General features: G+C 51.5%; 1 protein-coding gene across 1 annotated transcript; it reads left to right on the forward strand.

The window, feature by feature from the left end:
- Positions 1–4,888: 4,888 nt before the first annotated feature.
- Positions 4,889–60,468, forward strand: SRL (sarcalumenin). The gene is made up of 7 exons (XM_009195880.4): positions 4,889–5,186; positions 40,497–41,819; positions 45,699–45,800; positions 47,352–47,447; positions 52,685–52,801; positions 54,044–54,277; positions 56,868–60,468. The coding sequence occupies exons 1-7, from the start codon at positions 5,126–5,128 to the stop codon at positions 57,677–57,679; spliced, it is 2,745 nt and encodes a 914-aa protein (XP_009194144.1). The 5' UTR covers positions 4,889–5,125; the 3' UTR covers positions 57,680–60,468.
- Positions 60,469–60,948: the final 480 nt, after the last annotated feature.

Consider the following 60,948-nt stretch of genomic DNA (forward strand, 5'->3'; position numbering starts at 1 on the left):
TACAAAATGGATTCAGAGGCCTGAGTTGGCAGGTTCAGCCTGATTTTCCTAGCCCCTTGAGGAGCCGTTTGAGGTGTGGCATAATATAGCAAGTCGGCTGCCAAAGAGGGACTGAGCCACAGGAAGTGCGTGCCCAGAACGGTAAAGGGGCTGTGGCCTTTCCTATCACCTTAACTCCTCGTCCCCACCATCACCTGCGCTTCATGCTTTGTGATAATTCACTGAGCTCGTACTCGTGACCTGTGTCCTGCAGTATGTGGGTTACAATTCAATGAAACATTAAAATATCTACCCCTCTAGCATCTCCCATGTCCCTCACAGCAGTTCTGTGAGGCTGGCTGCCCTGTCTGACAACTGAGGCCCACGTCTTCCCCAGGATCACAGACGTGTGGCTCTGAGCCCTGCCCCGGGGGTTTTCTCCATCAGAGAAGAGGAGCACTTTGAGCTTTGAGAGGAGCAGCCCTCTGCGAGTGAAGTGGAAAAAAAGGAAGCAGGCGAGGAGGCCCATCCAGACCCTCCCCCAAGACCCTTGCTGAAACGGCTGGGATGCGGTGTGCAAAAGCCCTCCTTTCCTTCACAGCTCCTGGCTTTCCAAGAGTGCCTGCCCACGCAGAGGCCTGCTGGCAGATGCAGCCTCTTGTCAAGGACACTACTTGCGGGTAAATCCCTCACCACCCTAGAGACAGCCCACAGTCCTGAGACAAGGATGCGGGCCAGGCTCGATGCAGGTAAGCGCCTCCTGCAGAAACCAGTGAGGCCAGAGTTCCAGAGGAAATGATGTAGGGATGGAGGCGGAGGGCCTCCAGGAGGCACCAGCCCCAGAATCTTCCCTAGACTCAGATTTAAGCACAAGCAGGGAGGGAAAGCACTTGAGCAGTGCCCCTCTGTGCATAGCTGGCCTCTGCTGGAACTCAGGCAGGGGCAGGACACTCCTCTATCGGCAATCCTGTTCCTCTCCTGGGTAGCTTCAACCTGAACATCCTCCTTTACCTTGAGCTAAAATGGGTCTCCTGTCGCCCTTGCCCATCAAACCTGGCCTTCCCCTCAGGAACCACACAGGACAAGCCTAATACTTCCTTCTTGTGGCAACACTTTAGCAATCGAGACCTGGCTGTCAGGTCTTCCAGATAAACATTCGTGACTGTGACGTTGACTTGCCGCTTCTGGGGACCTCTTCTCATTTGATCAGAGAAAGTTTTTCAGGGTTAAACCTACTTCTTTCCACCCAGAAACTCTTCTTCTCGGCTTACGCCTATAATCCTGGCACTTTGGGAGGCCAAGGCAGGAGGATTGTTTGAGACCAGCCTGGGCAATATAGGTAGACTGTGTTGCTACAAAAAGAAAAAGAAAAAAATGACCAGGTGTAGTAGTCCCAGCTGCTTGGAGGCTGAGGTAGGAGGTTTGCTTGAGCCCAGGAGGTCGAGTCTGTGGTGAGCTATGATTGTGCCATTGCATTCTAGCCTGGGCGACAGAATGAGGCCCTGTCTCAAAAAAGAAAAAGAAAAAGAAAGAAAGAAAGAAAAAGGTTAAGAAACTCCTCACATATTTCTCCCTGGAACATATGCTCCCAGGCTCACATCCACAGCAGCCTCGTCACACACATTTCATCCCCTGGCCCCAAGATAGTGCACCACCTTCCCCTTTCTAGCTCTTAACCCCCACGTGAAGCAGCCAGATGTAGGAAAACCCAGATTGATAAAGTGCTGATATGGGTGATCCTTTACCAAACGATTTTCTGCTTTACAAAGTGATTCACCAAATAATTTCCCTCGAGTATGGGCAGAGATCTGCAAACTACAGCTTGGAGCCAGCCTGCTGCCTTTCTTTTATAATAAAGTTTTATCAGGATGCATCCACATCCATTCATCTCTGTGGTGCGAACTGCTCTAGCTACACACGCAGAGTGGAGGAGTTGCAGATGGCCAACAAAACCTCACCTGTTTACTGCCTGGCCCCTTACAGAAGCAGCTGGCCGACCCTGGCTCCAGGGCATCAGAAATGGGACCATTGGAATGGAGTAGCTGGGCTACATGGTTTTTCTCCTGCCCCACCTCTTGTTCTCAAACACACTTCCTCCCGAGTCATCTGAGGAATGTCAGTCTGAGACAGTCAGGAGCAGGTGTGCCTAGGGATGCATGGCTTCTGAAAATGGGGCTGGGGACTTTTAGGCTGAGGCCTCTCGCAGCTTCTGTCTGAAGGATGAGCTGAGCTGGGCTGGGCATGGTGGCTCACGCCTGTAGTCCCAGCTACTCAGGAGGCTGAGGTGGGAGAATCACTTGAGGTGGGAGGTTGAGAGGAGCCTGGGCAACAGAGTGAGACCTCATCTTTATTTTAAAACATTTTTAATTTTTATTTTATTTTTTATTTTTAGGAGCAGAGGGTTAATAGGAAAAAGAAAGAGAAAGAAAGAGAGAGCGGAAAGCAGCTGTCTCCAAAGAGAGAGAGGGGACTTCTGAAAGGAAAAGGCCGCCGGCAGCGGATGCACCGCATTTTATAGTCAGGCTTGAGGAGGTGGTGTTTGATTTACACAGGGCTCCCAGATTGGTTCAGTCAGGTATGATGTTTACATATCGTGGGGGTGGCGGGGTGGAGGGAAGGCTGACCTCTCCACTCTAATCTTATTATGCAAATGAACTTTCCCCTTGGCCAGGCCATCTTGTCTGCTCCTTACTGTGCATGTGGCTGGCAGAGAAGGGAAGATGGAGCCGCCATTTTGAACATGATTGGCACAACTGCTTGCATTTGTGTCTGCAGCTCGATTTTTACAGACTGCTCTTTGTTAGAAAGGAAAATGATTTGGGGCTGCTTTTCAGTAAAAGGAAAACCTTACTGAGGACTTCTGTACCCTCACTATCTAAGTAATTTCTTCTTAACTCCTGTATCATTCCCCACTCTGGAGTGGTAACCCTAACTGCTCTTAGGGGTTGTTTGACAATGACTCTTTCTGGCTACTTCATGCTTAAAAGGGGCGTTGTGTGGGGAACAGAAGCTAGGGCTCCTCCTGGGGTCGAACTAAGGGTCCTCGGAAAAAAGGCATGTCCGTGGGTGGTTCTGTCTGTGGCACCGTTTAGAGTTTGATTACTGTCAGCCATTCTGATGGGCTGTAACACTGGTTTGCCTCCACCAGATGTTGAGATAGTTTCCACATTTCAGAGAAACCAGGCAGAGAGAAACAAACATGCTCCAAATTTTCTTCACAGGAATATACTTTATTCAATTATTAAAGGCCGTAAATAGTTCACAGTAAGTTTTCTTGACTTGTTTTAATGAGTGTTGTACCTTGGGATCCCAGATGAGGTCCCTGACATGAAGCAGCTACATTGTTTGGGGTAAATACCTGGGATTCATTGTCTCACACCAAGAAAATTTAGGACACAGGCACACATGAGTAGTTTAGGAGCAGAGGTTTAATAGGCAAAAGAAAGAGAAAGGAAAACAGCTCCTTCCTTAGTGAGAGAGAGGGGACTTCTGAGAGGAAAAGGCCCAAGACCTCGTCTTTGAAAAAGCAGTAGCTCATGCCTGTAATCCTAGTGCTTTGGGAGGTCGAGACAGGAACATCGCTTGAGCCCAGGAGTTGGAGACCAGCCTGGGTGACATAGGAAGACCCCATTTCTACAAAACAAAAAAATTAGCCAGATGTGGTACACACCTGTATTCCCAGCCACTCGGAGGCTGAGATGAGAGGGTGGCTGGAGCCCAGGAGTTCAAGGCTGCAGTGAGCTATGATTGTGTCACTGTACTCCAGCTGGGGTAACAGAGACCCTGTCTCTTAAAAAAGATTTAAAAAAAAAAAAAAGTCAAGCACCTACCAGATGCCTAATTCTTTTTTTTTTTTTGAGACCGAATCTCGCTCTGTTGCCCAGGCTAGAGTCAGTGGTACAATCTTGGCTCATGGCAACCTTCGCCTCCTGGGATCAAGTGATTCTTCTGCCTCAGCCTCCTGAGCAGCTGGGAGTACAGGCGCCCGCCACCACACCCAGTAATTTTTGTATTTTTAGTAGAGATGGGGTTTCACCATGTTGGCCAGACTGGTCTTGATCTCCTGACCTCAGGTGATCCACCTGCCTCGGCCTCCCAAAGTGCTGGGATTACAGGTATGAGCCAGTGTGCCCGGCCCTGATTTAGTTCCTTTCCTCCAAAGCTGGCTTCTACCTCTTCCCCACACAGTGACACCATTCCCCCGACCAGACGAGCAAGTGCCTGCTTTCGCTTGGCTTCTTACAACTGGCTCTCTGGGCCATCTACCAAAAATTGTAACAGATTAGTAGAGCCTGGTGGCACTATTGTCCTAGCTACTTGGGGGACTGAGTTGGGAGGATTGATTGAGCCTGGGAGGTCGAGTGCAGTGAGCGATGACTGTGCCACTGCACTCCAGCCTGGGTGACGGAGTGAGATCCTCTGTCAAACAGACAAACAAACAGACAGACAAAAAAGCACTTTGCAGAGGTGACTGAATGTTCTGGAACCCCTGGGCCATTGGAAGTGGATATCTATTGCTCCATCCTCCAATTTACACTGCAGCCTCAGCTTGTGTCTCAGCGTGTCCCTCTCCCTCTGGTCTGTGCTCTCTCTCTTCCAGAGGCTGGGAAGGTTGTTCCAGGGCTGCAGCCTGGACCTCAGAGGTCACATGTTGCAGGTTTGCCGTAGCTGACTACTCTCTAGCATGTGGGTCAGTGGCTGTCAAATAGGATTTCTTTTGCGTTGCCCTACAACTTCCTCCTTCCAGTGCAGGCGTGTCAAGGTCCTTAACCTGCCCCGACTTCAGGTCAAGTTATTGCAGGTTCTGGGAAGACTCAGATTCCCAGCTCCATGGCCTGAGCCCAAGGGATGCTCCATTTTATGCCTGTCATCCATGCCCTGTGGCCTATATCATGTGATCCCAGGGCTGCAGGGGTTTGGGGGAAGAGAATCCAGCCGTGGCCCTGCCTTCTGCGACCCGGCAGCTGGGACAGCAGTGGTGTAGCCTCAGCCTCCGCACAGCCTTCCGGGGTCTGGGCTTCTTCCCTATCACGCCCTCCTAGTTGCCCTAGTGACTGTGTGACCCCTCTCCCCCCTCCACCGCCTGCTGCCACGGCCGGCCGTATAAATAGAGGCGAGGAGCAGCTGGGCTCTCTTGGCAGTCACCATGAGGGCGCTGGTCCTGCTCGGCTGCCTCCTGGCCTCGCTTCTGCTCTCAGGACAAGCAGGTAGGGCCCCTCCCAGCATGACCCAGCCCAGACTGCGCCCCCACACTTCCTCCAAGGTTTTCTGTCTACCATGGGTGGGGTACGGGGTCGGGGCTGATGGCAAACCCTGGCTGTTGGCTGGTGTCTTCTTACCCTTCCCTTTTCCCCAGGCCTGGGGCCTTGGAGAAAGAGCTGGGTGCTGGAGAGAAGGAGCGCAGTTGCAGGGCTCTCAGGGAGGCCAGAGGAAGTGGGAACAGCAAACAGAACTGAGCTGTGAACCGGGTCAGAGAGGAGTCTGGCCAGTAGATGTGGGAAAGAGGGCCCTCAAAGGCAAGACGGGGGAGCCTCTGAGATGGACGAAATAGCACAGTCTGGGAGCTGGAGGTCGTTGAGGTGACCCTCCCACCTGGTGGGTGATAAGGCGGAGGCCCCACTCCAGCAAGAGACCTGGGTTTGTGTGATTGAGGACAGAGGGGGATACACTGGGCAAAGGTGGGGACCGTGTTGGGAGCAGTGAGATAGAATTGGAGTTGGTTTGGGATAAGATCGGAAATAGAGCTGGCGGTTGGGCTGGAAACAGAATTGGATGCAATTCAGAAGAGGAACAGGGCCGTTCTGGAGTAGAGCCTCTGCTCAGGGTGGGGGCTTCCATCAGAAAAGGGGCTTGCCTGTGCAGGCTGAGGCTTCCCTTTGACATGTCAGCACTTCGGGTAGCAGAGGTGGCTTGGGTTGCGGCATGGGGGTTATCTATAGGCTGTGGAGGAGATGCCACATTGTTTTGCCACCTCTCTTGTTCCTAAGGTTCCTGAGGCCAGGTTCCCCTGGGGAATGCTCTTAGGGAGGTGCTCTGGGGATCCCCCTAGGATCCAGACTTCCCACCATGTCTTTTCATGACTCGGCAGTCTTCCCCCACCGGGGCTCTGAGCCTAGGTTCGTACCTGGGACTGGAGAGGCCCAGGGTCCAGCCTTTCAGGTCTTTGAGGTTGAAAAGGTGGTTGCAGGGGCACAGTCCCAGCAAAGAGAGCAGGCAGTAAGTGGGAACAAAAGCTGTGTCTTGGGGATTCAAGATGTAAGGTGGGGGGCTCTGGCCGCTGCAAGTGCTGCTGGGCCCTGCCCTTGTCTGTCCTTGAGTTAATTTGGGCTTTGCAGGGCTGCAGCGGCTGAGTGCTGAGTATTCCAGGCGGCTGTCAGGCGGCTAAGTATGGAAACAGCCGCGTAATTGGATCCGGAGCCCCAAGCCGCTGCCACCCTCTCCCTTCACGGCCCCTCCTCTGCTGCAGCCCAGCCCCAGCTGCTGGGCTTCTACACACTGGGCCCCAGGAATTTTTGGCCTTTTAGGGACATCCTTTATCTTTCCTCCCACCGAGGGAACTGGCCATCTGGAATGTTCTGCAGACCTTGCTGGGGGGTCTTGGGGTGGGGAAAGGAGGCAGGCAGGTGCTTGTGCAAAGGTCTCTTCTCTCTGCTGTCTCTCCTTCCTGGGTCCCACAGCGTGCGTCTGCCCCGCCCCAACCTCCTTCGTAAAGCTTCCCTTTGTCCCTGCTCCTGCTCAGCGCTTGGGCTGTGGGTTTCATCCCCCGTGGTGGATGTTATCAGGACTCTGCCACTCTGTGGACTCTATACCCCAGAAGAGGTTTCCTCCTGTATCTACCCGCAGGTTCTAACCCACAAGGTGGCTTTCTCACACCCCCATCATGACAGTCTTTCCTAGTGCGCAACTCCCCCTCTAGAATCGGGCCACCCTGGTAAATACCACTTCACCCCAAGGTCACTTGGCTCCTGACCTCTTTCCGTCATCTCTCTGCTGTGTGCTAACTTCCCTCCCTATTTTGCTTGCTCCTCGGCTGGGTGGCGGCAGATATTCTCGCTTGCCACTTCCACCTGCTTCTTAGGCCAGGGACCCCGCAGAGCTTCTCCTCCGGCTTTTCCCCCTTGTTGTTCCTGTGCTGCTCTGGACTGGGGTGGTGGGTTCTGCAGCCCTCCTTCTCGCCTCCCTGTGAGGAGACAAGCGCCCCTCCGTCACCGACCAGCCATCGCCCATGCCCATGCCAGGACGGGGAAGGAGCAGCCAGGTGGGGCATTCCTGGTCTCCACCTCCTGATGTGCTGCACTCAGGCCCTTGTACCCACTGGGCCCTCCTCTTTGGGAGTCCTGGTTTGGGGCTATTCCTCCCTAAAGCAGTGGGAAAGGCCCCTAGCAATGATTTGATCAGTCTCCCCACCGTCCAGGGAAGGGAAGGAAACCCAGAGAAACAGGAAGACTTTTCCGAGGTCAGACAGCGAGTCATTGACGGGCACACCTGGTCCAGGGTCCTCTCCTTTCCTTAGCCTGTCTCTGTGGCAGACCCGGCCTGCACCCCCAAGCCCTTTTCTCCCTGTAGGGTGAGTGTGAAAGGAGGAGAAAGGGTGCAGTGGATAAGACCATCCTGGGGGAGCTTCGCTAGTTTGCAGGGTGAAGAGCTATGCTTTTGGTTTCCCTGGAGAGTGGGGTCTGCCGAGAAAGCATTTCTTTGGGTTTAAGCCATTGGTGTTTATTGCTAAAGGCAGAATTTGGGACTTCTTTGCTTCCTGTTGTCCTTCCTGTTGCTTGATAGGGAGATTGGGGATCTGGGGATTCCTGTCCATCCCTCATCCTTCCTCCATCTCTAGCCATAGTTTCAGACTTGCCCATCTGTCCTGGCCCCACTCAGCCACCCGAGAGGCGAAGGGCTGGTGCATGCTGGGGCTGCCCCCCTGTGAGTGTCCATGGCTCAGCGCCCGCCATGTGAGACAAGGGTGCAGAGTGATGGTCAGGAAGCCCTTTTCCCGCCCCTTTCTCTCCCAGCCCTCGCTGGTTATTTCTGGAAAGAGGCCAGCACTCCAGTTTCCTCAACAGGGCAGCCCGGATGCTAGGATCCGCCGTGGGAGGGCTGCTGAGAAAATGCAGCAAGCTCAGGGGTCTTGGGGAGAGAACAGACCCCAGAAGCCTTTTCCCCACAGCTGGTTCCCTGACTCCTCATTTGATGCTGCTGAGCAAGCCTGTAGGGGACATCTGGTCCCACAGTGAGCCTGGAATGTACTAGACTGGGCCGTGGTAATGAACACATCCCTCAAAAAAGTGACACCTTGGTCGGACACAGTGGCTAACACCTGTAATTCCAGCGCTTTGGGAAGCCAAGGTGGGAGCATCACTTGAAGCTAAGAATTTGAGACCAGTCTAGACAACATAGTGACACCCTGTCTCTAAAATAAAACACAAAAAATTGGCTGAGTGTAGGGGTGCATGCCTGTAGTCCCAGCTACGAGAGAGGCTGAGATGGGAGGATCACATGAACCCAGGAGGTCAAGGCTACAGTGAGTTGTGATTGCTCCACTGTACTCAAGCCTGGGTGACAGAGCGAGACCTTATCTCAAGAAGAAAAAAAAAAAAAAAAAAAGTGGCACCTGGCATGGTGGCCTGTGGAACTGCTGTTTAGGAACTGCTGGTTTTGTCCCACATCTGGGTATTACAGTGAAGGTCAAACAGTGAATTCATGGCAGGCCAGAGCTGGAATTCAGTCCTTTCCACTCCTTGGCCTGTGCTTTTACCCACTTATCCCCCAGAGGGAGGTCCAGATGAGGCCGGTAGCATCCAGCTGGCTGTTTGGTGCCTGCTTGGGTATGGTGGGTTGGGTAGAGTCAGCCTATGGACACAGGAGGAGGACAGCTGCTTCCATTCTCTGACCTGGCCTGCAGGGCTGAGGACAGGGCTAGGCCCTGTACATCCTGGCTGGAATGAGGCGGCTGGCGGAGTGGGGAGCCGGGAGGGCCATGGCTGTGGGATGGAGCGCCTGGGCTTAGCTCTGTCTCCTGGGCACATGCCCTGCTCCAAACCCAAATCCAGGCCTCATCGCAGCACAACCCCTTCCCTGTAAACATCGCTCGTGTGTGCAACCCTCTCATTCAAACACTTCACCAGGCTTCGTCATTCGTGAGCCCATCCCGTGTTTACTGCGTCCCTCTTGTCTTTAAGGTATGGTGCTAGGGGAATTGAGACAGGCATTTTGTCCTCAATGCTTATAGTCCAGTAGGGGAGAGGAGGTGTCTTGCGCCTTGCACGTAGCTGAATCTGGTCAAACAGGACACACATCAGTGTCCTTGGGGAGGCATGGGGAAAGCAAGGTGGGTTGAAGGCAGGGAGGAGACCATCTTGAGCTGAGTGGATCAGATCAGAAAAGGTTTTATGGATGAGGGAATATTTGAGCTGGGCCTTGAGGAAAGCAGGAGTCAGAACAGAAAGATGGCAGGAAGGGAATTCTGAGATGAGGGAACAAGAGGAGCAAACTCAGGCGGCAAAGCAACTGGGCTCTGGTAAGACCCAGGAAAGGGGAACGTTGTTCTGTCTTGCAGGAAGGTGGGCAGATGGAAGTGGGGTGGTGGGACGTGTTTGGAAGGCAAGGTTGGGGCTGACGTGTGAAGGGCCTTGTTAGGCCAAGCAGGGCTTTGCTCAGTGGGCGGTGGGTCACCACCAAGGGCTCCGGGAAGATGTATCTGGCAGTTGTTTGTAGGAAGAGTAGGGCGAGGGGAGACTGATTAGTCAGCCACACCAGAGAGGTAGGTGAGGGAGTGTGGACCCGGGCGAGGGGTTGGGAGTGGAGAGAAGGGGTGGACCCAGTTGACAGCTGGTGTACAATTCCTGGCCTTCCCAGTTTGGGAGCCAGGCCCAGGGAGGGGCCCTTACAGGTTCTGTCGAGGTCGCTGGGAGAATGATCTTGCCAGAAAAATAGACTGGGAACATGAGAGAGAGGAATAGATTTTAAGAGTTCAGTTTGGGCCTGGGTGAAGTGGCTCACACCTGTAATCCCAGAACTTTGGGAGGCAGAGGCGGGAGGATGGCCTGAGCCCAGGGGTTTTAGACCAGCTTGGACACCATAGAAAATTAAAGAAAACAAAAAAATAGAAAAAATGAACTGGGCATGGTGGCAAGTGCCTGTAGTCCCAGCTACTTGGGAGGTTGAGGCAGGAGGATCGCTTGAGCTCGGTAGGCTGAGACTGCAGTGAGCTGTGATTGCACCATTGTACTCCAACCTGGGCAACAGAGTGAGACCCTCCCTCAAAAAAAAAAAAATAGTTCAGGGCTGGATGCAGTGGCTTATACCTGTAATCCCAGCACTTTGGGAGGCGGAGGAGGGCAGACCACGAGGTCAGGAGTTGGAGACCAGCCTGACTAATAGGATGAAACCCCATCTCTACTAAAAATACAAAAAAATTAGCCAGGCATAGTGGCATGAGCCTGTAATCCCAGCTACTCGGGAGGCTGAGGCAGGAGAATCGCTTGAACCCGGGAGGCAGAGGTTGCAGCGAACCGAGATCATGCCACTGCACTCCAGTCTGGGTGACAGAGCAAGACTCTGTCTCAAAAAAAAAAAAAGCACAGTTTGGGTCATTATGAAGATTGGCTACTCGTGGGGCATCTGGATGGAGGTGACAGGGGCTAGAAAGGCAGGACTGCAGCTCAGGAGGGATGTCAGGTCAGGGCATTTAGGAGTGAGATTCATTTACATAAAGATGAGAGGGAGGCTCTGAGGTCACCCAGGGAGCTGTACCAGGGAGAGGCAAAGATTCAAGGACCAATCCTTGATGAACACTGAGTTTGAGGAGTAGGAAGAGAAAGACGATAAATGAATTTATCAGAAAGATGGGTAGATAGGAAGGGACCCAAGAAGAGACAGTGACCTGCAAGCCCAGGTCTTCTAGAAGAAGGCGAGTGGCCAGCAGGATTAAATATCACAGAGATGCTGAGGGAGAGGAGCTGTCGCTTCTGACAACCAGCAGGTCACTGGCCAATGAGGAGGGTTTGAGGGTATTTAGTGAGGATGAGGAGGCAACATCTTTAGACATAGAAACTTTTAAAAATTAAGTTTGGGAGAAATAAAGACCAGCAACAGTAACTTAAAAGCAGATGGGTTTACAGAGGAAGAGAACATTTTTTTCTTTCCTTTTTCTTTTTATTTATTTTTTTGAGACAGGGACTGACTCTGTTGCACAGGCTGGAGTGCAGTGGTTGATCAAGGCTCACTGCAGTCTCCACCTCCTGGGCTCAAGCAATCCTCCCACCTCAGCCTCCCGAGTAGCTAGGACTACCCTATGTCCGACTAATTTTGTTTTTTATGGGAGAGGCAGGACTCACTATGTTGCTCAGGATGGTCTCAAATCCCTGGGCTTAAGTGATCCACCTGCCTTGGTTTCCCATGGGCGTGAACCAGTGCACCTGGCTGAGAAAAGTTTTTTCTTTTTTTTAACTTTTATTTATTTTTTTTGAGATGGAGTTTTGCTCTTGTTGCCCAGGCTGGAGTGCAGTGGCATGATTTTGGCTCACCGCAACCTCTGCCTCCCGGGTTCAGGTGATTCTCCAGCCTCAGCCTCCTGAGTAGCTGGGATTACAGGCATGTGCCACCAAGCCCAGCTAATTTTGTATTTTTAGTAGAGACGGAGTTTCTCCTTGTTGGTCAGGCTGGTCTCGATCTCCTGACCTCGTGATCCGCTCACCTCGGCCTCCCAAGCGCTGGGATTACAGGTGTGAGCCACTTCACCCGGCCTGTTTAGCTTTTTTTTTTTTTTTTTTTTTGAGAAGGAGTCTCGCTCTGTCACCAAGGCTGGAGTGCAGTGGTGCGATCTTGGCTCACTGCAAGCTCCGCCTCCTGGGTTCACGCGATTCTCCTGCCTCAGCCTCCCAAGTAGCTGGTACTACAGGCGCCTGCCACGACGCCCGGCTAATTTTTTGTTTTGTATTTTTAGTAGAGACGGAGTTTCACCGTATCAGCCAGGATGGTCTTGATCTCCTGACCTCATGATCTGCCCATCTCGACCTCCCAAAGTGCTGAGATTACAGGCGTGAGCCACCGTGCCTGGCCGGGTTAGCTTTTTAAAGTGGAAATTGATGCAGTGGACACGTGGCCTGAGTTACCCAGATGATGACTATAGTCCTCTCTCTCTTTTTTATTTTTATAAGTGAGATAAGGTCTCACTTAGTCTCCCAGGCTGGAGTGCAGTAGTGCAATCATAGCTCACTGCAGCCTCAACTTCCTGGGTTCAAGTGATCTTCCCATTTCAGCCTTCAGAGTAGCTGGGACTACAGGGACATGTCACCACGCCCAGCTAATTTTGCTTTTTGTAGATACATGGTCTCACTATGTCACTATGTTGCTCAGACTGGTCTCAAACTCCTGGGCTCAAGTGATTGTCCTGCCTTGGCCTCCCAAAGTGCTGGGGCTACAGGTGTGAGCCACTGCACGCAGCTGACTTTGGTTTTCATTCTTCCTTGTGGACTGGGGATGGGAGTCCAGCCTCAGGTCCCCTTCATGATGTATTCCTGGCCGTGAGGCCTGTGCCTTCTCGTGGTGCATTGGTGGGACTCAATTTGGCTCAAGGTGGTGGGCTGGCTTCTGTTCTCCCCTGAGTTTGCCCCGAGGCTCCTCAGGGACCTCACCCCTGACCTCACCTGTCTTCTTAGAGCTAAAAGTTGATCTTCAGACTCTGCCTTCACCCTATTTGGCTTCTTCATTCCCTCCTGGGTCTCCCTTCCCTACCCACACTGGGCCCCTGCTCCAACCCCTGTCCCTGCTACCAAGACCCTGGTCAGGGGAGGAGCTGCAGCTCATTGCAATGGAGACCAGTGACTCGCAGCACAGACGGGCACTTTGCTCAAGTCTGTCTGTGTTTCAGAGCATTCAGAAGATTTTAGCTCAAGGAAGATGTCTCTAAGATGGAATTTCCCATTTGGCAGGCAAGGTCTTACCCAAAGTTCCTAAATCTCAACACAGGGGTGGTAAATAGTTCACCGGTTCTGAGTGCAGAGGGACTGAGCTACATAGCAGGCATTTCTCTTCCAGGTCCTGAATGGGTGAAATAATGAATGAATGAAGTGGAGTCCTGATGAGCACGGCTGCTAAGTAGGATCTGCCCAGTGCTCGAGAGGTCCCAGTCCCCTGTGCTCATCCCCAGCTGGGTATCCTCAGCAGGACGTGGCCGGGGTGGGTGCAGTTTAGCAAATGGGATGGATTTAACGGAATTTCTGGAGACTGATCCATTTCCTGGATGGTGGCAGCCTGTGCTATCATCCTTCTCTAAGATCAGAGAAGTCCTGTTCCATCTGGTTTCAGCTTCCCTGATCCCTCTGCAACCCTGAAGGTGGTTTTACTTGGGGTCAAGGTCCCAGCTGCCCCCCTACTTTGGGGACATGCCTGTTGCCTGTCACTTCCTCATTGTCCCTCACAGAGGGACTCCCAGAGCAGCCATCGCTGAGCCACCCCATCTCAGGGAGGGTGGAAGAATCAGAATGAAAGCACCAAATTACATCAGAATTAAAGCAGTAATTTATTACATTTAATTAATAGGCTAGGCACAGTGGCTCACACCTGTAATCCTGGCACTTTGGGAGGCTAAGGCAGCAGGATTGCTTGAGCCCAGAAGTTCCAGACCAGCTTGGGCAACACAGTGAGATCTTGTCTCTACAAAAAATTTTTAAAATAACTGGATGTACTGGGTACACCTGTGGTCTCAGCTACTCGGGAGGCTGAGGTGGAAGGATGGCTTGAGCCTGGGAGGTTGAGGTTGCAGTGAGCCAAGATTGTACCACTGTACTCTAGCCTGGGCAACAGAGCAAGACCCCGTATTTTAAAAAAAGAAAAAGAGAGAGCAAAGAATGAGTGCAGGCTGTGGCCAGCTCCAGCAGGAGAGGAGAGATTGGGTGCCAAGTCCTGAAGAAGTGAGAGATGCTTCCTAAAGGGAGTCCCCTTTTAGGTTAGAAAAGCAGGATGGACTCGGGTTAAGGATGAGGGCACAAAAGGATCAAATAGAAGCATGAGGGTATGGCACGATCTCAGACTCAGATGCCTCAGGGACTGCAGGGAGCAGAGAGTGGGGCATTTGATGAGAGCAGGGAGAGGTGGAAGGCAGCTGTGGGTCCCTCCCTGCGAGGCCCAGCTCTCAGCCCCCTGTCAGCCCTGTGAGGTCCTGGCCAGCTGCACTGTGCAGGCGGGAACGAGTTGTGTCTCTGCCCTCAGGAGCTGACCTTCTATTTGGGGAGATGACACACACTGAAAAAAAAATGTAACTAACACCCCCAGCCGGCAGCCTCCGCTCACTCTGGTTGAAGTTCAGAAGATGGTTGGGAAGGTTGGCTGTGCAGAGAGAGGGACAGGGTTTCAGCCCAACTTCCAGGGAGGGGACGATCGCTGGACGGTTAGCTTGGGGAGGGTGGAAGCTGTGCATTTGTTTAATGTGCCCGTGTTTCATCACTAACAGTGTAGCACGACGCTTGGCTCATTCAAGGCAGTCAACAATGTCTAATGAATGATAGATGATTTGCGCAGGCAGAGACATCTGAAGATGGTGACAAAAGCCAGGAGGTGAGGAAGCTCAGAGCACCGCACTGTCAGGACAGGATGACACTAACTCTGGCTAGAATGTGGGGCTTATGTTCAGGGGAGATTAGGCCACCCTGATGAGTTGGGGCCAGTTGGGAAGAGCCTTGAATGCTAAGCCAAGTGGTTCTTTCTCTCAGCCCTCTGAAGACTCTAGCCTGTTTTCTTCTAGATAGCCCCTCCCTGTTCCCCTCTCTCTCGGATATTTTTGGATGCCTCTAGAGCAGGGACTGTACTCTGAGCTCAAACAGGTGCAGGCAAAGTCTGGCCTGGAGTTCTGGGCTTGTAGGAAGTGGCTTGTGCTAGGAGCTCAGGGGAGAGTCCCTGGGTTTGGGAGCCCCCGCCTCCCCCCACCACTGGATTGCTGCCAAAACTGCAGCCCCTGGTCCTCCTTCAGGTAGTCATTTGGCTAGGACCTAGGCCAGCTCAGTTTTCTGCCATAGAATTTCCTCTAGGCTGGGCATGGTGGCTCTTGCCTGCAATTGCAGCACTTTGGGAGGTTGAAGCAGGTAGATCACTTGACCCCAGGAGTTCGAGAGTAGCTTGGGCAACATGGAGAAACCCCATATCTACAAAAAATACAACAATTAGCCAGGCGTAATGGCATATGCATGTGGTCCCAGCTACTTGGGAGGCTGGAGCAGGTGGATCTCTTGCGCCCAGGAGGTCATGACTGCGGTAAACTGTGATTGTACCACCGCACTCCAGTCTGGGTGTCAGAGCAAGACTCTGTTGCAAAAAAAAAAAAAAAAAAAATCCCCTAGATGACAATAGGTAAAGGCTTGGCCAAGCCATTCCTTTGGAAGCCATGCCACTGATGGACATCCAGTTTACACAGCATTTAGGGCCTGATGTGACCGCCTGTGCCCGTGTCCACCAGAGAGGCCTCTAGCCGATTTGTTGGTTACTTAGTGTCAAGTAGTAGATGATTACTTGTTTTTCTTGACGTTACCCAAGGAGATCAAGAGATCAGGAGTGCTCTCCAGGACTTGGGAAGAATCTGGAAAAGAACTGGAGAAGTGTCAAGTACTCGCCCTGTCCTGGGGAGACCATCCTGGCCTCGGACTCCGAAGACACCAGCCCACCTCCTTTCCTGCCTTTATTTCCTTTCTGAATTGGTAGTTAAGCCGGTGGGTACCCCACCAAGTCCCTCCTTACCTGGGGCTGCCCACACAGAGGCAGAGCAGCTGGCCTGGGGTGGGGCGCAGTGGGAGCACCGGAACCTGGGGGCAGAGCAAATGCTGGTTTTGTCACAACTCGGCTGCCAAGTCCCTGACTATCTCTGCATCTGTTTCTTCACCCATAAATTGGGGATAATGATCCTTGCCCTATTTCCAGCATGGGGCTGTTTCGTGACTATAATAAGAAAACGGTTATCGGATGCTTAAAATATTTTTTGATACTGGATACTTTTTGAGGTTAAAAGGACTATGACAAGAATGGCAGGTTATCACTCTTGTGAGTGTGCGGCAACTTGACATTTGCCTCCAGTTTCCTGAAATATCATGAAACTTGACCAACCAGGGGAATCCATCAACACGCCGCCCCTGCTCAGGACTGTTAATATCCTTGGGATTCTCTGTCCTCAAAGAGCTTACAGACTAGGAGGGGAGACAGCCCCTGCTCATGACATGAATAGAGAACCATATAAGGTAGACGTAATCCGCAGCTAAAAATAAGCAGCCTGAGGGTGCAGAGAAAGGGGGAGCGGTTGTCGGGGAATGCTTCCTGGAATGGGGGCTCGAGCTGGGTTTCAGAGCATGTGGGCCCCAGGATGGTGACGGCAGGGTCTAGGGCCATGGGGGGCTCGAGCTGGGTTTCAGAGCATGTGGGCCCCAGGATGGTGACAACAGGGTCTGGGGCCATGGGAATGGTGAAAACGATTGGCTCAGTGTTAAATGGTGTTGGGAAGATTTCACAGCACCAGGCTTAGGTGTTGGTTCCTATGTGATCTTCCTGGGACTGCGGTAACAAATTGCCACAAACTCACTGGCTTAAAACCACAGCAATTTTTTTTTTTTTTTTTTTGAGGCAGGGTCTCAGTCTGTTGCCCAGCCTGGAGTGCAGTGGTGCAATCTCTGCTCACTGCAATCTCTGCCTCCCGGGCTCAAGTGATCCTCCCACCTCAGCCTCCCAAGTAGCTGAGACTATAGGCATGCACCACGACGCTCAGCTAATTTTTGTATTTTTTATAGAGACAGGGCTCTCGCCATGTTGCCTGGACTGGTCTTGAACTTCTGGGCTCAAGTGATCCTACTTCGGCCTCTCAAAGTGCTGGGATTACAGGTGTGAGCCACTGTGCCTGGCCAAAACCACAGAAATTTATTCTCTCACAATTCTGGAGTCCAAATGTCTGAAATCAAGGTGTTGGCAGGGCCACATTCCCTTTGAAAGGTCTGAGGGGGATCCTTCCTTGCCTCTTGCAGCATCCAGTGGTGGCCAGCAATTCCTGGCATTCTTTGAGTGGCAGCTTCATCACTGCACTCTCTGCCTCTGTCATCATGTGGCCTTCTCCCCTGTCTGTGTGTCCCTGTGTCCTCTCCTCATCACCTAAGGACATTGCAGACGTTGGGTTTAGGGCCCACCTAATCCAGTATGATCTCATCTTAACCAATTACATTCGAAAGACCCTATTTCCATAGGAGGTCACATGGTCACATTCTTCCTGGGTGTGATAGCTCATACCTGTAATCCCAGCACTTTGGGAGGCCAAGGGGGGGACGGATCACGAGGTCAGGAGTTCAAGACCAGCCTGACCAACATGGTGAAATCCTGTCTCTACTAAAGATACAAAAAATAAATAAATAAATAACCAGGCATGGTGGTGCCCGCCTGTAATCCCATCCACTTGGGGGGCTGAGGCAGGAGAATTGCTTGAAACCGGGAGGTGGAGGTTGCAGTGAGCCGAGATTGCACCACCACACTCCAGCCTGGGCGACAGAGTGAGACTCTGTCTCAAAAAGAAAAAAGAAAAAAATCACATTCTGAGATTCTAGGTGGATATGAATTTTAGGGAGACGCTAATTTGGGGGAGCTTTCTCCTAGGGGACAGTCTTCCACTGGGTAGAGGGAGTACCTGTTTCCTTGGTCCTCTTTGTTCCACAGCCCATGTGTTGCCCCCCTGGCTGATCTGGAGCTCTGCAGACACATCTGGACAAGTGTGTTGAATGAACGGATGGACAGCTGGCTCAGGCAGAGATTCTCAGGAGGCAGCCCAGCCTAGCAGTGGTGCTAGGTAGGAGGGTGGCTGCCCAGGTGGGGAGAATTGACCAGAATTGCCCAGCTCCTAGGGGGTGTGCCTCTGACGCAGGATGAGGTAGATAGGGGAAAGGGATGGAGGTCTGGGTTCTGGCTGCCTGTGTGATGAAAAGAGTAAGGGACCAAGAAGCCGGAAGCCCAGGACCAGCTTGCTCTGTGACCTGAGGCCCAGCTCTTCTGCACGAGGCCCCAGCACGCAGTCCCCTCAAAGTCTTGGCCCTGGGTACAGCAGCCAAGCAGGAGATGGTGCAGGATGCGAAAGCACTTACTCATCTGCAGAAGCTCCTCAGAGGAAGAACTTGTGAGTGAACTTTATTTTAGATTCAGGGGGTACATGGGCAGGTTTTTTACATGGATGTAGTGCGTGATGCTGAGGTTTGGGCTTTTGTTGATCTTATCAGCCAAATAGTGAACATAGTACCCAATAGGTAGTTTGTCAACCCTTGTCCTCTTTCTCACTCTCCCGTCTAGTAGTCCCCAGTATCTGTTGCACCCCTCTTTGTGTCCATGTGTCCAATGCTTAGCTCCCACTTATAAATGAGAATATACAGTCTTTGGTTTTTTGTTTCTGCCTTAATTCGCTTGAGATAATGGCCTCCAGCTGCATCCATGTTTCTGCAAACAACATGATTTTTTTTTTTTTTTTTTTTTTGAGACAGAGTCTTGCTCTGTCGCCCAGGCTGGAGTGCAGTGGTGCCATCTTAGCTCACTGCAAGCTCCACCTCCTGGGTTCACGCCATTCTCCTGCCTCAGCCTCCCTAGTAGCTGGATCTATAGGTACCCGCCACCATGCCCTTCTAATTTTTTTGTATTTTTAGTAGAGTCGGGGTTTCACCATGTTAGCCAGGATGGTCTCGATCTCCTGACCTCGTGATCCACTGACCTCAGCCTCTGAAAGTCCTGGAATTACAGTTGTGAGCCATCGCGCCTGGCCATGATTACTTTTTTAATGGCTGTGTGGTATTCCATGGTGTAGATGTACCACATCTTCTTGATTCAGTCCACCGTTGATGGGCACCTGGGTTGATTCTGTGTCTTTAGTGTTGTGAGTAATGCTGCAGTGAACACGTGACCGTGTGTGTGGAACCTTCTTGAGTGTTGCTGAGAAGTTCACTTTCTTATGACCTCTCCCTCTCTAGAAGGAGGGGTCCCCCATTAGAAGGCTGTGTCTTCTCGTGGGTGGCAGGGGTCCCAAACCCAGAGGCTGGGGTGTTTGAGCAGCCATTGAAGCTGGTGGCTGTGGCTCGGTCCGGTTCTGGAGGGGAATAGGAGTGAGGAGACTGGTTCCCACCTCCACCCAGCCCCAGGGTCTTCAGCCTTTCTTTTTTTTCTTTTTCTTTCTTTCTTTCTTTTTTTTGAGACGGAGTCTCGCTCTGTCACCCACGCTGGAGTGCAGTGGTATGATCTCGGCTCACTGCAAGCTCCACCTCCCGGGTTCACGCCATTCTCCTGCCTCAGCCTCCCGAATAGCTAGGATTACAGGTGGCCGCCACCACACCCGGCTAATTTTTTGTATTTTTAGTGGAGATGGGGTTTCACTGTGTTAGCCAGGATGATCTTGATCTCCTTACCTCGTGATCCGCCCGCCTCGGCCTCCCAAAGTGCTGGGATTATAAGCGTGAGCCACTACGCCCAGCCTTTTTTTTGTTTTTTATTTTTTTTTATTTTTTATTTTTTTATTTTTTATTTTATTTTATTTTATTTTTGAGACAGAGTCTCGCTCTGTCGCCCAGCCCGGAGTGCAATGGCCGGATCTCAGCTCACTGCAAGCTCCACCTCCCAGGTTTACGCCATTCTCCTGCCTCAGCCTCCCGAGTAGCTGGGACTATAGGCGCCCGCCACCTCGCCCGGCTAGTTTTTTGTATTTTTTTTTTTTTAGTAGAGACGGGGTTTCACCGTGTTAGCCGGGATGGTCTTGATCTCCTGACCTCGTGATCCGCCCATCTCGGCCTCCCAAAGTGCTGGGATTACAGGCTTGAGCCACCGCGCCTGGCCTGTTTTTTGTTTTTTTTAAACAGAGTCTCACTCTGTTGCCCAGGCTGGAGTACAGTGGTGTGATCTCGGCTCACTGCAACCTCCACCTCCTGGGATCGAGCAGTTCTCTGCCTCAGCCTCCCGGGTAGCTGGGATTATAGGTGCATGCCACCATATCCAGCTAATTTTTGTGTATTTTTAGTAGAGATGGGGTTTCACCATCTTGGCCAGGCTGGTCTTGAACTCCTGACCTTGTGATCCACCTGCCTCAGCCTTCCAAGGTGCTGGGATTACAAGTGTGAGCCACCATTCCCGGCCTTCAGGCCTTTTCAGAAGTGGCCACCAATGATCAGGAGGCCTGGTCCAGGAAGCCCACGCTGCCCTAGTTAGACCAGTATCCCAGGCCCTCCTTAGACCAGCATCCCAGGCCCTCCTTAGACCAGCATCCCGGGCTCTCCTTAGACCAGCATCCCAGGTTCTCCTTAGACTGTGTCCCACTGTCCTAACCACAGCTACTGTCCCCACACACCTGGCTGGGCTTCTGCAGTGTCCCACCCCAAATGACTTCACTTCCTCGTGGGCTCCTCCACTAAGCCCTTTGGGTTCACATTCCTGCTCAGGAGCTGCCCTGAAGTTAGTTCCATCTTTCTGCCTGCTTACCTTTCCCTCCAATAAGATCTAAAGGTCTTTAAGAGGAGGCCCTGCAACTCAGCAGTTCAGTTCGTGTTGCTGTCACGTGTTGAAGGGTGTGGAAAGCAGCTCCTCTGGTGCCTTTTAATAATGAGAAGCAGGCCTGGAGAGGTTAGGTGACATGGCCTGAGGACACAGCCTACTCCTAGGCAAGCACTTCTCTGGTTCTGAATCTGGGTCCTCTCCTGTCTCTTGGAACCCAAGTGGGGTTGAGGGAAGGTCTTCCATTTTGCCACCACCACCATCAATACATCCGTTCATCCATCCTTCCACCCACCCGTCTGTCCACCAATCCATCCATCCACCCATCCATCATCTACCCATCATCCATCTACTCATCTACTCACCCATTCATCCCATCCACTCATCTATCCATTCATCCACCCATCATCCATTTACTCATCCACCCACCCACACATCCATCCTTCCATCCATCAGTCTACCCATCCATCCATCTCTCCATTCATCTATCCATCCACCCATTCTTCTTTCCACCCATCTGTCCATCCATCCATCTACCTATCCATCCATCCATCCATCCATCCATCCATCCACCCACCTATCCATCCATCCATCCATCCATCCATCCATTCATCCACCCACCCTTCCATCCATCCACCCATGTATCCATGCATCCACCCATCCATCCATCATCCATCCACCTACCCATTCATCCACCCATCCATTCATGCATCCATCAACCCACCCACCCATCCACCATCGGGTGAAACCCCACCCTGATATTCAATGTGGGTTCTTTTCTATTTCCCTAAGCGTCAGCTGGTCTGAGAAATAAAGGGAAAGAGTACAAAAGAGAGAAATTTTAAAGCTGGGTGTCTGGGGGAGACATCACATGTCGGCAGTTTCCGTGATGCTCCCTGAGCTGTAAAACCAGCAAGTTTTTATTAGCGATTTTCAAAAGGGGAGGAGTGTACGAATAGGGTGTGGGTCACAGAGATCACATGCTTCACAAGGTAATAAAATATCACAAAGCAAATGGAGGCAGGGCGAGATCACAGGACCACAGGATGGGGTGAAATTAAAATTACTAATGAAGTTTTAGGCACACTTTGTCATTGATGACATCAGGAGACAGGGTTTGAGAGCAGACAACCTGTCTGATCAAAATTTATTAGGCAGGAATTTCCTTGTCCTAATAAGCCTGGGAGCGCTACAGGAGACCAAGGCTTATTTAATCCCTTTGCTTTCAACCATGAAAGACAGCCGCCCCCAAAGGGGCCATTTCAGGGGCCTAACCTCAGGGGCCATTCTCTTTCTCAGGGATGTTCCATGCTGAGAAAAAGAATTCAGCGATATTTCTCCTATTTGCTTTTGAAAGAAGAGAAATATGGCTCTGTTCCACCCGGCTCACTGGCAGTCAGAGTTTAAGGTTATCTCCCTTGTTCCCTGAACATTGCTGTTATCCTGTTCTTTTTTCAAGGTGCCCAGATTTCATATGGTTCAAACGCACATGCTCTACAAACAATTTATGCAGTTAACGCAATCATCACAGGGTCCTGAGGCGACATACATCCTCCTCAGCTTATGAAGATGATGGGATTAAGAGATTAAAGTAAAGACAGGCATAGGAATCACAAGGGTATTTGTGTCCATGTCCATCTTTATTCCATTTTCTTCCTTCATGTGTTCATCTTCTTTATATTCCTTCCGCCCGTCCCATTCCCACCACCCCATCCTGTCTATTCCATCCATTCATCCATCCACTCTTCCATTCATTCCATCCATCCTTCCTTTTATCCATCCTTCCATTCCTCAATCCACCCATTTATCTATCCATCCATTTGTCCATTCATCCATCCATCCATCCATCCATCAGTCCATTCTTCCATCTATTCATCCATCCATCCATCCACCCACTCATCCACCCACACACCTATTCATCCACCCATCCATCCATCTACTCATCCATCCACCCATCCATTCATCCTTCCATCCATTCATCCATTCATCCATCCTTCCATTCATCTTTCCATCCATCCTTCCATTCCACCCATCCATCCATCCATTCTTCCATCCATCCATTCACCCATCCATCCACCATCCATTTTATCTATTATCCATCCATCCACCATCCATCCTTCCATTCATCTGTTCATCCATATTTCCTTTCATTCATCCTTCGATTCCTTCATCCACGTGTTAACCCATCCATCATCCTTCCATTCACCCTTCCTTCCATCCATCCACCCATTTATTCATCCATTCATGTATTTATCCATCCATCTGTCCATTCACCCATTCATCTGCCCATCCATCCATCCTTCCATATATCTGTCCATCCATCCATCCACCCACTCATCCACCCACACACCTATTCATCCACCCATCCATCATCCTTCCATTCACCCTTCCTTCCATCCATCCACCCATTTATTCATCCATTCATGTATTTATCCATCCATCCTTCCATTCATCCATCCACCCATCCATCCACCCATCCATTTATCTATTATGCATCCATCCACCCACTCATCCATCCTTCCATTCATCTGTTCATCCATATTTCCTTTCATTCATCCTTCGATTCCTTCATCCATTAACCCATCCATCCATCCTTCCATTCCCTTCCTTCCATCCATCCACCTTCATCCATTCCTTTATCCATCCATCCAGCTGTCCATTCACCCATTCATCTGCCCATCCATCCATCCATCCATATATCTGTCCATCCATCTATCCCTCCATTCATCCATCCATCCATCCACCCATCCATCCATCCATCCATCCATCCACTCCATTCCATCCATCCATCCACCACCCCATCCATCCATCCATCCATCCATCCATCCATCCTTCCACCACCACCATTCATCCATCTATCTATCCTTCCATCCATCCTTCCATCCATCCACCATCCATCCACCCATCCATCCATTCATCTGTTTATCCATCCATCCTTCCATTCATCCACCCATCCATCCATTCATCTGTTCATCCATCCATCCTTCCATTCATTCATCCATCCAGCTGTCCATTCATCCATTCATCCATCCATCCAATGGCTGCCCTAGGTGCTGGGGCTACAAAATCCCTGACAGACAGGAAACTGAGTAAGTTATGTAGATTATTAGAAGGTGGTAGATGCAATGGAGAAAAATCAGGGATGGAAGATGGGGAAGACCGACTAGGAGACAATATTCAATAATTCAGTAGGTGGCCAGGGAAGGCCTTATGGAGCTGGTGACATAGGAGCAGACTTAGAAGAGGAAGGAGTGAGTCAGACGGTTGTCTGGGAAGCATGAACAGTCTCAGCAGAAAGCAAAGCAAGCACAGGGGGCAGGAGGGGCCCTGAAGAGCAAATCTAGGGTGGTTGGACACAGTGGATGATGGGGAACATGGGACAGATGGGGTCACAGGCGAAGCAGGGCTAGAGGGCACGGGCCTCCGAGTCACCATAGGATGTTGGCCTCTTCTTTGCGTGAAGTGGGAGCCATTGGAGGGAGTGTGTGAAGTTGGGGTCTCCTGCTGCTCTGCTGCTGTGTGGGAAACACACAGAGGATGAGGGACAGAAGCAGGCAGCTCGGGAAGGGGTGACGTCAACAATCCATCTGGGAGATGACAGTGGCTGGGCCAGAGAGCCAGCGGGGGCAGGGTGTTAAGAAATGGTTGGATTGAGGGTATGTATTGAAGGTAAATGACAGGTTTAATTAAGGTTTTGGAGAAAGAAAAGAATCAGACACATTATTATTATTATTGTTGTTGTTGTTGTTGTTGTTGTTGTTGTTATTATTACTTTGAGACAGGGTCTCACTTTGCACCCAGGCTGGAGTGCAGTGGTACAATCAGGGCTCACTGAAACCTCAACCTTCCAGGCTCAGGCGATCCTCCCACCTCAGCCTCCTGAGTAGCTGGCACTACGGGTGCACACTACCACACCCAGTTCATTTTTTGTATTTTTGGTAGAGATGAGGTCTCCCTGTGTTGCCCAGGCTGATCTTGAACTCCTGGCCTCAAGAGATCCTCTCACCTCAGCCTCACCGAGTGCTGGGATTACAGGGTGAGCCACCACACCCGGCTCTTTATTATTTTTGAAAACAGGTTTACTGAGATATAATTCATACGTCATGTAATTTTCTCATTTGAAGCGTACAATTCAGTCATTTTTAATATATTCACAGATACATGCAGGCATCAACACAGTCAATTTTAGAACATTTTTTATCACCTCGAAAAGAAACTCTGGGCCCTTTAGCACTCGCTCCCCAGTTCTCCTCCACCATCCATTCCTCCCTGCTCCCCCAGCAACCACCAGTCTGCTTTCTGTCTCTATGGATTTGCCTATTCTGGACTTTCATATAAATGGAATCACACAGTATGTGGTCTTTTGTGTCCAACTTCTTTCACTTACCACCATGTCTTCCAGGTTCAGCCATGTTGTAGCAGGTGGCAGGCTCCACTCCTTTCCATGGCTGGGAAATATTCCATTGTGTGGATAGACCACGTTCTGTTTATCCATTGATCTACTGATGGATAGTTGGGCTGTTTCCACTTTTCAGCTGTTGTGAATCACACTGCTCATAAACATCAGTGTACAGGTTTTTGTGTGGATATACATTTTGGGGACACTTTATTTATTTATTTATTTTTTTGAGACAGAATCTTGCTCTGTTGCCCAGGCGAGAGTGCAGTGAGTGCAGTGGCGCAATCTTGGCTCACTACAACTTCCGTCTCGTGGGCTCAAGCCATCCTCCCACCTCAGCCTCCTGAATAGCTGGGACCACAAGTGTGAGCCATTACACTAATTTTTTTTTTTTTTTTTTTTTTTTTGAGAGGGAGTCTCGCTCTGTCGCCCAGGCTGGAGCGCAGTGGCTGGATCTCAGCTCACTGCAAGCTCCGCCTCCCAGGTTTACGCCATTCTCCTGCCTCAGCCTCCCGAGTAGCTGGGACTACAGGCGCCCGCCATCTTGCCCGGCTAGTTTTTTTTTTTGTATTTTTTAGTAGAGATGGGGTTTCACCGGGTTAGCCAGGATGGTCTCGATCTCCTGACCTCGTGATCCACCCATCTCGGCCTCCCAAAGTGCTGGGATTACAGGCTTGAGCCACCGCGCCCGGCCCACTAATTTTTTTTAATTTAAAAAATTTTTTATAGAGATGAGGTTTCACCCTGTTGCCCAGGTTGGTCTCGAACTCCTGAGCTCAAGCAATCCTCCTGTCTCAGCCTCCCAAAGTCCTGGGATTATAGGCATGAACCACCATGCCCGGCCTCACTTTATCTTAATATTAGAAATATCTTGTACATTCTAGTACTCTCCAGCTTTCAGAATTCCTCCCACTGTGTGACAGTACATAGGCAGTCCATCAATAGTAGTGGAATGAAGGCCCTGCAAGCCTGAGGGGTGGCAGGGTGGGTGTTTTTCTCTTCTGTTTTATTACTAATGAAACATGCCCAGAAATGTTTCAATACTTGCTTGAGGTCCCACTGCTGATTAGGGGAGAACACTTGGGCTCCTAATGCTGATTTTCCACTCCTCTCTCTCTCCCTCCTCCTCTCTTCTCCCTCCTCCAAGGCCTGGGGTCCAGGGCTGTTCCATCGCTGTGCTCCTTGGGCAGCTCTGCCCGGCCACCAGAGTTCCAACCATGGTAGTTGCTGTGAGGGCCCCCGACCACCAGCTAATCCTCTCTCTGCATTCTCCTCCCAGGAATATCATCTGGCCGGGAGCAGGGCCGGCTATGCCCCCACCCATGATGGGCCTGGGGCTGATGGGCATCAGCATTTGTTGGCCACCTGTGGCCGTGGAAATGGATCATAGCTAGGAAGGGGTTCCCAGGGGCAGGACTGGTGCAGCCTCATACAGGCAGTTTCCTCCACCCTTTGTAACCTGTAGGTCTCTGACTAGATGGGCTTAGATTGTCTCCCATAATCAAGGTCCAAGGATGGTGGTTCTCTCTTGTGTGTAAGAATCTTCTAGGAACTTATTTAAAAGGCAGATTCCTTGCTGGATATGGTGGCTCATCTTTCTATAATCTCAGCCCTATGGGAGGCCCAGGTGGGAGGATGACTTGAGCCCAGCCTGGATAACAGAGTAAGATCCTGTCTTTACAAAAAACATTTTAAAACATAGCCAGATATGATGGCATGCACCTGTAGTTCCACTACTCAGGAGGTTGAGGTGGGAGAATCATTTGAGCCTTGGAATTTGAGGCTGCAGTGAGCCATGATTGCCACCACTGCACTCCAGCTTGAGTGACAAAGCAAGATTCTGTCTCTTAAAGAAAAAAAAGGTGGATTCCTGAGGCCCCCTACCCACTCTGAGTTTGTTGCAGAGGCCTGAGAATAGGCCCCTTTTTTTTTTTTTTGAGACAGAGTCTTGCTCTGTCACCCAGGCTGGAGTGCAGTGGCACAATCTCAGCTCACTGCAAGCTCCGCCTCCTGGATTCACGCCATTCTCCTGCCTCAGCCTCCCAAGTAGCTGGGATTACAGGTGTGCAGCACCATGCCTGGCTAGTTTTTTTTGTATTTTTAGTAGAGATGGGGTTTTACCATGTTGGCCAGGCTGGTCTTGAACTCCTGACCTCAAGTGATCTGCCCGCCTCAGCCTCCCAAAGTGCTGAGATTACAGGCAGGAGCCACCGCACTCAGCCTAATTTTTTTTTTTTTTTTTTTGAGACGGAGTCTTGCTCTGTTGCCCAGGCTGGAGTGCAGTGGCGCGATCTCGGCTCACTGCAAGCTCCGCCTCCCGGGTTCACGCCATTCTCCCGCCTCAGCCTCACGAGTAGCTGGGACTACAGGCGCCCGCCACCTCGCCCGGCTAATTTCTTTTTGTATTTTTAGTAGAGATGGGGTTTCACCGTGTTAGCCAGGATGGTCTCGATCTCCTGACCTCGTGATCTGCCCGTCTCGGCCTCCCAAAGTGCTGGGATTACAGGCTTGAGCCACCGCGCCCGGCCTAATTTTTGTATTTTAAGTAGAGACGGGGTTTCATCATGTTGGCCAGGCTGGTCTCAAACTCCAGACCTCAGGTGATCCATCTGCCTCAGCTTCCCAAAGTGCTGGGATTACAGGCGTGAGCCACTGCCCAGGATTGTACTTTTAACCAAGAACCCATAGAACAAATCCAGCAGGGATTGTACTTTTAACCAAGCTCCTCTGTGGTCCTTTTGCAAACAGCCCCCAAGCCATACCTTGAGAAGTGCTGGCCAGGAGCAAGGCTCATTACTGTCAGGTGCTCTCAGTGCAGCCAGCAGGTACTTATGGTAGGGGGATATCTGCCAGGCCCCAGCTGGACACCTGCAACCATCCTGGGGACAAGCCACAGGCACCAGCCTCCAGAAGCTGCTCATCTATGGAGGGACACAGGTTAAAAGAAAAAAAAAAAAAAAAAGGGCCGGGTACAGTGTCTCACGCCTATAATCTCAGCACTTTGGGAGGCCGAGGTGGGTGGATCACCTGAGGTCAGGAGTCCAATACCAGCCTGGGCAACATGGCAAAACCCCATCTCTACCAAAAATACAAATATTAGCTGAGCATGGTGGTGCACACCTGTAGTCCCAGCTACTCAGGAGGCTGAGACAGGAGAATCACTTGAACCCAGGAGGTGGAGGTTGCAGTGAGCTGAGATCGTGCCACTGCACTCTATCCTGGGTTACAAGAGTGAGACCCTGTTTTTTAAAAAAAGCCGTCACATAGGGTGATGTCACATAGGTGACAGGTGCTGCAGGGACACAGAGCAGAGGAGGGGTCGGGAAGGCCTCCCAAGGGATAGGCGTCAAAGCTGAGATCTGAAATGTGAGCCGGGATTAGTGAGGGGCCAGGCCAGGGGAAGGGGGTGGCAGCGGGTTAGGCAGGTGGTGGTGTGGGCTATTGGGAGACCTGTTATGGGTTGGAATGCATCCCCCAGAAGGATGTGTTGAAGTCCTAACCCCAGAACCTCAGAGTGTGACCTTATTTGGAAGTAGAGTGGTTGCAGATGTAGTTAGTTAAGATGAGGTCATGCTGGAGTGGGGCTGGCGGTAAATCCAATATGCAGGTGTCCTTATGGGAAGAGAAAAGACACAGACACACAGAGAAGGCCTTCTGTCGATGGAGGCAGAGACTGGAGTGACGCAGCCACAAGCCAAGAGTTGCTGGCAAACACCAGAAGCTAGAGAGGCAACGAAGGAGTCTCTCCTGTGGGTTTCAGAGGAGGTGGCCCTCTTGGCACCTTGATTTGAGACTTCTGGCCTTCAGGACTGTGAGTGAACACATTTCCATTGTTTTACGACACTGAGTTTGTAGTGCTTTGTCACAGCAGCCCCGTAGAACAAATACAAAACCACATTCAGGCGTCAGTACAGGGATCTTGGCCTTTTTTGGCTAGGGCTGAGCAGGACCCTTTGGGCAGGGCGGCCCACTGAGCTCCTCAGACATGGGCTGGAGGTGGCTGCGTGTGGCTGTCAGTGTTGACCAGGGAGGGTCAGCCCGGGGACAGCGAGTGTGGAATGTACACTTGCTCTAGCCCTGCCATGGCTTCAACCTTCCTGTCTTCAGGGGAGTCCCGTGGGAACTAGGGAGTAGGCAGCCAGGCCTGCTGTGTGGCCATGAGGCTGCTGAGGGAAAAGAAAAGAATGGAATAGGCCAGGCACTGTGGCTGTAATTCCAGCATTTTGGGAGGCTGAGGCAGGCCGATCATGAGGTCAGGAGATCGAGACCACCCTGGCTAACGTGGTGAAACCTGTCTCTACTAAAAGTACAAAAAATTAGCTGGGCATGGTGGCACGCACCTGTAGTCCCAGCTACTCAGGAGGCTGAGGCAGGAGAATCGCTTAAACCCAGGAGGTGGACGTTGCAGTGAGCCGAGATCACACCATTGCACTCCAGCCTGGGTGACAGAGTGAGAGTCTGTCTCAAAAAAAAAAAAAAAAAAAAGCTCTGCTCTGGGCACCAGCCTGACACTACTGTGGCCTCCCCGACACGGCCCTCAGAGACTCCCCAAGGGGCTGTCCTTTGTAGGAACAATAGGGGGACAGATGAGCAAGCCAGGGGCCCCAGCTCCCAGGGGCAGGGCAGGATGTGGGCATGCAAAGCTTAGAAACGTCAGGGAGAAGGGCAGATTGTATTTGTCTGGGCCCCCCATGAGAAGACTGCGGCTGCAGGGTCAGGAGACCTTGTCTTTAGTCCTAGCGTGGTCCCAGCGCACTTGGTGACTTCTGCAAGCTCCTTTTTCCTCTCTGGGCATTGGTTTCCTCATCTGTGAAAAGAAAGAGTTGGGGGCCGGGCGCAGTGGCTCAAGCCTGTAATCCCAGCACTTTGGGAGGCCGAGACGGGCAGATCACGAGGTCAGGAAATCGAGACCATCCTGGCTAACCCGGTGAAACCCCGTCTCTACTAAAAAATACAAAAAAAAAAAATAGCCGGGCGAGGTGGCGGGCGCCTGTAGTCCCAGCTACTCGGGAGGCTGAGGCAGGAGAATGGCGTGAACCCGGGAGGCGGAGCTTGTAGTGAGCAGAGATCGCGCCACTGCACTCCAGCCTGGGCGACAGAGTGAGACTCCCTCTCAAAAAAAAAAAAAAAAAAAAAAGAAAGAGTTGGGTTAAAGAGTTGGACTAGTTACTTTCTAAGTTTCTTTCTAGTTCTAGAGCCTTGAATGCAAAAATAACCATAAGGATAAATAAGATGAGACCTGGGGCCGTGAATGCCAGGACCCAGCGGTGGGGCCCATCTGTCATGGATTCGGTGACACCCTCTGGGAAAGAAAGTGGAAAAATCTGGCCTTTTGATGTCTAGGCAGCAGTTTTTCCAAAAGGGTCTATGAGCCGGGGAACACGGGGCAGGACATTTGTGTATTCTTGCTGCCCCAGCTCTGCCGGAGGCCTGGCCTTCCTCCTCAATCAATTCTGTGTAGACTTGGGAACCTCTGGCTTCTCTGGTCTCCCTGGCAGTTGTAGGAGAGACGGCTGAGGACACCTCCCCGGGTGAGCAGGTCGGGGGCTGTGTGCCCCATTGTCTGGCACTCTGGGTGTGGCATTTCCTCTTACCTGCTGTGCTAATGGGGACAGAGCTGCTGGTGACAGAGGAGCAGGGCCCCGTGTGGTCCAGCGGGCCGGTGTGCGAGGCTCTTGAAAGCCATGGAGACATCAGCTGTGATTTCACTTGTGCGGGAGGAGCAAAGCGCCGCTGTACTGGAGGCCAGAACTGCTCCTGCCCCGTCTCTGCAGCTCAGCCCTGGCTGCGTTCTCCCGGCCCGAGTGGTTTCTGAAGGGCTGATTGTCTCACTCCCAGTGCTCCCTTACCATGAGGATGAGGAGGCCACACAGCACTGCTAATGACCTCCCTCCGACTGTGTTGCCGTCTCAGAGAGCTTTGAAGGGCCCTTACCAGCCCTCTGCCTTCAGAAAGGGCCTCCCTCCCATTCTCAGAAAGACGTGGCCCTTAGAATGGCTGTTTAAACTTCCTGAGTGCGCATTTGCGTTGGGGGTGAAGTGCGGGGTCACCTCACTTCAGTGACTGGACAGAAGAGATGGGACGTGGTGGGGAGAGGGGAGGCCACATGTGGCCTCAGATGTTGCTCGTGAATCAGGGCTGACTGAGGCTGGAGTCAGGGACTGCAGTGGTTAACTTTGGGATCAGCAGAACGAGTTCCTGGCCCCTGGGAGTGTTGACAGCTCTGCCTGCTCCATTCCCAGACCAGCCAGAACTTCACCAAAAGCGCAGGGCTCACCCCCAAGGCACCCTGCAGCTCCTGGCCTAAGCTGCCTCTGGCTGGCAGCCAGGGAGGAGGAGTCCCAGGCAGAAGGACGGCTCTGGGTCCCCTGACTGAGCCCCCAGACCCGGAGGGCTAAAGGAACAGTGTGAAGAGCCAGCTGGCTCGGCTCTTGTCTGAAGCTGGCTCTGCTTTGGCCCACTCAGCAAATCTGGGATTTGGCCTGGTGTCTTTGCTCTTCTAGGAAAGAATGATGTTCATAGCTGACATTTGTTGAAATGCTTTTGAGCACCACCTGATGTCTAAAACACTCTGACGGGGCTGGCAAAGCAGGTATTGTTATCTGCGTTTTATGGGTGAATAAATGGAGGCTCGCTTGAGCCCAGAAGTTTGAGACCAACCTGGGCAACATAGTGAGACCTTGTCTTTACAAAAAATAAAACAATTAGCTAGGCGTGTTGGCGCGTGCCTCTGGTCCCAGCTACTCTGGAGGCTGAAGTATGACAAGCATGACAAGTAGGAAGGCTGCAGTGAGCCTTCATCGCACTGCTGCACTCCAGTCCGGGTGACAGAGCAAGACCCTGTTTCTAAGGGACAGGGTCTGTAAAAAAAGAAAAAGAGTAAGGGGCAGAACCCAGCTCTCCTGACTTCCAGGTGCATTCAGAGAGACCAGCCACTGTCCAGGAGGCTAGAGCCTCAGCCCCAGGAAGAAAGAAAAGATATAGCTGGGGGCCTGGCTCAGGCTAGGGAAGGTGTCACACCCACTTCCCAAGCTCCCACATTTCTCAAGAAGATTCCCTCCAGCTTCCCTGGATTGGGGATGGGGTGGGCCTGGATTCCTTGACCCCTTCACCTGCCAAGTTGGAGATGGCTCTGGCCTTCACCCAGGATAGCTGTTAGACTGAGACCTGGGGGAGCCAGGCTCCATTGGCTTCCAGTGAGTCTTTTCCTGTCTGGGGCCCAAAAGTTAGACCAGCACCTCCTCCCCACAGATCCCAGGGAGATTCGATTTCTTCGGACTGGGAGGTGGGGGGAAACCAGCCACCTGCCTCGGTCTGTCTCAGAACCCAGCCTGCATCCCTTTCTCCTTCCTTTCCCTTTCCTCCCCAGCTAGGCCCCTCTGAAGGGAGGCAGCAGGCCCAAGGCCTCCTGCAAGGATTTCTGTTCACTGCAGGCACGGCTGATCTCTGGAAAAATTGAGTGCTCTATAGAGCATCCCTGCTAGTAATTGACTCACACTGAGGGGTTAGGATATCATGTTTTGTTCTTTCTGAGGTATTTGTCTTTTAAAAGTGAATAGTGGCCAGGCATCGTGGCTCATGCCTATAATCCCAGCACTTTGGGAGGTTGAGGCGGGTGGATCACTTGAGGTCCGGAGTTTGAGACCAGCCTGGCAAACATGGTGAAATCCCATCTTTACAAAAAAATACAAAAATTAGCCGAGTGTGGTTGCATGCACTTGCGGTCCCAGCTACTCAGGAGGCTGAGGCAGGAGAATTGCTTGAATCTGGGAGGCGGAGGTTGCAGTGAGCTGAGATTGCACCACTGTACTCCAGCCTGAGCGACAGAGATGCTGTCTCAAAAAATAAATAAATACATAAAATAAAAATAAAATAAAAGTGAATAGTCATTTATACTCATGACTCCTCCAGGCATCAGTGACAAGCATGTATATATATGATGGTTGTGGGATTTCTGGTAATTTCTTCCTACCTCCCAAACCAAGAATTTCCAGGCATTAGAGGTGGAGTGGGGAGTGAAGTTATTCTGTCAATTCTCAGGACTCTATGGACTAAAAACAATTGTGTTGAAGTCTTAATCCTTTTTTTTTTTTTTTTTTTTTTTTCGAGACAGGGTCTCCCTCTGTTGCCTAGGCTGGAGTGTAGTGGTGTGGTCAAAGCTCATTGCAACTTCAAACTCCTAGGCTCAAGGGCTCCGTCAGCCACAGCCTCGCCAGTAGCTGGGACCGCGGGCACATGCCACCATGCCGAGCTAATTTTAAAATGTTTTGTAAAGATCAGGTCTTGCTTTGTTACCCAGGCTGATTTCAAACTCCTGGGCTCTAGGGATCCTCTCACCTCAGTCTCCCAAAGTGCTGGGATTACAGGCGTGAGCCACGGCTCTCGGAGCCACTGCGCCCAGCCTAGAACAATTCTTTTTAAAGAGTGGAAGAGGGTGGGCTAAGAAATCACTGCCCTAGGGTAGACTTAGACATTGGTTGGCCCACTGCTGGGATAGCGTCCATAGAGAGCTGAGTTCTAGAAGTAGACTGCTGCCAGCTACCTTAACTAGCCCCGTGGCCTTGGGACAAGCACTTATCAGGGTTTTAGGGTTTTGTTCATGAGTGAAATCAAATCAGTTAGTCTACGAGAAGATCTCTCTGGACTCCCAAATCCCAAGGTTCTTTCCGATTGCTGCCTTGGTCATTGTGCCCTGTCATACTTTTGTCGTTGTATCCTATTCCCTGGATGACTCATTTTAAGGGCTAGAGTCCAGCCAGGGACAAGCTGTCCCAGTGGGATTAGCCTTGACTTTAGGAGCATGGCCAGGAAGCCAAAGAAACCTTCCAAGAATGGCTGCCTCAGCCCCTGCGCTCTGGTCGCCCGTGTTGGGAGAAGAGGGAAAGGCTGAGAGAATGGCGGAAGAGGACCTCAGGGGTCCTGGGAGGATGCAGACAAGCCTTCCTCCAGCCAGAATTTCTCTTCTCGGGTCCTTATGGGTGACGGCCTTCTGCAAAGTTGTCCTAAGACTTCATCTAAGAAGTGAAAGAGGCCGGGTGCGGTGGCTAATGCCTGTAATCCCAGCACTTTGGGAGGCCGAGGTGGGTGGATCACCTGAGGTCAAGAGTTCGAGACCAGCCTGGCAAACGTGGTGAAACCGTGTCTCTACTAAAAATACAAAAATTAGCTGGGAGTGATGGTGGGCATCTGTAATCCCAGCTACTTGGAAGGCTGAGGCAGGAGAATCGCTTGAACCCAGGAGGCAGAGGTTGCAGTGAGCCAAGATTGTACCACTGCACTCCACCCTGAGCGACAGAGTGAGACTTTGTCTCAAAAAAAAAAAAAAAAAAGGTGGAAGAGCAAGAGGTCCTGAGCAGTGAATGTTTACCCAGTAGGATAAAGTCAAGGAAAGACAGGACACCGGAAGAGGCTGCTGGCCCACGTTTGCCCGGTCCACGAGTGTTCAGAGACAAGATGTAGAACAAGGAAGGGGGCAGGCTGCCTGCTCTGCGGTGTGAATTCTGTTTTCTGAATCGCTCCCTGCTACAATGAGATACAGCCAATGAGAGCCAAAGTGTGGGGCAGGGAGTGGATGGGGGCAAGACATGGGGCTCATGTATATGCCATAGCTGGTGCTCCTTACCCTCTGGGACAGATGAACCAGACAGAGATTTGGAGAGTGATTCCTGCCCCCCCACCCCCCGCCCCGCCTCCGTGGGGATTTTATTACTAATGACTCATTTGCATAACTGTATGAGTAATGGCCAGAGGTATTTTACTTACGCATGACTTTGGACTTGCTAGCTCTGGTTCAAATGGATGAGAAGTCATGTGGAAGAATAACTGTGGCAGGTACTTGTTAGAAACATGTGCTAAGGAGACTTGGATGGGCTGGAATAGAATCAACATTTGATTCCACGAAGGCACTGAATACATTCAACACCCAGAGTGGGCTCAAAACAGGTCCTGACCTCTATTCTCTCCATCTCTAGTTTCAACTTCAAGACAGAGCTTCCTGGCCCTTGGTGCTAAGGATATTTAGTGCAGAGGGTCTGAAATGCTGGTGTTCTGTAGAATCCCCTTGTGAAACACACAGATGCACGTTGACCCAGCCCCAGAAGCTGGGTATCTGGGCTTGAACAGCTCAGCAGGTCATGGTCACTCCCAGGGAGCTTTGCTCCGTCTCTTGGCCTGAGTTCCAGCCCATCCCTGGAATGAGTTGTGAGGCAAACGACCTGACTTCCGTGTGTCTGTTTCCTCGTTTCAAGAGAGGTTAACAACCCTTGCTTTTTCTGCCTCAGAGGGCTGCTAGGAGCATCAGAGAAGAATAAGCACAGGAAACTACCTTGGAAAGATGGAGTCCTACGTGAGGGAAGGAGATGACCCAGCTCAGAGCCTGGCATGTGTGGACTGGCAAAGTGAAAATATGCTGTAAGGGTGGCTCACACCTGTAATCCCAGCACTTTGGAAGGCTGAGGTGGGAGGATCACTTGAGGCCAGGAGTTCGAGACCAGCCTGGGCAACATAGTGAGACCTCACCTCTATAAAAATGAAAAAAAATCAGCTAGATGTGGTGGCACATGCCTGGAGTTCCAGCTATTTGTGGGGCTGAGGTGGGAGGATCCCTTGAGCCCAGGAGGTGGAGGCTGCAGTGAACTCTCATTGTGCCACTGAACTCCAGCCTGGGTGACAGCAAGACCTGTCAAAAAAAAAAGGAAAAAAAAAAAGATGCTGTAAGCCGGATGTCTTGGGATGTTGGAGAAAATAATGGATAGGAGGCTCGAGACAGATACTAATATTCTGAGGGAAGAAGCAAGGAGAGTAAAGGAGCAGGACTTGCCAGTCTCCCTGCAATATTTCCCTGTAGACACTGGGGCACACAAATTCAGTGAGAGCAGGAAGTACAAAGCAGGTGGCTGTCTCTGCTGTTTGATCTTTCCTCACCCCATGAGTCACTTTTATGGAACCCTAGCACTTCATGGTGAAGTTCACCTCATGGTGAACTCCGTGGGGGCAGAAAGAACTCCAGACTAAGGGTCATAGACTTGGGCTCTGTCCCACCCCTGCCCCGATCTTGGGCGAGTCTCTGAAGGTCTCTGGCCAGAGCTTCCTCCTTTACAGTTGGACTCACGAGGGCCCTTGGCAACTTCACAGTCCTCTGAGTTCATGTAAAAGTGCTTTGGAATGAGACAGAGCTGTAGAAACAAAATCAGGGCGTTTGGTTGGTGGTGGAGAGAGGAGAGAGGGACTGAGCCTGGGGCTCTGTGAGGCTGTAGGGCTGGTGGGAGCTGCTGGAAAGCTGGCCCCCCGAGAAAGGCTGGTGGCAGAGGGGCTGGTGGGAGAAGCAGGATTGGTGTGTGTCGTGCTTGGCCTGGGTGTGAGTGGGGCTGGGGCCTTCCCATGGTCTCTGGGCAGAGTTGGGGCCTGCTATTCCTGTGCCCTGACGTCAGTCCTGGGCCTGGCCTGGCCGGAGCCAGGGCGGCTACCCTGGCAGGAGCACATACAGTGCGGCACTTCATGTCCCGGGATAGACCAAGACTCATCTTACTGGGGATTCACCTCTCCAGGGTGTCCTGGGTCCTCTGCGGCCTCCCTGCCCCAGGGCCAATAGGGTGCTTCGGCAAGAGGCGAGGGAGGCAGAAAAGACACGAGCCTTGATTTCCCAGGACTGAAGTGAGAAGTCCTGGGATGGAAGTGAGTGTAATCAGAGGCTCCCACACCTCTGTCTGCGCCTTCAAGAGGAGAACCAGGTCCAGTGGCACAGCTGCTTCCTGGGGACTGAGCTCTGGGGCCTAATGGGACAGCTTGTTTCATTGAGAGACTTTCTGTTGGAGCAGTTATTTTTAGCCTGGGAAGAAAGGTCACAGTGTAAGAAGCCATTATCCTCAGTCCTTTTTACTCCAAATTGTTTAGCTGAAGTTCAGGGGAAGCTCGGCCCTAAGTTGTGAAAACCAGGGAAGAGGTTGAATATAAATGTGCATACATGCATGCACATGCCTCACTTCCTGCCCAGGGCCCAGGAGTGGAAACACACAGCAGTGTGAAGGTCATGGTCACGGTGAACCCCCAAAGTCTGGAGTCTTCATCCCCCTTGGGACTGTGTGGCCCTCTCACCTTTACCAGGGAAAAGGGCTTTTGAGACTGTCAGAAATGTTATAGGACATCAGACCTAGAGTTCATTCAGCTCAGTATCATTATCACCACTATCATCCTCATCGTCATCATCATGATCATCATCATCACCATCATCACCATCATCGATCACTCATCATCATCATCACCATCATCACCATCACGATCCTCATCATCATCGTCACCACCATCATCATCACGATCCTCTTCATTAGCATGGTCATCACCATCATTGAAGGGCAACAGGAGCCCATGGAAAGGGCTGGATTCCCAGAGGAGAAGCCTTAACCACTGCTGTTCCAAAGGCAAACACCAGGTCCTAGGAGACCCACCCCAACGTGGGAGCCCACAACGGGGATCCTCAGTGGGGTGGGCCTGCGAGTGGGGAGGGCCTGGGAACTGAAACCTGGGGGTCAAGATTATTTGATTTGGTAGTTGCAGTGGTTTGCAACTTTGTGTGTTATCTAAGAACTTTTTAAAAAAAATTTAATCTTGATGCTGGTGCTATACCCTGGATTATTTAAATGAAAACCGCAGAGAAAGGGAAGCATGGGACCAAGAAGCAGGTGATTTCAACATGTAGCTAATGCTGAGAATCGCTGGCTGAGGGGTAGTTTGTGAGGTGGTGTAGCCCAGCACTTCTCAGACTATAATGTGCACAGGACTCGCCTGGCCATTTTGTTAAAATGCAAATTCTGATTCAATGGGTCCGGGCTGGAGCTTAAAAGTCTGCATCTCTAACAGGCTCCCAGGGGATACTGTGGCTCTGAAGTCACATGGCCCAAGCCAATTATTAGCTGTGTGACATTCAACAAGGGCCTCAATGTCTCTGGTTCCAGTCTTCTCGTCTGTAAAAATAGGGATATGAGACTGGGTGTGGTGGCTCACGCCTGTAATCCCAGCACTTTGAGAGGCTGAGGTGGGTGGATCCCTTGAGGTCAGGAGTTCAAGACCAGCCTGGCCAACATAGTGAAACCCCGTCTCTACTAAAAATACAAAAATTAACCTGGCATGCGCCTGTAATCCCAGTGACTCGGGAGGCTGAGGCAGGAGAATCGCTTGAACCCAGGAGGTGGAGGTTACAGTGAACCGAGATCGTGTCACTGCACTCCAGCCTGGGTGACAGAGTGAGACCTTGTCTCAAAAAAAAAAAAAAAAGGAATATGAGTAATACTCATTTTACCAAAACAAGTAACATTAAGAAAATTCAGTATGATGAGGATACTGTTTTATATATAAAGTGCTTAAGCATTGTCTGGCAGGCTGTATCTCAGATATGTACATACAGATGTACGTCATGTACATTATACGTATCCTGCTGCTCAAAGGACAGTCAGTCTCCTCTGATTAAACCAAGTTCCCAGCATAGATTTTTCTGCAGGGGTGGAAGGCAGAGAGATAGAGATGTAGGTGAAGGAGTCAGGACTTACAGGTATGTAGGTGGCGACGAAAGATTAAAATGAGCAACACTCAGCTCCCTGTCCTGTCCCCCACAGAGAGACCAGGAATTCTTATCAGTACCCAAATCTAACTGCAGACGTCTTCCAGCACTTTCTGTGGGTCAGGCAGGGTCCCAGGCCCTGGGAACACAGAATTAAATTGGATTCCCGTAAATCAGGAGCCAGGACCAGTACGGAGCGTGAGCCTTGAGAGAAGTCGTGTGCAGGCAGGAGCAGAGGTACCGGCAGGAAGGGCTTCCCCGTGCCCCGCTAAGCACAGCACGGCGTGGAAGCCTGGACGGGCGCTGGGCAGTTCTGAGTTCTGGTCACCCATTAGCTACCTAGTAGTGACGTATCTGGGGCAGGGCAAAGATCTCTGGACTTTCACTAATTCAGCTCTAAAATCTTTCTGACAGTCATAAAGCAGGTTAAAGGGCCGTGCATATGAAAGTGCTGGGGGAAAAGTTTTATATTTCAATCCACGGGGCTCCTCTGTAGTAAAAGGCACCAAGCTTCACATCTTTCTGAGTTTGACAGCAGGCTGGCTGTCTATGGGAACTAATGAGAAAATATTTGCTTCTGATCCCTGGAGGCCGCCCCAGCTTTTGGGGAACAAGGGTGGGCACCCTGAGGGAGAAGGGGTACCCCAAGAAGTGACTTTTCTTTGTGGGAAGGAGAGATGGGAGTAGCAAGTGGTGGCCTGAGAGAGGGGGGTTGTCTGCATCCAGCAGATAGGTGGGGTGTTCTTCCTCAGAGAGGGGCCTTGAGAGTCAAGGGAGAACAGAGACCGCCTCAGCTGCCCGAGGCATGAGCCTGTGGTCCCCTCATCTCCATGAACCTGCAATGTTCCCCATAAACAGACCCTAGCCTGGGGACAGAGGGTAGAGGGGTGGGCCCAATGGGCCCCATTTTCTTTTCTTTTTTTTTTTTGAGGTGGAGTCTTGCTGTGTTGCACAGTCTGGAGTGCAGTGGCGTGATCTCGGCTCACTGCAGCCTTCACCTCCCGGGTTCAAGTGATTCTCCAGCCTCAGCCTCCTGAGTAGCTGGGATAACAGGTGTGTGTCACCACACCTGGTTACTTATTTTGTATTTTTAGTAGAGATGGGGTTTCACCATGTTGGCCAGGCTGGTCTCAAACCCCCAATCTCAGGTGATCTGCCTATCTCGACCTCCCAAAGTGCTGGGATTACAGGCATGAGCCACCACACTTGGCCTTTTCTGACCCCGTTTTCCAAACATATTAAACTTGATCCTTGACAGAGGTCTCTGGCACAGACAAGGCCCCTACTCTTCTCTCTTCCTGGGCCCTCCACTCTCTGGGTTAAGCTGCAGTCCCGTACAAGGGGATCCCCTTGGAAGGGGTTGGCCAGAGCCTTCGGGAAGCCAGGCCCGGCCTGTTTTGGATATCTCCTCCTCAGGCCATGTGCCCTCTAATCTAAGGTAGGGAGGCCAGCAAATGCCTGCCCTTACTGGGACAGGGTTAGATGTGTGACTTAATAAGGTTGAGAGCCACAAGTAATCCCCTAAGCACTGTGCCGTGTAACCTAAGATTATCCCGCCTGCAAACACCTGTTTTCACTCCTTTGCTGAGAGCAGTATTAAAAGCCTGCTGGTTAATGATGGTAGGAACTGCCACGAGGTGGGATGCACAGGCATTTGTCCCATCTTGGAAGCATCTCCAAGGTTGAGCCCAGCTGCACATGCCCATGAGCAAGGATGAGGAAGGACTGGAAGGGCTCATCCAAGTTTCCCTCCCTATACAGTCATCAGGACCAAGCCGGGAAGCTTGAAGGTCAGGGCCAGGGTCGCGGGGGTTCTCGGGTTAGCACAGCTGCTCACTTCTCAGTGATGGACAGTGGGTCAGTCCTTTATCTCCCTGATCCACAGTTTCCACATCTTGGGAGGGAGGCAGGATAACACCTATTCTGCTCTCTATGTACGAGGTAGTCCTGAAGACCTAGGTTGATAGGCGTAACACTGCACACCAGGCCAACACCACATCCCGGAAGACGGGAGCTGGGTTGATGTAGACTCTTTTGAGAAACACAGCCGGTGCCAGCCCTGTGAAACTGACCAATCATGTTCTAATCATTTAGAACTGCAAGTCTCCGCGTCGGGTGGCACAGAGGATGTTGGCAATTTGTTGGAGAATCATTTCTCTGCTGGAGACGCAAGTCTAGAGGAGAAAGAAAGGGCGCTTTATGCAGACACAGCCCCTCAAGACAAGAAACTGCTCCTTCACTGCCCAGATGGCAGGGAGGCCGAGAGCCCCGAGAAGACCCCCGTGTCTGCCCCCGGCCCGGGCTCCGATCCTGAAGCCAGCCTTTCCAATGCCTTAGCCACAGAGTCACCTCCACCTGGGGAAAAGGACAACAGGGATTCTGCGGGGCCTGGGGAGAAAAAGAATGGCCCACCAGTGGCAAGCGCCCTCCCTCCAGGAGGGGCCGAGGGGCCTGTGGAAGAGGAGTGGCCGGAGCCCAGTTCTGGAGAGGGAATAGCAGAGGAGGAGACTGGGCTTGGGCTCCCCACGGAGGGAGCTGCCAGTGGAGAGGCAGGAGAACAGGCTGGGGGCCATGAACTCCCTGAGGAAGTCCAGGAGGTCCCAGGGGACAGCCCGGTGCAGGAAGCAGTGGCAGGGACAGCAGAGCCGGAGACAGAGGGGGCCTCTCCTCGCTCAGAGGGTGATGGGTTCCACTCACTGAACACAGAGGCCGAGGGCAGCCCTGGGCCTGGCCGGGAGCCTGCAGTGCCAGAGGGAGCCCCTGATGTCGCGACTATTGTGCGAGAGTCGGAGCTGGATATTGACACAGAAGCCAGTGAGGGCACCGAGGACCAGGGGGAGCCCGGCCCAGCTGCAGAGGCCAGTGCAGAGCCTGGGGGCGCCCAGAGCGCCAAGGCAGGGGACACTGAGGAGAACCAGGCCCCAGAGATGACTGAGGAGGACGCAGATGAGGCCTCCTCTGAAGAGGAAAGTGGCGATGGAGGTGAAAGCGAGGAAGAAGGAGGAGTTCCCTCCGAAGAGGAGTCTGAAGAGGACAGCGGCGATGGGGCTAGCTCAGAAGAAGCAGAGGGCACCTCTGAGGAGGCCACGCAGACCCAGGAGGCCGAGGAGCCCCAGGAAGCCAGGGAACCCCAGGAAGGCAGGGATCTCCAGGAAGCCGAGGAGCCCCAGGAAGGTGGAGCACCACAGGAAAGTGGGGAGCCCCAGGAAGCTGGGGAGCCCCAGGAAGGTGGGGAGCCCCAGGAAGGCGGGGAGCTTCAGGAAGCCACAGAAACCACAAGCCACAGGGACAGAGGGGCCCAGCCTGGCTCAGAGGAATTGAATACGGAGTCCGTGGGCAGTGAGACCCTGGACATGAAGGCAGAGGAGCCTGAGGAGGGACATCAGGGGAGGGAGAGTCCCATCGTTGCTGTCCAGGGTAGGAATTAATTCCCTAATAGCAACCCCGTCCCTTGGGCAGCTGCATTCTCCCTGGAAGTCTTGTGTGCAGGGGACAGGCAGGGACAGGAGAAGGTGGCAGAGGGTGGCAGGCCCTTTTCAGGGTCCCGGCCCAGGGAGGTGCCTTCAGGCTGTGCATTGGCTGCTGGCCTCCAGTTTGAAAGGGGCAGTGAGAGGGGTCAGAGGGGCCCCCAGAACCTCCCTTTAGGGTCCCTGATGCGCCGTAGCCCATGCCATTGCCTCAACCTAAAGGAGCAGGGAGCTAATGGCGTGATCGGTGCCCTGTGATTGGCGGGTGGAGGGACGTGCAGGGAGTGGAAGGGGGTGGGTTGGGAACTTCCCTGATGATTCCCTTAGTGGGCTAGGACTGGGGTCTCCCCTTGAAGACTAGGCTGTAGGAAGCATTGCAGAACCAGGACCGAGGGGTCAGGATCATGAGATGAGAACTCAGGCTGTGACCACCATTGTCTCTCAAATGCCCACCTAAAGCTGCCAAGGCTGCCCTCAAAAGTCTAGGGGCCAGGAGCAGAGGGGGAAGGGCAGGGCCGAAGCTCTCGAGCAGTGTGAGAATTGCAGCCGATGCGAGGGTCGGTCAGTCACCTTCATGGCTGCATCTGCTTAGTGCATGGACTTAGACCAGGAATGGGGCTTTCAGGGTAGAGGTCAAGGTCAAGTCTTCACTCTCCAAGATGGCTTCCCCACAGGCTTTGTTGCAGAATTCATTTACATCCTTTTTTCTTTTTCTTTTTTTTTTGACAGGGTCTTGCTCTGTCACCCAGGCTGGGGTGCAGTCGTGCAACCATAGCTCACTGCAGCTTCTAACTCCTGGGCTCAAGTGCTCAAGCGATCCTCCCACCTCAGCCTCCTGAGTAGCTGGGACTACAGACATGCACTATCACACTTGGCAATTTTTTTTTTTTTGAGACAGTCTTGCTCTATCGCCCAGGCTGTAGTGCAGTGGCGCGATCTCAACTCACTGCAAGCTCTGCCTCCCGAGTTCACGCCATTCTCCTGCCTCAGCCTCCCGAATAGCTGGGCATGCCACCATGCCCAGCTAATTTTTTTTGTATTTTTAGTAGAGACGGGGTTTCACCGTATTAGCCAGGATAGTCTCGATCTGACCTCATGATCCGCCCACCTTGGCCTCCCAAAGTGCTGGGATTACAGGCTTGAGCCACCACTCCCAGTCAATTTATATACTATCTACATACTATTTATATACTACCTGTCAGGAATTGTACTCCATAAGGGCGGGTGTGTGCTGTGGTCAGTCAGCTCCCTATTCTGGGTCTGGCATTGGGGCTGCCTGGGACTGGTTTAAAGAGTCACTGTCATGAGATGCTGCAAGAGCCACATGGACTCTTTTTGGTTCTCACCCCTCGTGGAGCTGGCCTCCTTCTGCCGCATAAGGCCCGAGTCCACCCCTCTTCTACTCGCCTAAAATCCTCTGTGCAGGCAGCCTGGGAAGAAGCGGCTGTGATATCATAGGCTCAGGAACGGGAGCCTCCCTCTCCCCGGGAGCCTGCAGCAGGCACCCATATCACTTGATCTCTGGGTGAGAAGCAACAGTTGCTCCCCTCAACACACACAGACACACACACACACACACACACACACAGATCCACAGACACACGGACACACAGATACACAGATACAGACAACAGAGAGACACAGACAGAAATATACACACAGATACAGAGATACAGATTTTACAGGGGCACACACATAGATGCAGAGACTCACAGAGACAGACACAGATCCACAGACACACACACAGATACACAGATACAGACAACAGAGAGACACAGACACAGGAAATATACACACAGATACAGAGATACAGACACACAGAGGCACACACACACACGTAGATACACACAGACTCACACAGACACAGAGAGACAGAAACAGACCCACATATGCAACACAGACATGCACAGGCACACACAGACCAGAGACACACAGACACAGAGACACACAGACACACAGACACACAGACACAGAGACACCTGAACCTGAACACACAGACACACAGGAACCCCGCACAAGAGACACAGAGACAGACACACAGGAGACCTGAACCTGGACACACAGACACAGAGACACACCTGAACCTGAGACACACAGACACAGAGACACCTGAGACACAAGGATCTACACAGACCTGAGACCCCACACAGACACAGGGCACACCTGAACACAGGACACCTGAGACACAAGGACACACAGACCACACTGGACACAGGGGACACTGGACACAGAGATCTGCCACAGGAGACACACAGACCTGAGACACACAGACCACCTGAGACCACCAGAGACACACCTGAACCTGAGACACCTGAACCCCACAGAACACACAGACACAGAGATCTACACAGAGACACACAGACACAGAGACACACAGACACAGAGACACAGAGACACACACAGACACAGAGACACACACACACAGAGACACACAGACACAGAGACACAGAGACACACAGACACAGAGACACACAGACACAGAGACACAGAGACACACAGACACAGAGACACACAGACACAGAGATCTACACAGAGACACACAGACACACAGACACAGAGACAGACACAACACACACACAGACACACACACACCCTTCAGTGGCCCTCCCAGCCGTCCTTCCCACACGGCCAGTGTGATCCTGATGAAACGTCATGTGGCCGCGGCGGCTGCCTGCCTGGAGCCGCTCACTGGCTCCCATTGCGCTTGGGATGAGACCCAAAGCCCCGTGGAAGGTCCTGCCCGGTCAGCCCTGAGGACCTCAGCAGCTCCCCAGCACTTAGGCCTCCCTGACTGCAGCCGGACTCCCCTTCTCCTGCTTCTTGCTAAACAAGGCTCGTCTGGGGCTTTCGCAGAACGCTTCTCTCCACTCTTCACCTAACTCCCTCCCCCAGCAGAGACCTGGGGAGGCTTTCTGTGACCCTGCTGCTGAGACCACTGGTGCAGGCACACCCTGAGCCCCACTTAGCTTTCAGAATGTTTCCTTCTGTGGCCACCTCATCGTCTGTAATAATTACATTTTATTATTATTATTTTTATTATTTTTGAGACAGGGTCTCCCTCTTTTGCCCAGGCTGGAGTTCAAGCCAAAAGGCATTCTCCTGCCCACCCCCAAAGCCTCCAGAGATGTTTGATGTTTTAATTTTTTGAGACAGGGTCTTGTTCTGTGACCTAGGCTGGAGTGCCGTGGGGTGATCATGGCTCACTGCAGCCTTGACCTCCTGAGTTGAGAGAATCCTCCTGTCTCAGCTTCCTGAGCTGAGACTATGGGTGTGTACCACTGCCTGGAAAATTTTTTTTGGTAGAGATGGGGTCTTGCTATGTTGCCCAGGCTGGTCTCAAACTTTTGGGCTCAAGTGATCCTTCCATCTTGGCCTCCTAAAGTGCTGGGATTACAGGTGTAAGCCACTGCACTCGGCCCCAACGTTACTTTAAAGACTATCATCTCTGACTCCGCTGGACTAAGAGCAACTGCATAAGGGCAGGAGTTGTGCCTGTTTTGGGCACCGCCGCATTCCCAGCATGATGCTCAGTGCCTGGCGTGGCGAAGGTGTTCAGTGCATATTTGTTGAATATATGAAATAAATAGATAAGAAGGTTTCTGCAGGTTGAGATGTGGACCAGCTTCCCGAATGTGAATACATTGCACATGGAGCTTCATAGAGTTTGGATAATTAAATTCCTTCCTAAAGGCAGAACTCAGTCCAGTGTAACTTGGCAGGACCCTGCTGAGCCCCTGCTCGAGGTCCAGCCTTCGTCTGCCTCGCCAGGGCACAGAGCTCAGCTGGCTGTTCGCTTTGCCCTCACCTGGCTGTCTGCTTCTCTCCACAGAAGAGACGGAGGATGCAAATGAAGAAGCCCCACTGAGGGACCGCTCCCACATCGAGAAGACCCTCATGCTGAATGAGGACAAGCCATCTGATGACTACTCTGGTAACCAGGGGAGGGAGATGTGCCCAGGGCTGGGAGAGCCCAGCCCACCAGGGCCCAGGCAGACTCCTGGAGGCTCCTGAGAGCCAGGGCACGCTGGGGCTGTATCTTGGAGGCTGGAGGGGACGTTGGGGAAGAGGAGAGCCCTGAAGGTGGGAGGCTTCGTGGAGGAGGCTCTGTGAGCGGGGTCTGAGCCGCGGGGTTTCAAGTGGGCACAGAGGAGGAAGGGCCGTCCAAGCAGACAGCCCAGTGTGGGCGAATCCAGTGTGGCCCCATGCTGTGCGGGGAGGATGCTTAACACACACCCATCTCCTTTGCTGTGATTTTTAGTTTATAAAGCCGTGTCATGTGTGGTATTTTATTTTATCTTTGAAACCCAAGGACTGCAGCAGGGCTTGTCTCCTCTTAATCAATGAACCACCTAACTGGAGCTCAGGCTGGCAGCGATTTGCTCCTGCACACAGCTAGGGGGTGGCGGATCGAGGGGTAGAGTCTCGCTAGCCTGACTCGCCACCCCATGGGCCTTCCTATTGGTGCCTCCCTCCTACTGTGGGCTCCCAGCAGGGAGCTTCCTCTTAGAAAGAGGCCACCTGGATTATCTGACCCACCCCCGGGAGTGTCTGGAAGTACAGTGACAGGCCAAGGCCAGGGCCAGGGTGCCGTTCTGCAGGCCTGCTGGATGCTGGGCCTCCTTGCCTTCTAAGCCTCAGGGAGCACACACAGAGGTGGGCGACAGAGATGGAATTCTCATCCACTAAAGAAAGGGCTTGCAGTGAGGCCGCAGACCGAGACAAGGTTTCAGACACCTATTGAGGTGAGGAAGGAGGAGCGAGGTTTTAAAAAAAACGTCGGCATAGTGGCTTATGTCTGTAATTCCAGCGCTTTGGGAGGCTGAGGTGGGTGGATCGCTTGAGCCCAGGAGTTAAAGCCTGCAGTGATCTATGACTGCACCACTGCACTCCAGCCTGGGCGACAGAGCAAGATCCTGTCTCTAAAAAATAATAAATAGGCGAGCAGTGGCTCAAGCCTGTAATCCAGCACTTTGGGAGGCTGACGGGCAGATCACGAGGTCAGGAGATTGAGACCATCCTGGCTAACGGTGAAACCCCATCTCTACTAAAAAATACAAAACTAGCAGGCTGAGTGAAATACATAGTCCCATTTTCCGGGAGGCTGAGGCAGGAAGAATGGCGTGAACCCAGGAGGCCGGGCTGCAGTGAGCTGAGATCCGGCCACTCTGGCTCCAGCCCGGCGACAGAGCAAAGACTCATCTCAAAAAAATAAATAATAAATAAATAAATAAAATAAAATAAAAATAAAATAATGGAAACAGCTCAGGGGCTTTAGGGGGTGGGTGGGAGGTTTTCTGTGGGTTGAGAATGTGGGCCAGCTCCCCAAACACAAATACATTGCACAGTCGCTGGGCTGCAAACAGCGCTTGCTCCCCATCAGGCAGGGGTGGAGCTGCCCTGGGTGGTGAGACCCCTCCACAATGGAGGAGCTGCCTGGATCGCACCTGCCTAATGCTCTTCCCTCGGCCCTCTCTGTCTCCAGCGGTGCTTCAGCGGCTTCGGAAGATCTACCACTCATCCATCAAGCCCCTGGAGCAGTCCTACAAGTACAATGAGCTCCGGCAGCATGAGATCACAGGTAGGACATGAGCTCGTAGGTAGGGCACGAGATCACAGGTAGGGCATGAGATCACAGGTATGGCACAGGCCTGTTGGCGGGGTCGCACCGCTGACCAGCCCGTACTCCCCCGGTGCCCACACAGGTTCAGGAGCTCATTCATGACGTGTGCGAGGACTCACGGGTCTGGGTCTGGGCTCCCCCTGGGAGTTGGAAAGGACGACACCTCCACCACGGAACTACTCTGTCACCAGCAGAGCGCCATGCTTTCCCAGGGTGTTACAGATGCATTTTGGTTTTAAGCCTTTATGCTTCAATCATGCACATTTGAGTTTTCAAGGGCAATGATGCCAATTTCGATCCCTCCTGTGCTGGAGAGCCACAGATGCCCCCTGTCTACTCACAGGTGGTGCCTGAGTCCTCTAATCACTCCGTTCCTTCCCCTCCTCCTATTGCCCTTCCTCTCTGCTTCCTTTGGGCCTGGATTCTTTACAAAATTGGTTTTCAAAATAATAAAAATAAGACACACTTGTTGCAAAAAATTCAAATAATGCAGAATAGTATATGTCGAAAAATAAAAATTCTATTCTTGACCTCCAACTTCTTTAATTCGACTCCAAGAGAAACCCATTGTTATAGTGAAGACTTCCAGGCATTTCCTCTTCATGTGTGAACACATAGATGGATGTCATTTTTTGTTTTTACAAACATGGGATCCTGTTACATGAGCTGTGTGTGTGTGTGGAGACCTCCCTCCTTCCCTCTGACGGCTGTGTGCTCTTCCCCTGCGTGACCATGCCATGCTCTGGAAAACCAGCACCTTCCCGGTGGCTCACGCCTGTAATCCCAGTGCTTTGGGAGGCAGAGATGGGAGGATGGCTTGGGCCCAGGAGTTTGAGATCAACCTGGGCAACATAGTGAGACCCTGTCTCTACAAAAAATACAAAAATTAGGGGCGGGCATGGTGGCTCACGCCTGTAATCCCCGCACTTTGGGAGGCCGAGGCGGGCAGATCACAAGGTCAGGAGTTCGAGAACAGCCTGACCAATGAAACCAAAAATACAAAAATTAGCTGGGCGTGGTGGCGGGCGGCTGTAATCCCAGCTACTTAGGAGGGTGAGGCAGGAGAATTGCTTGAACCCGGGAGGCAGAGGTTGCAGTGAGCCAAGATCCTGCCACTGCACTCCAGCCTGGGCAGCAGAGCAAGACTCCATCTCAAAACAAACAAAAAACACACAGAAAAATTGGGGCACAGCGCGATGGCTCATAGCACTTTTAAAAATAATCCTATGGCCAGGCACGGTGGCTCACACCTATAGTCCCAGCACTTTGGGAGGCTGAGGCGAGCAGATCACTTGAGGCCGGAGTTTGAGACCAGCCTGGCCAACATGGCAAAACCCTGTCTCTACTAAAAATACAAAAATTGGCTGGGTCTGGTGGTGGGTGCCTATAATCCCAGCTACTGGGGAGACTGAGGCACGAGAATCACTTCAACTGGGGAGGCAGAGGTTGCAGTGAGCTGAGATTGTGCCACTGCACTCCAGCCTGGGTGACAGAGCGAGACTCCGTCTTAAAAAAATAAAAAATAGCTGGACATGGTGGCATGTGCCTGTGGTCCCAACTACTTGGGAGGCTGAGGCAGGAGGATCATTTGAGCCTGGGAGGCAGAGATTGCAGGTTGCAGTAAGCTGAGATTGCACCAGTGCACTCCAGCCTGGGCGACAGAGTGAGACCCTGTCCCCCCCCCAAAAAAAAAAAAAATTGGAACACTGCAATTAAACATTTTGCTAGTTGTTACCATATTGTCTCCCATGATACCAATTTGTACTCACAATAACAGTAGATGAGAGTCCTTGTTTCCCAACCGCAATGCCATTTAAAAATGTTACTCATCTTTGGTTCGGGCGCGGTGGCTCATGCCTGTAATCCCAGCACTTTGGGAGGCCGAGGTGGGCGGATCACGAGGTCAGGAGTTCAAGACCAGCCTGGCCAATGTGGTGAAACCCCACCTCTACTAAAAATACAAAAATTAGCCAGGCATGGTGGCGCGTGCCTGCCTGTGATCCCAGCTACTTGGGAGGCTGAGGCAGAAGAATCGCTTCAACCCAGGAGGTGGAGGTTACAGTGAGCCAAGACTGCACCACTGCACTCCAGCCTGGTGACAGAGCAAGATTCCGTCTCAAAAAAAAAAAAGTTACTCATCTTTTAAAAATTTAGCAATGGTATCTTATTGTTTTGTGAATGACATTACAAGTCTTTCCCTGTGTTAATCTGGGTGTTTCTATATGATCTCGTTTGATGCTCCGGATGGCTGTAAGTGGCCAGGGTATAATAGGGTTTGTGTTCTTCCTGTCTACAGAGGGGAACCTGAGGCCCAGAGATGTGCTGGGTTACCCAGGATCACACAGCTGGAAGCAGGGAATACCCCGTTCCACAGCTACCTACAGTTTTTCATAGTCTAGGAGCCAGTTATCGCCCCCTTTGTAGCGGACGCACAGCCGTTGGTGTGAGCTAACAGAGCCTCCCAAAGGCTTTCTCTTCCTCTCTTGGCCCTAAAACCCAGAGGCTTGGCCCTCCCAGGAAACTTATGTGGACAGCAGCAGGAGCCAGGAGCTCCGGTGTCCCCAGGGCATGGCGCTCTGCAGGGCGGGCCTGCTTCCTGGCCCCTGCGCTCGCCTTCTGGGCTTGGCTCTTAACTCCTAGTCTCTGGCCAGCTTCCTTGTAACCTCTCCCAGGCTCACCTCCCACCTCCTGCGTAGGCCAGCGGTGCCCCCTGCTGTGAGGAGCCGAAACCACAGCACCAGGAAAGGGCCCTGTTTGTGGCTTGTCTCAGAGAATAGGAACATCTAGGGCTCTCCTTGTCGTCACCTGGGCCGGTGTTAAGAGACTATAACATCTCTGTGGCTGTAACTTGGGACTCCTGCCACCCTCTCAGCCTCCTTATCCCTTCCTGGCCCTCAGCCAGGGCTTGACTTACACAGAGATGTAAGTGTCTCCTGTGTATTCACAGGCAGGAAGGGATGGGGCAGCGCCATGGTGTTGCTTTCAGGCAATGTACGTGTGCCTGCCCTGTATAAGACTCCACCTGGTTAGGACTGAGCTTTAGCCTCAGAGAAGGAAGACCAGAACATCCGAAAGCAAGATACAGAAGAGGAAGCACATGGCAGCACTCTCTGTAAAAAGATAGGGGCCGGGTGTGGGGGCTCACGCCTGTAATCCCAGCGCTTTGGGAGGCCGAGGCAGGTGGATCACTTCAGGTCAAGAGTTCGAGACCAGCCTGGCCAACATGGTAAAACCCCATCTCTACTAAAAATACAAAAATTAGCCAGGCATGGTGTCATGCACCTGTAGTTCCAGCTGCTTGGGAGGTTAAGGCAGAAGAATGGCTTAAACCCAGGAGGCGGAGGCTGCAGTGAGCTGAGATTGTGCCACTGCACTTTAGCCTGGGCAACAGAGCAAGACTGTGTCTCAAAAAAAAAAAAAAAAAAAAAATTGGGGAAGTCCTGGGTGCCGGGCTCATGCCTGTAACAGTAGCACTTTGGGAGGCCAAGGTGGGTGGATCTCTTGAACCCAGGAGTTGGAGACCAGCCTAGGCAACATGGCAAGACCCCATCTCTACTCTAAATACAAAAATGAGCTGGGCTTGGTGGTACATGCCTGTAGTCTCAGCTACTCAGGAGGCTGAGGTGGGGGCATCGCTTGAGCCTGGGAGGTCGAGGCTACATGAGCTATGATCACACCACTGCACTCTGGCCTGAGCAACGGAGTGAGACCCTGTCTCAAAAAAAAAAAAAAAAAAAGAAAAGAAAAGAAAAGATGGGGAATGTGATAGCTACTAATATTGCTTACATATGCATTGAAATGTCTAAAATAACATGTAAGAAATCAGCAGTGGTTACCTATTCCAGGGGGTGTGAGGGCTGAGGCAGACTGGGACGGAGATGGGAAACTTTTCACTGTTTACCATTTTATATTCCTGATCTTTGAACAAGAGATTAAATAAATTAAAATCATAACAAATAAATGAAACAAAAGGGGAGTGCCTAGTGTTTTTCGGGCGACCTGCTGGCCTCAGGGAGACAAGTCTGGAGAACTTCGGTGCTAAATTATGCAGGGCTGACCCTCTGTGCTGTAGTCCAGAGAAGAGCTGAAAGAGCTGAGGCCTGAAAATCTGCAATAAGATTGACCACACCCCACGCCGAAAGCCTCTCCCCTCCCCTCGCTGGCCGCTGGATTTGAAAGCACTAGAGCATTCTATTTTTCCTCTTAGGGACTCACCTGGAGTGGCCCTTGGCTGGGTCATCTCCCCAACATGGCTTTCGGAAGGACATTGGATGCAGGACCCAAGAATTGCCAGTTCATTGTTTGGTTTTGGGCACTGGCAAATTTGTCATGGACTTTAGAGGCTAGTGTTTGAGCGTGGCCCTAGAAGAGGGTGAGTGCAATGGCTCACACGTGTAATCCCAGCACTTTGGGAAGCCAAGGTGGGAGGATTGCTTGAGCCCAGAAGTTTGAGACCAGCCTGAGCAATGCTGCAAGACCCCGTCTCTACAAAAAAATGTAAAAAGTAGCTGGGCATAGGGCACATGCCTGTAGTCCCAGCTACTACTTGGGAGGCTGAAGTGGGAGGATTGCTTGAGCCCAGTCATCATAGTGGGGTACAATTACACCACTGCATTTCAGCCTGGGCAACGGAGACCCTCATTATAAGCAAAAGAGGAGAGAAAGAGAGAGAGACTGGCCCTAAAGCCCAGGATTAGGCTGTATTGGGAGTTTGGGGATCCCCACGTTGGAGGAGAGGAAAGCTGCAGAGGCTGGAAACAGGTAGGGTCTGAGTCCAGATCACCCAAGATTATACAAGCTGCTCCACATCCATCCTCCATTCTCAACCCAGATTCTCTCCATGTGGAAGCTCTGTCCTCCTTTTTCTATAAGCTTTTCTCCTCCAGATTTAACCAGGAGACCTAACCCAGAGTGAGTTCCAAGTCAGGGTTCGTTGAATTCACGGAGATACTTCTTCTGGTGGGGGCAGATGTGCCAAGGATCTGAGCAAGGCCCAAAAGTGACTTCTGTGTCTTTTTACTGGGTGATCGCACTTACGTAGCAAGAGAAGTGCCACTGGGGGCTACACACATCTGATTCATGGAAAATTCCACAACTCAATTGGATGGACGGTGAGATGCTTTGGAGTACGGTGCCATACCCTGTGTCTGAACTTTTGTTGGATTTATTCCATTTCTACTTCCTGTTGCCCACAGACGGAGAGATTACCTCCAAGCCCATGGTGCTGTTCCTGGGACCGTGGAGTGTTGGTAAATCTACCATGATAAACTACCTCCTTGGACTGGAAAATACTCGCTATCAGCTCTATACAGGTAATCAATCTTCTTGTGTGATTGTTGGGATTTGAATGCTATGTTTTCATGGTGTAAAAGCACCATGAAAAGTTAAATCACTGGCCGGGCATGAAGACTCATGCCTGTGATACCAGCACTTTGGGAGGCCAAGGCAGTGGATCACTTGAGGCCATCAGTTTGAGACCAGCCTGGCCAACATGGCAAAAACCCCGCCTCTACTAAAAAAATACGAAAATTAGCCAAGTGTGGTGACACATGCCTGTAATCCCAGCTACTCGGGAGGCTGAGACATGAGAATTGCTTGAACCTAGGAGGCAGAGATTGTAGTGAGCTGAGATTGCGCTACTGCACTCCAGCCTGGGTGACAGAGTGAGACTCCATCTCAAAAAAAAAAAAAGAGAGAGAAAAAAGGAAAGTTATGCCACTACAAAATCTGAGGGCCGAGTGCGGTGGTTCATGCCTGTAATCCCAGCACTTTGGGAGACCAAGGCAGGTGGATCACGAGGTCAGATGGAGACCATCGTGGCGAACACAGTGAAATCCCATCTCTACTAAAAATACAAAAAAATTCACTGGGCATGGTGGCAGGTGCCCGTAGTCCCAGCTACTGGGGAGGCTGAGGCAAGAGAATGACATGAACCTGGGAGGCGGAGCTTGCAGTGAGCCGAGATCGCGCCATTGCACTCCAGCCTGGGCGACAAAGCGCGACTCTGTCTCACAAAAAAAAAAAAAAAAAAAAAGAAAGATAAAGAAAAAGGCTGGGCACGGTGACTCTATGCCTGTAATCCCAGCATGTTGGGAAGCCGAGGCAGGAGGTCACCTGAGGTCAGGAGTTCGAGACCAGCCTGGCCAACATTGTGAAACCCTGTCTCTACTAAAAATACAAAAAATTAGCTGGGTGTGGTGGTCCTCACCTGTAATCTCAGTACTTTGGGATGCCAAGGTGGGCAGATCATTTGAGGTCAGAAGTTCCAGACCAGTGGGAGAATCGCTTGAACCCAGGAGATGGAGGCTGCAGTGAGCTGAGATTGCACCACTGCTTTCCAGCCTGGGTGACAGAGCAAGACTCCATCTCAAAAAAAAGGTAACTGTTATGTTATATATGTTTTACCACAATTAAAATAAAGCCCCAATAGCTTAGCCAACATATGCAATTCTGTTGCAAAAGTCTCCCTGTGACACCCAGCATATACACATGCTTCTCAGTAGGTCTGTTTCACAGAGATCACGTATTCCTTCACCTCTCACCCCGTGTGCCAGGCGCCGAACCCACCACCTCTGAGTTCACGGTCCTCATGCACGGGCCCAAGCTGAAAACCATCGAGGGCATCGTCATGGCTGCTGACAGCGCCCGCTCCTTCTCACCCCTTGAGAAGTTTGGCCAGAATTTCCTAGAGAAGCTGATTGGCATTGAGGTTCCCCACAAACTTCTGGAGAGGGTCACTTTTGTGGACACACCAGGCATCATCGAGAACCGCAAGCAGCAAGAAAGAGGTAATTTAGCCCTCATTTCTGAACAGTGTAAGCTCTGTTTCAAAAAATTATTTTTGGCCAGGCATGGTGGCTCATGCCTGTGATCCCGGCTCTTTGGGAGGCCAATACAGAGGATCCCTTGAGGCCAGGGGTTCAAGACCAGCCTGAGCAACATAGTGAGACTCCATCTCTATAAAAAAATTTAAAAGATTAGTCAGGCATGGTGGCATGTGCCTGTGGTCCTAGCTACCCGGGAGGCTGATATGGGAATATTGCTTGAGCCAAGGAGGTTGAGGCTGCAGTGAGCCGTAATCGTGCCACTGCACTCCAGCCTGGGCAAGAGTGAGACTCTATCTCATATAAATAAATCAATAAATAGGGCTGGGCACAGTGGCTGACACCTGTAATCGCAGCACTCCGGGAGGCCAAGGCAGATGGATCACTTGAGCCCAGGTGTTCTAGACCAGCTTGGACAACATGGTAAAACCCTGCCTCTACAAAAACTATAAAAATTAGGCTGGCATGGTGGCACATGTCTGTAGTCCCAGCTACTTGGGAGGCTGAGTTGCGAGGATTGCTTGAGCCCAGGAGGTCAAGGCTGCAGTGAGCTGTGGTCATGCCACTGTACTCCAGCCTTGGTGACACAGCAAGACTCTGTCTCAAAAAAAAAAGGAAGAAAGAAAGAAAAGAAAACGATTTTTGACAGTGGGTGGTAGGCAGGCAGAGAGAGGACGTGTGCCCAGTGTTGCCCACAACCAGGAGAGGCATTCTTAACTTCCACCCCTTCTTGTCATCACTGCGATGCCACTTGGGTTTTGGAGTGCCTGGTCCTCCTACCTTCCCGAGGACTGATTTGGTTTGGAGACGGCAATATTTTCCAAAGTAGGGGCCTAGTCCTCTCTGCAAGCAGCTCTGAGAGGTTCAAGCTGGGGCTCAGTTGTCTCTGGGAGGCCCCGTCTGTCCTGTGTAGCCAAGGGCCTGGACTAATTGGATCGCAGTAACAGTATATTTGACTTCTGGCTAAATTGGGTCTGGTGCTCCTGGGCCTGCTGTAGGTTGAACCTGACCTTCAACTCTTCCTATTCGCAGTTTCTGCTTTTCCAGGCTTGCTTCCCCATAAGGCTTTCGCAGGCTTCTTCAAAGCCCTACTTGCCCTCAGGTAGCAGGGAAACGCTACTTTGGGCCTGTCTGACTTCACTTACATGAGAGTAGGCAAAATCAGAAAGACAGAAACCGGAGTGGTTTTAACCAGGGGCTCGGGGGAAGGGGAGATGGGCTGTGACTGTTAAATGGGTACAGAGTTTTCAATTTGGGAAGATGAATAAGTTCCAAAGAGGGACAGCGGTGATGGTTGTACAACAGTGTGAATGTATTTAATGAACAAGGCTGACAACCAGGCCACAAGACTAGAAGCCAGATGCTACCAGGCATGCGGCTGTGGAGTAGACCACTGAGTCCTGCCATGAGGCAAGGCTATCTGCAGAGAGTCCTGAACATAGCAGTGTGGGAATATGTGACCAGACGGTGGATCTCAGTTTATGGTTACAACTCCAATTGTGGTTATAAATAGATCCTGTAGTAATGATATTAGCAGTAATATTAGAAACAATTAATAATAGTAGTAATATTAGTAATATTATAGTATATTTAATTATATTATTATGGTATAACAACATTCATAGTAGTATTAGTAATATTAATAATGTTAATAACTATAATAGTAAATTGTACCCCTACTACACATTGGATAATTTTATACATTATTGTAAAAAAAAGATTTCAATGTTTTTAAGATAGTTAGTCCTCATCTCCTCAGTTTTCTTATTTGCAAAGAAAACTAGGAAATAAGAAGCTAATGGAATTAAAATGTATTCTGCACCAGCTGTATGACTGGAATTTTAGGTGCTCTCCTATATTTACAGCAACATGGTAATCTTTATATCAGCTCAGATGTTGATATTGTTCTTGTCATTTTGGAGCTAAAAAAGTAGAGCTTAGAGGCATTTAATATACAGCAGGCCAGGGGCAAAGCTCAAATTCTAGTCCAGGTCTCAAGGCCAAGCCCACACTCCTTCCCCCTAAATAATGCATTCATTCTTTCATGTTCTTCTAATTCCTCATTTCTCTCCCTCAGCATCTTTGCCATAGCCCCAGGTCCTTTTAGGCAATAGGACAATCTCCATTTTGAACAGGTATTTAGCTTTCTTGGAAACTTGGATTTCACAGTAGATTAAAACAATGATCAGGTGGGATGTGGTGGCTCATGCCTATAACCCCAGCACTTTGGGAGGCTGAGGTGGGAGGATTCTTAAACCCGGGAGGTTGAGGCTGCAGTGAGCTGTAATCATGCCACTGCACTCCAACCTGGGCAACAGAGTGAGACCCTGTCTCAAAAAACAAACCAACAAGAAAAACAAGGATCAGGTTGTTCTTAGTTGAAGGTTGGCAAGGGACAGGTTATATCATTGACTTTTTAATAGTCTTTAGACACCCAGAAAATCCATAGTGCTGTTCCTTCCTTCAACCCCCAGAATGGTTCAGTTCTGAAAGGAGGTGTGCGGGCTTTGAGGGAGGTCTACTCAGTTTGACTTCTCGCTTCTGTCTTCCAAAGGGTATCCCTTCAACGACGTGTGCCAGTGGTTCATCGACAGAGCTGACCTCATCTTTGTCGTCTTTGACCCAACCAAGCTGGATGTGGGTCTGGAGCTGGAGATGCTCTTCCGCCAGTTGAAGGGGCGTGAGTCCCAGATAAGGATCATCCTGAACAAGGCTGACAATCTGGCCACCCAAATGCTCATGCGGGTTTACGGGGCCCTCTTCTGGAGCCTGGCCCCTCTCATCAATGTCACAGAGCCCCCAAGGGTTTACGTCAGCTCCTTCTGGCCACAAGAGTATAAGCCAGACACCCATCAGGAACTGTTCCTCCAAGAAGAGATCTCCCTCCTGGAAGACCTGAATCAGGTGATCGAGAACAGATTGGAGAACAAGATTGCCTTCATCCGCCAGCACGCCATCCGGGTCCGCATCCACGCCCTCCTGGTTGACCGCTACCTGCAGACTTACAAGGACAAAATGACCTTCTTCAGTGATGGAGAACTGGTCTTTAAGGACATTGTGGAAGATCCTGATAAATTCTACATCTTCAAGACCATCCTGGCAAAGACCAATGTCAGCAAATTTGACCTTCCCAACCGTGAGGCCTATAAGGACTTCTTTGGCATCAATCCCATTTCCAGTTTCAAACTGCTCTCCCAGCAGTGCTCCTACATGGGAGGTTGCTTTCTGGAGAAGATTGAGCGGGCCATCACTCAGGAGCTTCCGGGCCTCCTGGGTAGCCTCGGGCTAGGGAAGAATCCAGGTGCTCTCAACTGTGACAAAACAGGGTGTAGCGAAACCCCAAAAAATCGCTACAGGAAGCACTAGGTGGTATAGCGGTTCTTGGGTTCCTGTTGGTGAATGAGCTTGTGTCCTGTCTGAGAAGTCCCGGTTTATTAACCCTTTGAGCCACAGTGGCAGGAATTATTACATAGTGGAGATTTGGGAGTTCATTGAGGCCAGGGGTCGGGGCAGGTGCGTGGGTCTAGGGAGGAGAGTGGAAACTGTGAATTCTAGCGTGCTTGTCTTGTTGCTTCAATGAGGAGGCCTGATTGAGGCAAGTCAGCCTCCACCTGCTTTTCCTGGGTCCTGTCTTGGAAGGACAGAGAGCAGCTAAATTGTAGTGTGTCTTCAATCAATGAGGGTCAAAAAAGCGAAAAGCAGCTGAAATTCCTTGTCCCCTGGGAGCTGGGAAAACAGCGAAGGCCTGAGTCGTAGAGATTGTCAGGTCCCTTTTGGATTCTTTCCACACCCACAGTCTCGCGTTTGTTCCCTTGGCTGCCTCTTAACTTTGGGCTGATTTTCAACAGTGAACAATCTCTTGGGTCTGAATATACCTGGGTTTGTTTTTGTTTTTTTTGAAACGGAGTCTCGCTCTGTTGTCCAAGCTGGAGCGCAGTGGCGCCATCTCAGCTCACTGCAACCTCCGCCTCCTGGGTTCAAGCGATTCTCCTGCCTCGGGCTCCCTAGTAGCTGAGATTATAGGCCTACTACCACGCCCAGCTAATGTTTGTATTTTTAGTAGAAACGGGGCTTCACCATGTTGCCCAGGCTGGCCTCAAACTCCTGACCTCAAGTGATCCACATGCCTCGGCCTTCCAAAGTGCTGGGATTACAGGCATGAGCTGCCGCACCCGGCCTCCACCTGGGTTTTGAGCCAATCCCCAGGACTTGCTCCTGGTTTCCTCAAGGGGTGGGGCAGTGGTTTAGGACACTAGACAAGTAAGAACAGGAGTTCCCAGGAAGGACGGGGATCTGCCTCCCCCACTGCCACTTCTCTGGTGTGTTCCTCAAAGCCAGCTTGGCTCAGGGGCACGATCCCTTTATCGGACCCAGGAGGAGGGGACTGGTTGGTGTATCCAGGTAATTTACTCTTGGAAGTCACTTTAGTGAAGGTCGTGGAAGGGCTCAGAGGGTTAATTGGTTTGCAGTGTGTCTTTGTCTATTGCATGTCTTGGAAAACTCAGATCCCAAAGGCGCTGGGTTTCAGAGAGGACAGTGGAGACCTTGCTCCTTTTCCTTAGGCCGCCAGCCTCTCCCAAATTTCAGAGGAGGCTGTTCCACGACTCCCCTGTGGAAACACTCAGCAGCGGAGTTGCTCCTTCGCACTTTCCACATCACGGCTTTTCCTTTCCTTTCTTCTCCATTCCCTGATGCATCAACACTTCAAACTCGGAGCAATTTCCTAGGAGTCAGAACCAGCACCAGCCACTCGGTGTCGGCGGCCACCAAGGCTTAACATTGACCTTCCCGCCTGACCTTGACGCAGATGTCCACTGAACACACCGTAGGAAAGCCAGGGCCTTCAGTACCGATGAGTGTGAATATGTGTGTATGTTGGCCAAGAGATATTAGGGAGATCACATAGACTCGAGGGAGTAGAGAGCTTGTAACAGTCTTGCAAGGCTATAGCATGCACGGCTCTGCAGCAGGTGGTGGGGAGCAGAGGAGCAGGCCCCGCAGGGAAGAAGCAGCCTTTGGATGGTGAAATGTGCATGGTGCACAGTCTGTGCACGCCCAGGAGACCCAGCCCGGGCTGCCTCGAGGGACTCCTTTATGCACAGCCAGCCGCTTCTCTTGGGAACAAGCTGTCCTGGGGGCCTTACCCACAAGGCAGGAGTCAGGATGCACCAGCTCAGCACCAGGAAGTCATCCTGGAGCAGAAGGACAGTGGAAAGGCAGGCAGAGGGAGAGGCACTCCGAGGTCAGGCAGGGTAAGCCAGTTCGCGGTCAGGTTAGGTCTACGCAGAGAACCTTGACTTAGGAATTCCTGGTTCTTAGAATCGTTATCAGTCTGGTGCATGCTGTCACAGGGGCCGTTGCGTTTGGCTTTGTGGAGGGCCTGGAACCTTCCACAAGAACACCCGAGGTTCCAGGGCACTCAGGACAATGTTTCCAAGGAACAAGTCGACCAGAAAGAAAAGTAAGTTCTGCAAGGGGCATCTATGGAGCCTGTGATAGGGGCTGATGAGATGGAATCTGTCCCGCTTCTCATTAACCACCCTCCGCAAACCCCAGAACCCCTCACCTCATCTCTGTACCGTCTGCCCTCTTGGGGGATGGGCCCTCCCACTTTCCCCGGCCTGCTCCTCCATGCTGTGAGCTGCTTTGGCAGATCTGTTTTTCTGTGTAGTCAGGGGAAAAACAAAAACAAAAAAACACGCACAACTGTGTGGGCATTGTCATAGATGTTGATGTCACCACTGCTTTGGGGGAAATGGCTGGGATGAGGCTAATACATTCATGCAATATTTATATTTTCAGGGGGCTACGTTATCAGCGTGCTCTCCCTGCCTTGGGCTTTTCTTTTCGTCAGGTATCTGTTTTCCTTTTCGTGTTCCTTCTCCGACTTCTCTTGTCTCTGCTGCTCACAGGCCTGCCCATCAGTCCCGCACAGATATTCAGTGTCTGGTTTCTGGCCAGCTCCGTGGAGGGGCTTTAAGCAGAATTCTGACTCTTTGGGGTGGGGGATTAGCAACTGGGGGAAACTTAAGGATCCAGAGATTCCCCCAAGAGGAGTGTCTGGAAGGATGTCTGCCTGGACAGTGGCTGAACCTTTCCAGTGTTCTTTCGTTTCTGATTTCATCAGTCTCAATAAAGTTCCGATCTCTCTTTAACACCGCGTGCTTTCTCATGGTCTCCAGCTAGGTTAGTCTCTTCGTCCTCCTTTTATCTGGTAGAGTGAACTCATGTGTAAGTTTCTTGGGGAGAAACTGGAAATTAAGAAACTGCCCACCTGTGTGTTAGCTGGATGCCCCAGGACCTTCTTTGGGGCTGAGGCTGAGTTGCTCGCAGCCAGCCAGGAAGCCCAGGCCAGCGTGGTGTCCTCTGAAACTTAAAGAACTGCTCTCTCCTCAGCACCTCAATGCCTCCTTCCCCTGGACATCCACGCGGCTGCCTCAGATACCTGAGGGCTCCAGTGGAGGCGGGCACAAAGGTTTCCTGAATGATAAGGCTGCCACCTCCTCTTGGCTTCACCAGAAAGTGATTTCCTCCTCCAGGAAGTGTGGACTTGAGCCTCCCGCTTGGACCTGTCTTTAGAGAAACCTGAACGTGTCCTTGACTCCCTGAGCCCTTTCTACCACATTTTGCTGTTA

Source organism: Papio anubis, chromosome 18 (assembly GCF_008728515.1).
Source record: "Papio anubis isolate 15944 chromosome 18, Panubis1.0, whole genome shotgun sequence".
Taxonomy (NCBI): domain Eukaryota; kingdom Metazoa; phylum Chordata; class Mammalia; order Primates; family Cercopithecidae; genus Papio; species Papio anubis.

Bases quoted from the DNA above. Each gene is read 5' to 3' on its own strand.
- SRL (XM_009195880.4), top strand. From the start codon at position 5,126: ATGAGGGCGCTGGTCCTGCTCGGCTGCCTCCTGGCCTCGCTTCTGCTC. The intron at 45,801-47,351 runs GTAACCAGGGGA...CTCTGTCTCCAG, and splicing joins GCCATCTGATGACTACTCTG to CGGTGCTTCAGCGGCTTCGG. The intron at 54,278-56,867 runs GTAATTTAGCCC...TGTCTTCCAAAG, and splicing joins CCGCAAGCAGCAAGAAAGAG to GGTATCCCTTCAACGACGTG.